General features: G+C 34.3%; 10 protein-coding genes across 18 annotated transcripts in view; 4 read left to right on the top strand and 6 right to left on the bottom strand.

Annotated features, from left to right (window-relative positions):
- Nucleotides 1–6218: 6218 nt before the first annotated feature.
- LOC144469440 (uncharacterized) lies at nucleotides 6219–11428 on the bottom strand. Of its 2 annotated transcripts, none has more exons than XM_078179711.1 (12): nucleotides 11226–11428; nucleotides 10206–10438; nucleotides 9952–10125; nucleotides 9678–9872; nucleotides 9278–9606; nucleotides 8959–9200; nucleotides 8698–8878; nucleotides 8394–8631; nucleotides 8138–8278; nucleotides 7935–8054; nucleotides 7684–7839; nucleotides 6219–7586 (listed from the first exon to the last, which is right to left on the bottom strand). In XM_078179711.1, the coding sequence occupies exons 2-12, from the start codon at nucleotides 10425–10427 to the stop codon at nucleotides 7350–7352; spliced, it is 2235 nt and encodes a 744-aa protein (XP_078035837.1). In that variant the 5' UTR covers nucleotides 10428–10438; nucleotides 11226–11428; the 3' UTR covers nucleotides 6219–7349. The 2 variants fall into 2 exon arrangements, with proteins under 2 accessions (XP_078035837.1, XP_078035838.1); XM_078179712.1 differs by lacking the exon at nucleotides 11226–11428 and adding an exon at nucleotides 10777–11024.
- Nucleotides 11226–15539, top strand: LOC144469441 (glycerol kinase). Of its 5 annotated transcripts, none has more exons than XM_078179716.1 (11): nucleotides 11226–11316; nucleotides 12637–12773; nucleotides 12977–13235; nucleotides 13316–13533; nucleotides 13608–13820; nucleotides 13893–14003; nucleotides 14072–14328; nucleotides 14436–14641; nucleotides 14874–15011; nucleotides 15083–15160; nucleotides 15239–15539. In XM_078179716.1, the coding sequence occupies exons 2-11, from the start codon at nucleotides 12693–12695 to the stop codon at nucleotides 15334–15336; spliced, it is 1659 nt and encodes a 552-aa protein (XP_078035842.1). In that variant the 5' UTR covers nucleotides 11226–11316; nucleotides 12637–12692; the 3' UTR covers nucleotides 15337–15539. The 5 variants fall into 5 exon arrangements, 4 of the variants coding, with proteins under 4 accessions (XP_078035842.1, XP_078035841.1, XP_078035840.1 ...); XM_078179715.1 differs by lacking the exon at nucleotides 11226–11316 and adding an exon at nucleotides 12374–12492; XM_078179714.1 differs by lacking the exon at nucleotides 11226–11316 and adding an exon at nucleotides 12393–12518.
- Nucleotides 15540–15586: 47 nt separating this feature from the next.
- Nucleotides 15587–17498, bottom strand: LOC144469444 (testis-specific serine/threonine-protein kinase 3). Its single transcript, XM_078179719.1, has 6 exons — nucleotides 17349–17498; nucleotides 17064–17233; nucleotides 16846–16995; nucleotides 16413–16686; nucleotides 15827–16006; nucleotides 15587–15758 (listed from the first exon to the last, which is right to left on the bottom strand). The coding sequence occupies exons 1-6, from the start codon at nucleotides 17496–17498 to the stop codon at nucleotides 15600–15602; spliced, it is 1083 nt and encodes a 360-aa protein (XP_078035845.1). The 3' UTR covers nucleotides 15587–15599.
- Nucleotides 17499–18459: 961 nt separating this feature from the next.
- Nucleotides 18460–19882, top strand: Tsu (40S ribosomal protein S12 homolog tsunagi). The gene is made up of 4 exons (XM_078179720.1): nucleotides 18460–18775; nucleotides 18944–19090; nucleotides 19216–19477; nucleotides 19557–19882. The coding sequence occupies exons 1-4, from the start codon at nucleotides 18715–18717 to the stop codon at nucleotides 19585–19587; spliced, it is 501 nt and encodes a 166-aa protein (XP_078035846.1). The 5' UTR covers nucleotides 18460–18714; the 3' UTR covers nucleotides 19588–19882.
- Nucleotides 19883–20013: 131 nt separating this feature from the next.
- Rpt5 (26S proteasome regulatory subunit Rpt5) lies at nucleotides 20014–22000 on the bottom strand. The gene is made up of 3 exons (XM_078179718.1): nucleotides 21803–22000; nucleotides 20350–21483; nucleotides 20014–20267 (listed from the first exon to the last, which is right to left on the bottom strand). The coding sequence occupies exons 1-3, from the start codon at nucleotides 21842–21844 to the stop codon at nucleotides 20157–20159; spliced, it is 1287 nt and encodes a 428-aa protein (XP_078035844.1). The 5' UTR covers nucleotides 21845–22000; the 3' UTR covers nucleotides 20014–20156.
- Nucleotides 22001–25231: 3231 nt separating this feature from the next.
- Nucleotides 25232–28401, top strand: Cnep1r2 (CTD nuclear envelope phosphatase 1 regulatory subunit 2). 3 transcript variants are annotated; one of them, XM_078179722.1, is made up of 5 exons: nucleotides 25232–26442; nucleotides 26736–26889; nucleotides 27041–27112; nucleotides 27298–27432; nucleotides 27520–28401. In XM_078179722.1, exons 2-5 carry the CDS (start codon nucleotides 26862–26864, stop codon nucleotides 27675–27677), a joined length of 393 nt encoding a protein of 130 aa, XP_078035848.1. In that variant the 5' UTR covers nucleotides 25232–26442; nucleotides 26736–26861; the 3' UTR covers nucleotides 27678–28401. The 3 variants fall into 3 exon arrangements, with proteins under 3 accessions (XP_078035848.1, XP_078035847.1, XP_078035849.1); XM_078179721.1 differs by having other exon boundaries at nucleotides 25232–26889; XM_078179723.1 differs by lacking the exons at nucleotides 25232–26442; nucleotides 26736–26889 and having other exon boundaries at nucleotides 27046–27132.
- Nucleotides 28402–28573: 172 nt separating this feature from the next.
- LOC144469137 (regulation of nuclear pre-mRNA domain-containing protein 1B) lies at nucleotides 28574–32009 on the bottom strand. 2 transcript variants are annotated; one of them, XM_078179082.1, is made up of 6 exons: nucleotides 31765–31900; nucleotides 31189–31245; nucleotides 30802–31106; nucleotides 30578–30712; nucleotides 29834–30109; nucleotides 28574–29751 (listed from the first exon to the last, which is right to left on the bottom strand). In XM_078179082.1, exons 3-6 carry the CDS (start codon nucleotides 31084–31086, stop codon nucleotides 29602–29604), a joined length of 846 nt encoding a protein of 281 aa, XP_078035208.1. In that variant the 5' UTR covers nucleotides 31087–31106; nucleotides 31189–31245; nucleotides 31765–31900; the 3' UTR covers nucleotides 28574–29601. The 2 variants fall into 2 exon arrangements, with proteins under 2 accessions (XP_078035208.1, XP_078035206.1); XM_078179080.1 differs by lacking the exon at nucleotides 31189–31245 and having other exon boundaries at nucleotides 31765–32009.
- Nucleotides 32010–33090: 1081 nt separating this feature from the next.
- LOC144468459 (HUWE1-associated protein modifying stress responses) lies at nucleotides 33091–41012 on the top strand. The gene is made up of 5 exons (XM_078177924.1): nucleotides 33091–33587; nucleotides 33849–33920; nucleotides 34920–35091; nucleotides 35352–35497; nucleotides 35697–41012. The coding sequence occupies exons 1-5, from the start codon at nucleotides 33212–33214 to the stop codon at nucleotides 35837–35839; spliced, it is 909 nt and encodes a 302-aa protein (XP_078034050.1). The 5' UTR covers nucleotides 33091–33211; the 3' UTR covers nucleotides 35840–41012.
- A 75-nt stretch (nucleotides 41013–41087) lies between these two features.
- Nucleotides 41088–52693, bottom strand: Sans (SAM_USH1G_HARP domain-containing protein Sans). Its single transcript, XM_078177923.1, has 7 exons — nucleotides 52482–52693; nucleotides 49058–49201; nucleotides 45494–45766; nucleotides 44585–44858; nucleotides 43619–43927; nucleotides 42158–42359; nucleotides 41088–42017 (listed from the first exon to the last, which is right to left on the bottom strand). Exons 1-7 carry the CDS (start codon nucleotides 52502–52504, stop codon nucleotides 41749–41751), a joined length of 1494 nt encoding a protein of 497 aa, XP_078034049.1. The 5' UTR covers nucleotides 52505–52693; the 3' UTR covers nucleotides 41088–41748.
- Nucleotides 52694–60868: 8175 nt separating this feature from the next.
- Nucleotides 60869–63565, bottom strand: part of LOC144469075 (uncharacterized) — a 19297-nt gene continuing 16600 nt past the window's right edge. The window contains exons 6-8 of the mRNA XM_078178977.1: nucleotides 62835–63051; nucleotides 62096–62318; nucleotides 60869–61460 (exon numbers count right to left, since the gene is read on the bottom strand). Of these exons, the coding sequence (XP_078035103.1) occupies nucleotides 60869–61460; nucleotides 62096–62318; nucleotides 62835–63051 (1032 nt within the window). The remainder of the gene's footprint in view (nucleotides 61461–62095; nucleotides 62319–62834; nucleotides 63052–63565) is intronic.

Raw genomic sequence — 63565 nt, 5'->3', positions numbered from 1 at the left:
TCTCGGCACAATCGATTATAAAATCGTGGGACCGCCGACTGAAACAGAGCGGACCAGTTGCGATGAAAAAAATGTATCGATTAGCAACCTATAATTATTTTGAAGGGCTGGCTTTGATCGTGTTTCGGAGCACCTCTGGCAAACGGCCGGTCGCCGTCTGCGGAAGACACTAGTTCAACTTTCTTTCAATTGGAATCCGTGATTCTGCCCGGAGATAAAAAGGATAAATTACTTTCCTAGCGAGTGAAAAAATTCAATTAAAAATGAGGAAACTGCGGACGACAGATGGATTCAAAGGACTAAGCACACATCTGCAGAGCCCCCCTCCCCCCTCGGATCCACCGCCCCCCCCGCGAGCCACACCGACCCTCGGACTAACCCCCCCCCCCTCCCCCCTCCCCACCTAACTCAGGTTGGACGGCATCGAAAGTTAAACGTCGTCGTCGATGCCCGAGTGCGCGGGCTTTTGCAGAGATTTGCAAGAAATTCCTATAAATTTGCTGTCCGGCACGTCCTTGGTAGGTCGGTCCTCCAGCGTGGATGGAAATTTTGTATGATCCAGCTGACTGGAGTAGTCTTGACTGTCGCTCGGTGCCCGTCCAAAGCTTCCCCCACTCCCCCCTCCTTATAACGATATTGATTTTTCATGAAGCCGGTATAATTACCGGATTGTCCGTAGGACACCGGCTAACTACGCTGGGAAAACGATCCGCAATGATCACATCGAATTTTCTTCGCGTGCGCCGACAACGGAGCGTGGTTTAACGCTCGGATACCAGCCTTATCGTTGCGATTCATTATTGGAGAACCTATGAAGCACCATTAATAATATCCCGCCGACGCGGTAACAAGCTTCTGCACTAGTCGGGCTGTAAAAAAATCTATGTATCGGAACGATATACCCAAATAATGTCTGCGGGGCCGGTATTAAAGCGCAAAACCCGGCCCGGGCTTTGTTCCACTGTAAATAGAAGCTGAAACGCGCGACCCCCGGAACCTTTGTCTTCGAGCAAGAACTTCCCACCGAGGGTTGTTGCCGCTGTAATTCGATTTCCAAGATCCTGCCGTATCGGGCATACATCGATTTTGTTCGCGTGGAAAATTATTGCACCCTACTAGCAGATTATTGTTACAAAATTATTACAACTCCGGTATTATTGACGCACACGGAACATTGAAATGTAATTTCACTGCTGACCTAATAGTGTATTACGTTTGGTAACGACAGTAGCGGTAGCCGCTGTAATTAGAACTGGAAGAATGTCGGATTTGCATCGAATGAAATTGAAATTGTATCTAGATTAAGTGAAAAGTGTTTGCATGTTTCGAGATGTTCGAAATATTTCAACGTGAATTGGAAACAGTTCATTATTTGTGGTTTTCCTTGACCAAGTGCATGTAATTCATAATGCGTTCCATCGATTTTACTGTGTGTAAACTCGTATACGTATATTAACCATCAAAATTTCAGTTTCTTGAATAAAACGAAGAGTTATATTGTACAATTTTAATTTATTGTAATTGTTAATTTAGCTTGTTTTAATCTATTTCAATTTATTTTAAGTTCTTTGAATTTGCTTCAGTTTGTACCAGTTTGTTTCAATTTATTTCAATTTATTTCAATCTATTTCAATTTAATTTTATAAAATAGTTTATGACATCTATTTCATTTGTCTCGATGGAGATCAGTAGTCATCGCTCACAGTTATCCAAAGACGCATGAAAATGGCTATCGCATCGTTTTCTTATTATTAAATAACTGCAAATTGTGTGCTTTCTACACTCGAAATCGTACGCGCATATGTACACATGATCAAACACGAATAAAAGTTGAAGAACGTAACTTCAATAATTTCGTATGGTCGGATAACGTTAAATGACGGACTAGCGTAAAATTACCGGGGAAAGATACCGTTAAATTTAATAGAGCTCAGATTCGCATGTTAAAGGTTGAACGCGAAATGTAATTAACATTAATTTGCGAAATACCACGCGTATTCCGTACCTATAGAACACACCGAAATATCGCGATAATTTGAATGTCGAATTAGTAAATCGGTTTCCATATTTTACGCGGCACCCGAGTCGGTAAATTCGGTTCTCGTGTATCATTTAATGTGCACGATAGACGTCACTCTCGGACGAGTGACAGGCATACAAAAAGATCGAATTCCCAAGATTATTTATTATTAATCGTGATACTTTATAAATCAGAATCGAAATAGATCGAAATCTTTTTTCGTTTTGCAATTTAAACAGTTCTTAACGTTTTATCTGTTTAATTAAGTAGCCAAGTTATTCTGACACTGTCACTGCTAACAGAAATCACGTGCTAATAAAATAATAGTATCAAACAGTAACACGATATGATTTATAACTAATTATAAAAACATAGAGTATAAAAGGTAACGAAAGATTACCATTTTAGTACTGTGAAACAAATGTAACTTCTTGACGTAATTATATCAACAAATAATTCCTATTTCTTGTTAGACTCTCAATTTATTTACAAAGAAGGTATGAACCATACATCGTAACTCAATTGTTTAAAAAAAAACATACAAAGAGTCAGTACTATGTAATATCTGGTTGGTTCTAAAAATTTCTTAAATGTACGTATACGATCCTTATTGAAGATATACGACCTTATTGAAGAAACAACGACTGGTTGAAATATTTATTACGCGCTTATTGAATAGAAACGTGACAGCGCGTCGACTTCCGGTCGATTTGCTCGGAGAAATGGCCCGCGAATCTCGCGAGAATCCCAAAAAATTTCAAGAGGCATCGAGAGTTCCAGCCGTCGCGCGATAGCTAGAGACGATGAAAATTCCGACAACATCCGGCGGAACTGCATTACTTTTCGCAAGTTTTCGATCCTACAAGCACGCATCACCTGTGAGTAAATCAGAATGGGATCAAAGGATCATCGGATCCCGGATGTATGGATAGGACCCGTCTCTCTACCCTTCTCCCACCCGCCATCCGTGATGCCTTTGTATATACCTTTCGGTACCCAACACCGACGACAAACAAATCTCGCAGGGTTTCGCTCATTCACGATGCGATACTTGAAAATCACGGTTCCCTGAAATAATGTATACATGCATATGCACGATTGCATGCCGCGCGGAATAAACCGAAAAAAAAGATCGAAAGGTATACGAGACTTCTGGTGAAACAGTTAGGAAAATACGAGACTAAATACAGTCTCAAGTCTCGCCCTTCTATTCTTTATAAAGCATATCGATTGTTTATAATTTATTAAAAATAGAGTGTGGTGAAACGAACTTGAAACCATGAGTAGATAAACTATTGAAAGAGTGATTATTAATTTGAAAGTCTATTAAGTAGAAAATCGGAATGATTATAATATTGACTTATTATTAGCTTACAACTTTGTTGTTCTTAAAAGGGGGATGCTTTTAAAAAGGATGAGCAGCCTGCACTGTTACCCCAACTGTATAGAAGAAACACAGGAATTGATATTTATTTATCCTCTATGTTTTATATTGATAACTAGACTGCGGATTTTTATGCGAAATAAAAACTGTCCTCATTAATTGCAAGATACAGACACACGTATTTCTCTATTAACAATTTTAATGAGTCAATAATCTACAAAAAAATTCTTTAAATCTGACCACTGTTTTACACCTAAACCATTTATTTTTTCTATTGATAACAGAGGCATAAAGATTCATTTCGATTTAAAGAAATGACCAACGCTCGCGTTTAACAGCTTCTGTTTGAAATGTTCATCCGCGCGTCCGACTGACGTTATATGCTGAAGGGCTAAACGTATTCCGTGAAACTAGGCTGAGATTAGTTGCAATTAAAAAAAAATGTAACGTGTCACACGTTTACGTTTCTGAGTTAACGATATACGTTTCGTGTTAAAAAATAAAGAAACGGAGAGTAGGGGAACGAATAAAATCTCCGTGGTAGGATGTATACGCGAAATACAAATCGCGGAGAACAATTATAAATAATGTATGATACTGTTACTTTTACGGTATAATGGAGTCTGAAGTCCCGGGCGAGAATCATTAAAGATTCATTTTGGACACAGCTCTTAATCAGCGTGGAATGCTACAATAATGCATACATTTGCATGCGGTGCGTGTACATGGGGAAAAGGAGGAAACTTCGAGAGAAAGATTGAAGCCGGGAAAACAGAGGAAGGGAACCACATTAGGTACCTCAAAGGACGACTTTGAAATACCGGTGAAATATAAATTTTACAGCGGAATAATTCTAAAAAAGAGTAAAATAAATAACAACGCGAATAATAGTTTAACCATTCACGTTTTAAACGAGCTTCGCGACGAGTGAGGAAGTTTTACCAGAGAATCATTCGTATGAATCATTGAGTGACAAGAACTATTATCATTCTAATGGTAACATTTTATTCCTCATATACACCTCAGAAAAGATCACAATATTTATATATCTATACTAACATATCTATATAATACTAACATATCTAATCGGATTTTATGCATTGCAGTAATTGCAAGTTAAAATGGCAGGAAGGTTGAACAAAATTTTAAAACATCAATATATTGTATCTTTCATTTATTAAAATTATTACAAAAAGAAAGAACTTGCTGTTTAGTTCATGTCTTTTTCGGTGAAAGCAAACAATTTTATTTAGAGATCGTTCTTTCACATATATTAACGCCTACCAGTGTAGGTGGCTAATAATTTTAATTTGCTGTCAGAATGTTAGAATTCTGCTGAAACGTTTGTAAAACTGAAACGTTTGTAAAATTTAAATATTTGACAATGATAATAAAACCTTTAAATTTGCTAACAAGTTTAAAACAGAAATGTGCTCCTCGGAATATAATTGTGTCAAGTGAACGTTCACTTTATGCGTTTACGCATATTTGATGAAACGTTGAAGATACGCCGAAATCGCGGCTCACTAACAACGCAATTCAATTAGACTACCGATTAATTAATGTGAGAAGCGTCATGCATTCCTGCATTTGAGTCCAAGACGGATGAGGGGAGAATCTGTAAGCGTCTTACGCATATAAATGATCTTTGTAAGAAATGAATATTTCTTACAATCACTTAAAGTTTATTTTCTTTATTTACCGTATGATATAATGTCTCCTTTATATTATTTATTCGCTATATACGTTGGAAAATAATTTATATGTAGCGCAATATGTAAATTGCTCCCGTGAAGAATCATACATTTTTATTAAATGAAATGTGAAGAACTGTCACGCGAGATTACATGACGGCTTAAATATTATTGTTATTAAACAGCATTTCTTTGTACATTGTATGAATATTTAGGCATTATTGCTCGCATCAAACGGCAAGTTATTGAATAATATTTCGCTTCAGCGTTGACAAAAGTCCGAAAAAAACATGTGATATAATAAAAACAAAAAAGTAGAACCATTTTGATAAGGGTACAGTGAAAGTATTTACATGCGTCATTGAAATGCTGGAACGCCTTTGAGAAATGCGATTATCTAATGACAAACTATTAATACTCCATTGTAGGTGAATCTTGAAGGACGAAACTGGATAAAGAGATATTAGGGCACGAATCTTGGACAAGGAGACTGGTGGATTCGAATATTATTCACACTCAATTTAACTTATTGAGAGTGACTAGAAGCTGTTTGATGGTCCGGGCTACAATAGCGTAACAATTAATCGCTGAATGGTTTATCTCAGTCATTTATCAAAACCAGGCAACTGACGATTTTACAAAACACATGGGCCATTATTTATTTCGAATCACTGCAAATATTACGCTTATCGTTTTATTGTATTGTTTTCTCAATAATGTAGTACTTGATATGATAAATTCGAATTTATTTAATAATTCATACTTCACGTTAGATTTATTTTAAAAAATGAAAAATAAAATATCGTACTTTTTAAAGGACTTAAGGACTTTTTAAAGGATTAAAAAGAAATCACTTCTGTATAATAACCTGGATACCAAATCCAGACCTCTATAACTTGTGAATGTCAATATGTTAAGTGTCAAGATTATGTTATTATAAAGTAGAAGAAAGTATCTATATAGAATAATTCTTTATTTTTTAATCATAAAATATCTTTTAATTTACTTATCTTGGGTTGGCTATTAGATATTAAATTGAAATAATAAATCGTGACAATTAGTGTAGCGTTGTATCTTCTTCGTTGATAAAAGGAAAATGAAGAGATGAATAACACTTAAGAACATTATTAGTTTATTTATTTATTTATTTGTACGTATTTGTATTATAACTGTTACAAAGAGCTTTACTTAACTGAGACTATGCAGAAATTGAAGTGCAACGCAGGGACATTGTACTCTCTTTTCCATAATAAGTATATTAACTTCGAATTTTACTTACGTGATATTATTCATAAATAAAGTTAGTAATCAGTAAATACTAAATAATAAAAATAATACTAAACGAATTCTTAACCAGAATGTTATGTGATGTTAAGTGGTTTAAATTAATTTTAAGGTATTTTTAATATGAGAATTACAATGTCAAATATTAAAAATGTTCTTCATAAATTGTATACATGTAAAGTTGCTAATCGAGATAGTGTGGAATTTAGAAACAATTTTTCACCGGTGCATATTCCTGTTTTAACAAAATACGTCATGTGATTCATGTTAAATGCATAAATAATTCATTAATTTATCATGTTTGGTGATTTATCCAAAGCGGTGATACATGCTTAAATAGCTTTGAAATGAACTATTATCTCACACATTGACTCATCTCACATTTATTTGGTGAATTCTAGAGAATGAAACAATGAAAAAGCAAACGCGTGAAGTGCCTAAATTACAGTTAAAATTATACTACTGACTTACTGCGCACCATAAACAGTTACATAAAATGTCTTATTGAAGTTCAAAACTCAGGATACTTCCTTTGCTTATTAATATTTGTATATCACCATGATACCATTAAAAACAATGCTTTCATTATTATTCTGATAAAAACAACGTACGAACAATTTTATCCCAGATAAAACATATAAAAATAGTCAGAGCAGTAAGAGAATCGAGTGAGAATTCTGCAAACACATTTTAAGTTTCTTGCCTCTAACTTAATCGTGTAGTTTGTTCTATAGAAGTACATAGTTATCTCATAAAAATTACAAGAACATATTTAAATATAAAAACTACGCGTAAGATCGTAATTAAGTTCAGCTCATGCCAAATTTAATGACACTTGCACACTATATAAGGCAAAATTCATCCATTCTTCTCACTTACATTGTTATACACTCGTTTATATCGATTTTACATTATCGTTAGGAGTCTATTAACAGATGATTCCTCGTTTAGTGAGCTACAAAAAGTTTCATGTATTTTGTACTAAACTTAACCAGCTTCGACCTTCCGCAGTAACTGATGTTGGAAATCGAATCTGTACTAATCGCACTGCGTTCTTGTCGTCTTCTCCCATTTCTTTGTACTCTGAGGTAGTTGGTACAACTATTGTTTCTCCGTCTTCACTTTCGTTATAATTGTATACTTCTTCTACTTGCTCTGTATCCTCCTCTTTACACTCCATTCCTTCATTCTCGACGAAAGTCATCTGTAAAGTGTAGATAAATCGTAAACTACTGCAACTTCGATTCATACAAGCCATAAACACTTCCGGGATACAAGCATATTAAATCAATAATATTTACCTCTTCGTCAACAAGGTGACCTACTTCTTCGTCGGCAACATTTTCTTCCGTAGAAATGTTTAATACATCTTCTTCATGGTACATTTGATCTTCATTCTGCTGCTGTATAATAACATGGTCTTTTAATTCAGTCACATACAATTCAGCTTCCTCCAACTAGAATGCGAGGAAAATTTAATTAATTAAGGAAAATTATTTAACTCGGCACATTACGATCGATATATTCAACAAATTAAAATACGCTTAATTACCTGATCATTTTCGGGTTCGTCCATTAACAGTTCCACACCACATTCAGGAATTGTTATCACTTGATCGTCTTCAGTAGTGAGCCGTGGTTGATTAACTACAATAGTATCGTTTAGGTGGCCCTAAAAAAGCATAATGAACATCAACGTTAGCGTCATTACACAAATACACGGAATTATTGTCTGAAGGTAGCGAATTAGCTCACTTGAGTTTGCATGTGAGCATACAATAAGGGTTTTCTCATGAATCCCATACCACATACTAAACACTCATACGGCTTCTTATCACTGTGTATGAATCGATGCGCGTTTCTATTATCTCTGCTATTAAATGCTTTACCACAAACCTAGAATTTCACAGTATCACATTAAAAAACGTTATTATATTAATGTCTTACCTATCGAAAGTTTATTCATAAATTTTTGGTTTTATTTAATTTAAAAATAACTTAAAAAACACACCTCGCAAAGATATGGTTTCTCTCCTGTATGTATGCGCATGTGTTTTTTAAAGTGTTCAGGATAAACGAATGTCGCTGTACATACTTCACATTTGTACGGTCTTTCGCCAGTATGTGCTGCTTTTATATGATAATCTAACAGCCGTCGCCGTTTGAATCCTTTTCCGCAGTCATCGCATTTATATCGCTTGTCATTATAATGCGTTGCACGTTTATGGGATTGTAAATTTGACCTCTGACTAAAAAATTATGGTGATATATTAAAATATTCTCCATATTCGTAAACAATAATTATGAGAGCATACCTAAATGTAGCTCCACAAAATTCACATTGGTACGGCTTTTCTCCGGTATGTGTCCTTTCGTGATCTCTTATTTCAGCTTTGCGAGCAAACGCTTTACCACATATTCTACATATGTATGGCTTATAGCCAGTGTGTACTATATTGTGCACTTCCAAATTATGTGGTGAACCAAAAGCCTTTCCTGGAAATTTAAGAATTTGCATAATCAAACAGAACAATCTAAATATAAAAACAAATGTGGAACAGATAAGTATTCCATACCACACTGATGGCAAATATATTCCTTGACGCCATTATGAGTTCTTTCATGCTGATTAAGATTTTGCTGGCTTAAAAATGACTTATTACATTGTGAGCATTCATAAGGCCGAGGTCTAACTTCATGTGTTTTTACATGTGCTTTATATGTATATTTGGAAGCAAAATCTTTGCCACAACTTTCACACACATATGGTCGCACACCAGTATGTGTATTGATATGCTCTTCTAACAAGTTTTTAGAGCTAAAAATAATAAGAAATAGGATGTAATAGTGAGAGAACAAGTTAAGTAAAATCTAGAAAATATTCTTGATATGAACCTATATCGTTTACCACAAGTCTCGCATGGCCAAGACTTTACTTGTGGATAATGTATCCGTTTATGAATCCTGAACAAGCGCAGGTTACTAAATATTCTATTACATATTTCACACTGAAAATCACCATCTTCCTTAGCAACATGGTCATCAAGATGGAGCGACAGTTCAGTTCTCTTCCTAAAATCATCTCCACATATGTCACAAATATATAAACGAGTTTCATGCACACTTTTCATATGTGCAATAATAGATTTTGCATCTCCAACTACTTTATCTTCTTCATTGTTACACAACAAACACGTATACATAGAACCATCTCTAGTTACAATCTGGAAAAGAATAAGTAATATTTAATAAATGTTTTTGAAGATGTTAATGTACATAATTAGTAATTTCTTACACGTTCCTGGGTAACATCAACTTTTGATGGAATCTTTGATCGTTTCATCCTCTTCTTTTCTTCAGTATTACTTGTTTCAGGCATTGGTTCAATGTCAAGTATAATCTCTTCTGGTTCACAAGAAGGTTCCTCCTCTTCTTCCTCCTCTTCTAATCTTTCTTCCTCTCCATCCATCTCTTGCATCTCTTGTTCATCCTACAAATAAATTTTATAATATCAAATGACTAAAGTAGAAGATACTCAACCATGACTTTGTCAACTAAATATTATTTACTTTCTCTTCATATTTTAATTCCACATCCGTGCCTTGGCTTTCTGTGTTTTCTATATAATCGTGATCATTATATTCTTCTTCGTTTTGCAGATCGGATATTTTCTGTACAGTTCTTTTATAGTTATTAAATAATTCCACTTTCACTTCTGTTAGCCTGGTTTCCAGTTCATCAACCTAAAGGTATTATTGATTTTATAATTTTATTTATATCTTAATATAACTATTAAGAATATTATGTTCATGAATTTGTTTACCTCGTTGAATAATTTATAGCATTTTTTACATATAACAACAGAATGTACATTTTCTTCATTGAGATCTGTTTCTAAAACAGCGCAAATGATATCTACAAGTGGTTTCTCTGATGACGTATGAGAACTGTCATTAAAAATACGTATGCTATTCCTAGTAGATACACCGACTTTACTGTTGCATATTAAACAGTGCGTGCTGTCTTTCTCTGAATCAGCCGTCATCGTTTAGGTAACTGTAAGAATAATATATTATAGTAGAGTAATTCTACCGACTTATCATTAATGAAATTATAGAATAGTAAGTTTAACTTGAATTTATTTATTGTCTTTTTATTAAAAAAATAGATTATTTTAATATATGATCTTTTTTTCAAGATCTAGGATACTATCTCCTATACTCTAATCATGGTATAATCTGAAATTTCTTGAAAATATGACTTATACTACTTAGGCCTATAACCACAGAGTGATATAAAATATTAAACACGGATTAACACAAAGTACAATACTACAAAATTAAGAAAGTAGCATTAAGAAATTAAATTTGCATTAAACGAGCATTCTATTATACCATTAGCCTGCAAAGGAACAGCGACTGTGATATTTCACATCTTGCGGTATGTTCCGTGACTTTCATCGTAGAATCATACGAACAGAATCGGAGTCTACGAAATTTAGATTTTTGGAATGATCTCTTCTTATGTAACATCATATAATACGAGCAGGGAACAGGACAACGTCCATCGTCATGCAAGCATCGTGTATCGTCGAACAATAACATATTCGTCGATACACTCTGCGAAACAAAGAAATAGTAAATAATGTGGCCGGGCGTCCACCGGACAATGTTTGACGCAGTATACAACGAAGCATTCCGTTTTTCGTCGGTGTCAACAAGTAACCGCTAAAATCCAATAACCCTAACAATAACGTGTCTGATACACGGTAAACAAAATATTTGCTTGTGTTCGTCGTCAAAATGAAGCATTATAATAAACGTAAAAAGTTGCCAGCACTGACTTGAAATTTTCGTTTCTCTGTTCGAACGATTGGTAGCGAGCGAAACGGCAGACGGATCTTGATGCCAACGCCATTTAGGCCTTCATGACAGGTAGGGATGTTGGTCGTGAAGAAACCACGAAAATCGCACAACGAAATCGTTGTCACTTTTTGGAACCCGAATGAGAATTTGATGCCTTCGCTTCAGGTGGAGGCACACGATTGCGTATGCACGCGTTGAATGCCCTCTATCGGATCTTTTCTACGCAGCCATATTTCACGGAAATTTTCAGCTTTCTTGAATTATGTGTTTTTTCAGAATTTTGTCAATATAATTATAGGTATATGTATTTTACAATCATATTACAATTTTTATTAATCGCATAAATGCATATATGTACACATGCGTAGAACACATTCTTCTTAATATGATCATATTATTTATATGCCTAAAGAAAAAAATTATTAGTATAACAATGATACATGTTCTCATTTCAACTATCTGCATGCATTGCTATTTAATTTAAAAATGAAAATAGGGAATCTCTTAGATCCACTGTATACATAGGTTATTTTATTTTTATGCATTACGTCAGTTTATACACCGTTGAAGTATCATTGGCGGGATAATGAATATCTAATCTTACAGAAGCAGACATCAAAGCAATAGTTTCTCTAACTTTATCAAAACGTTTTCATGATCCAATCAAAACATTTAATTTGTATTTACATATATATTTTTTATAATTGATTTTCAATGTGTCGCGTCATTTATGGAGTAAATATAGTTTATGTTTATTCAATTAGTTACCGCCAAATTTTAAAACAGTGATACGGCAATCACTATTAGATACATATGCTTTTTAGGTACGAGCTTAAAGTTTACTAGTTATTACTATTATTTTCAGGCTCTTTACAATATCATAGCCTGCTAAATATACTGTTAACATTATGAGTAACACGAGCTCCGTTACGCTAAAATTTAAATTCATGTAAAAAATTAATTCTGCACTTATATACAATCATGTCAAATTTCTACAAACTTTATAGACGATCAAAAGATAAAAAATATAATTATGCTAATTAATCTATATAAAAGTAATACAAGAATATGCACAATATTTCAGTACTTAATTTATTCATATTTCACATTATGTGTAATGTACATACATATGTATACATGAAAACCAGTATGACTGTGAGAGTCTGTGATGGAGGACGATGCATGAGAATTCTTGGTACATACTGTATTCATCAAGAGGACGATCAATGAAAAACAGCCAGCAATGTGCGCGCGATCTAACACTTATTTTTGTATGATGATTTCCATAGTTACCTAACCTTTTAACAACTACATATTATTTTGTACCTCTCACTACTAATTTCACATTCATGGTTGCGTTGATTTACAATTTGAATTGCCCATTGACAGTGGATGGAAACAAAAACGCGTGACTACTGGCACACGTTTGATTAATCCTTTATGAGATGAACAAAAATGAATCGACAAGCAGATACGGACCCCTCGTCGGTGCAATTGATGAAGGGACAAGTAGTGCTAGGTTTTTGGTAATTCAATTTTATTTGTTACTTATATTAAGATTTTTTTTCGTTATGTCTAATTTAAATACAGTTTTTTGTATTAATATGCAAGTGTATATTTAAAATATAATTTTTCGTTAAAATATAATCGACTGTTTAATAGAGATAACAAAAAGTATAACTTAGGTATAATTCTTTAGTTTGTTAATCATACAATCTAAATGTTTTAGGTATTTGCTGCAAATACAGCAGAGGTATTAACGTATCATCAAGTTGCAATATCTCAATCTTTTCCAAGAGAAGGATGGGTTGAACAAGATCCTATAGAAATACTCAATGCAGTCAAGGAATGTCTCTATCAAACAATATTTAACTTAAGACAACTTACTATAGATCCTAGTGACATAGTTGCAATCGGTATAACAAACCAAAGAGAAACTACAGTTGTATGGAATTCTGTTACAGGAGAACCATTATATAATGCCATAGGTTGTATATAAAAATTAATCTCTAATGTACTTATAATCGTAGCTCTGGCTAAACAAAGTCTAAAATTACTTATTTTGCAGCATGGATGGACATGAGAACCACTTCATTAGTAGATGATATATTAAAAAATGTTCGCAACGAAAATAAAGATTATCTAAAACCACTTTGTGGTCTACCAATTAGTCCATATTTCAGTGCTTTAAAGTTAAAGTGGTTGTTACAGAATGTACCTAGCGTTCAAGAAGCATTAGATAAGAATGAATGTATGTTTGGCACAATTGATTCTTGGCTAATATGGGTAAGTTTAATAGATTTATTTATTGGCATCTAACTTTTTATGAAATATTGCTAACAAACTTCTGATGATTATAGAACTTAACTGGAGGCCCAAAGTTTGGTGTTCATGCTACTGATGTCACTAATGCATCAAGAACAATGCTTATGAATATCACAACTTTAAAATGGGATCCAACTTTGTTAGAATTTTTTGACATACCTTTAGAAATTTTACCAGAGATTCGAAGCTCATCGGAAATTTATGGTTACATTCAGGATGAGATCTTGGCTGCAGTTCCAATATCAGGGGTATACTCATTTAATTAAAAATAGGAATTAAGATTTTTATAATATCAGAAATGAGAATTAAATACTTTTCAGTGCTTAGGTGACCAACAAGCAGCACTTCTAGGTCAGATGTGTTTACATAAGGGTCAGGCAAAAAGCACTTATGGCACTGGTTCTTTCCTTTTATATAATACTGGAACTGCTGTAAGATCAATTTCAGTATTCACTGGAAATTTCTCTCAAAAGTGAAATACAAGTAAATACATTTTAAGATTGTAGATTCATCTCATGGTTTGTTAACAACAGTTGCTTACCAATTAGGACCACAAGCTACTCCCATTTATGCTCTTGAAGGATCGGTAGCAATAGCTGGTTCAGTTATTCAATGGTTAAAAGATAATCTTGGAATATTATCACATGTAAAAGAGTCTGAAATTCTGGTTGAACAAATTCCTACTGATAATCGTGTAACGTTTGTGCCTGCATTTGCTGGATTATATGCTCCATATTGGAGAAAAGATGCTAGGAGGTAAATTGAAAACAATGATACAACATTTCATTTTATTAATTGCGTGCTATAAGAAATCTTAACTTATGTTACTATCATATGTCTGTTGCAAAGTATTGTCATTTCAGTGTTATATGTGGAGTTACAGAAGATACTAATATTACTCATATTGTAAAGGCAGCGTTACAGGCAGTTTCGTTCCAAACGAAAGATATTTTAGAGGCCTTGAGAGAAGATACTGGATTAACTTTGTCTAAATTGTTAGTAGATGGTGCAATGACTAACAATAATTTATTAATGCAAATGCAAGCTGATATTTGTGGAATACCAGTTGGTAAGGGAAATTTTATATATCTATGTTAATAAAGATTTATTATTCTATGTATAGAATAGGTCACTTAAGATTATCACCTAAAATATCTCCGTTATTTTTAATGATTCAATAAATTTCTCATCTCATTAAAAATAACGGAGATATTTTAGGTAAAAATTTCTGTCGACGTATCCTATATGTGAATGATTTGAATGAATAAATACGTCATTAAGTAAACATATTTACAAGAAAGTCAGGCCATTAATGTGTGAGACTACCGCACTTGGAGTTGCAATAGCTGCTGGAAGTGCGGAAGGCATACGTAAATGGGATGTGAAAATTGATGCAGCTGTACCAAGCGACATCTTTTTGCCGTCAATAACTGAAAACGGTAAGTTTGGTAAACCTTCTTAAGTTCAGTACTTAAAAAAAAAATAAATTAAAATGTAATATTGGATACAGAACGGGACATATTATACACCCAATGGAAAAAGGCTATTAATCGAAGTTTAGATTGGGAACCAATAACATATACCAATGGTAAATATAAATAGAACAAATATTTCTATAGATTTCATTTAATCAATGGCTTTAAACAGCGGTGTCATTCATTTTCAGATGATACAAAGAGTATTCATAAGGCAACCGCTCCTGGTATTTTTATGATGAGTACAATAATTATACTTATGATTGCTAGATATCATACTATGTTGTGATTTAACAAGTATAGTACTATGTCATGTGTCTTTCTCAGATAATGCATTTAGGCAGGCCCTCTTTGCTATGAAATATTAAAAGCAGATTATTGTATAATATAAATATACGTGACAGTATACTTTGTATAGTAGTAATGTAAGTACAGAAAGCGAACTGAAAAAGAAAATACAAATAAAGGTGCCATGATATTGTGATAATTATTATGTCAAGTTAAATACAGAAAACCAGAAAGTAATATTTAGCGACAGCAGAAATTCATAATCTATTTCGGATGCGCACACTTATTTTGAATCATAGTGTCTAAATCGGGTGGCTGAGTTTCGATTTCTGGAGCTCTTGAATTACCTGCATGTTTATTTATTCTGTCATTCTTTACGATCTCTACTACCTCATTTACTGCCGCTGCTGCATTGGAAGCACCCTAAGGCATAACATTTATTAGCAAGTACTCGATGCTAGTAAGACAATAAACAAAAATGATATCATTACCATAAAAGTATCTGTAGTGGAAGTTTGAGCTGTGACTTGAGCTGCGGCAAGCCACGCGTCATTTCTTATGTTATCTATTCGTAATCGCGATCGTTGTGGTACAAGAATACGAGAAATAAGTGAACGACAGGCTTGAGATACAACTGGCGTTTTTGGAAATGAAACTTTACTTTGTACTTGCTATATTAAAGAAAGGATTATGTAACTAAAAACATCAGGTTTTTTTATTCTATATTTCAAATGTACATATTATATACAAATCAAAATAATTATTAAAAAAAAAATAATTATACTAAATATTACTAATATAAATTATAATAAGAAAAAACATCGTAAAAAGTTAATTGCTTGCTTTATTATGATAAATTTCGAAACATGGCTCCAAACATAAACCGACTCCACAATTTTCACACCAATATCGACTTTCTCTCCGGACGCGTCTGGCCAGTGTGGATCGTTCATATCTTATACAAACTACGAAGAATTCAAACGGGCGAGCAGCGCTCGGGTTGATGCGTTTGGGCACGTGTTACGTGCGCGAGCACTGCTCGTTCAAAAGCATTAAGTGGTTAATGTACCTGGGTACCTTTAGAAGTTGACTATAGTTTGTGTCGTCGAACGGTAGTCTACCGTAAACCATTGCATATAGTACTACACCCATAGACCATACATCGGATAATTGAGGTAAATATGCAATTCCTTTTAATATTTCAGGCGACGCGTAAGCATAACTTCCGCAGAATGTTTCACTCAGTGGAGCAACTCCATTTTTAGTTACCATTTGCCCTCGTGCAAATCCAAAATCAGATAACTTGATATTAAAATTAGAATCCATTAAAAGGTTTTCACATTTTACATCCCTAAATGAAATTAAATAATTATAATTTGTATAACATAAATATATTTATTGTTATTATTAATGTTAATAAAAAGTTCTATATGAAAGATTAAACCATCAGGAATAGTTTCTAAATCTTAAATTATAGGTTTTCTTCAATTATTTATTATTTATTTTTTACCTGTGCACTATACCACGCCCGTGACAATAATCAATCGCTTCCAACAATTGCCGAAACCATCTACGGCTACGCAGTTCATCAATGTATGTATCTCGTTTTATTATATCCAGCAAGCTACCATTTTTAGCATACTCCATAATAATGTAGACACTAAATTTGAATAGTTCATATTTAATATTTTCATATATAGATATATCTATGTATAAACGCATACTGACCGATGGGTTGTTTCAATAGCTTGTAAAAAACGAATTAAATTCGGATGCTTCAAACCTTTAACTACTTCGATCTCTCGCGGCAGAAACTTTTTTAAATATTCGCGGGGTGCTTGAAATTTGGAAATGATTTTTACTGCTACTTGGCAATCATGACGTTCAGATTTCGCAACCTACAGATAACATATTAGAATCATAATTTTCGTATTCTTTCAATTCGTTAAATTTATTATGAATCTCGTAATCGTTAGTTTCTTTTTCAAATTATTTAATACATGGATAACGTACTTTCACGGTAGCGTAAGAACCGGCGCCTATCGTCTTTCCAAGGCAATAGCCATGCGATTCAAGTATAGTTAATTTCTTCCCCGTTTTTTCGTCATCCTTCTCGTCATTTTGCACTGGCGATTTATTATCTATTACTGGAGCAGTTGCCATTTAAATGTTCTTAATAAATCAAATTACTATAGCTGCATTTTTGTGAGTGTGTTTTTGATATGGTTAAGACTTATTTTATTTCAAATACGATATTTCCAACATTTTAGTTTTCCATTTAGGTATTACCAGAAATTTTATTAGGAAGTAGTTATTAGTTGCATAATTAAAATTTGGTTGGATGATTATGTGTTGAAATTTGACATGATGCTCATCAAGAAGCATCGAAAGATCGATTGTGAACACGTGAAATACGATCAACATTATTGGTCTCTTATAATTTTACATAAATATGAAATAGTAAATTGAAATACTTCATGAGTAGATATAAAATGTTACAGCTATATTAACATAAAATTAGAATAAATAAAAATGAATTAAATATTATACAAAAGTTCTACTATGTATTTGAATTAGAATACAATATATAAAATAGTTCGATCATTTTTTTCGTTACAAACATTGATACTATCAATATAAAAAATAATAAAATTAATATTAAGTTTATCTAGAAATAAATTTTTAATTTCTAGATTGATATTGTATATATTTCACACAATTAATTTAGAAAAAGAACGGGACATGATCGAGAGACACAGAACAAAAACAGCGGACTCTATATGTGAATACACTATGTATCCTGTTCAACTTGTCTTAATATTGTCTACAGTCACATCCATTCAAAACATATCTCAATGCGCATTGAGCATAGTTTGCAAATTCGCGGTAAATATGGTCGATCATTCTACGTTGCGAAAACTACAAGTTGAATATCGCGCCACGTGTTTCAGATAGAGCACCAGGTGTGCGGATACACGAAAAGAGTGAGGCCGCAAACATGGCAAAGGGAGACAAGCTGCATGGGTTATCAGTGTGACTGATTTCGTTCGTTGAGCTGTGTCGTGCTTTCTTGTTCACTCACCATTTCTTCTCTTTGTCTAAAACTACGAGGGCAGCACTACTTAGCTGTGAAGCATCAACTAATCACAGAAAGGCAGTTTCTGTACCATACCTCAAATTTCTGAACCCTTTACCTCTAGCATGACGCAATATAATGAGGCAATACTGTATCTAGTATGTATATAATTAATGGTTGTACAATGTGCAATGTGTAATTTGTAATGAATACATTCCATACTTCATGGTAAACACAGTTTTCTGTCGCGTTATCTAGTTGTATCCATTTTAACTGAATCTACAGTACGTAAGAAAAGCAATTATGGCAGATGTTTTAGATATTGATAATGCAGAGGAGTTTGAAGTCGACGATGAAGGCGATCGTAAGTTTATATCTTTCATTTCAATTTTACATTCATGCGAAAGGTTTATTTTGTACAGCTAACCTCTCCCGGCGTATTGTCACTTTGGTTTTGGAGTATTTAAAGCATATTTTTATATGCTATAGTAATAGTTTTTATTCATTTAATATGTTTATGTATTATTCCCAGAGGGAATTGCCCGCTTAAAAGAAAAAGCGAAGAGAAGAAAAGGCAGAGGACACGGTGCGGAATTAGTTTCCACTCGTGACGATGTTGGTCATTATGAATCAATGAACATTGTCGAGGAGGATGACGATGAGCCAGGCCCACAGAGATGTAAGACATGATTTTTAAAGATCACATTCTACAGCGATATTCGTAAAAATATGATTTTAAAGTAAAGTTTAATTTTATTTAACTCATTTCTATACTTTAAAACACAATCTATTTCTGTGTTTTAGCTGTTGAAGGCTGGATTTTGTTCATAAATTCAGTACACGAAGAAGCACAAGAAGATGATATACAGGACAAATTTTCTGAATTTGGTCAAATAAAAAATTTACATTTAAACTTGGACAGAAGAACAGGCTTCTTAAAAGGATATGCCTTGGTCGAATATGAGACATTTAAAGAAGCCCAAGCAGCAAAGGATGCATTAAATGGAACAGAAATTTTAGGGCAGCCAATCTCTGTTGATTGGTGTTTTGTAAAAGGACCAAAGAAGTAAGTAAAATATTTTTTCCATTGAATTTAGATAAAATATTTTTTTATAAATTACTAATATATGTTCTTATTTTTTCAGAATAAAGAAAAGAAGCCATAGAAGACGATGAAAGTAAAAATAATTATTACAAAATATAAACTTTATTTTCACATGACTTTCAAATAAGGATAATTCTTTTGTTGTATTTCACACACTATATCAAATTAAAGGTTGTAAGTAATATAATTTACAACAGAACCTGATTATACAAACAGATCTTGTTCATTAAGAAAATTCTTTATATAAAAGTAATATAGATTTCAATATATCTGTAGAAGAAAAACAAAAAATAAACTCTTTACTTTGTACAAATTTGTGTATCCATTAAAGTATTAATACTCTGTATAAAATAAAAGCAGGGCAACAAAGAAACTAATAAGATACCCTATAATGTAACAAAAAAAATGTTCATTTTTTTTATCCAGTATATATTTAGATTTACATGATGAAGGTTGAATGTACAAAAATTTACTTTTGATACAATTTAATACATTTATGTTATTCTCATTACTTTACAAACATCATACAGTCATTTTATATGTATATGAAATTTTTTTCAATTTTATAATCTCTGAACTAATTTATTACAGAAAGTATCTTATTAAATAAGTTACATATAATTATTGTATAATAATTATATTAAGCATAATAATTGAGATTAGCTTTTTTCTTTGCTTGAACTTCATTGATAGCTTCCATTAAGTCTTCATGTGTAACTGCAACTGCGTTACGCCTCAATGCTATCATACCCTATAAGAAGCAGTATGAAATTAATTGTCAAAATTGTCAATATATTGAATTCGTGACGGTTCAACATATTGGTATTACGTACCGCTTCTACGCAAACAGCTTTACATTGAGCACCATTAAAATCATCGGTAGACCGTGACAATTCTTCGAAATTCACGTCTGGAGACATGTTCATTTTTCTGGAATGAATCTGCATTATACGTGCCCTGGCTTCTTCATTGGGATGCGGGAATTCTATCTTCCTGTCCAAACGACCAGATCTCAACAAAGCTGGATCCAAGATATCTACTCTATTAGTAGCTGCTATAACTTTAATATCTGTATTTGAACTGAATCCATCTAGTTGATTCAACAACTCCAACATAGTACGTTGTACTTCTCTGTCACCAGCTTTTTCAGAGTCAAATCTCTTTGTACCAATTGCATCCAACTCGTCAATAAAAATAATTGCTGGTGCTTTTTCCTTTGCAAGTGAGAATGCATCTCTTACTAGTTTTGCACCGTCTCCAATAAACATTTGGACCAATTGCGGACCAGCCAGCTTGAGAAAAGTCGATTTTGTCTGAGCAGCGCAAGCTCTGGCTAATAAAGTCTTTCCAGTTCCTGGTGGTCCATACAAAAGTACACCTTTAGGAGGTTGGACACCAAGAGTCTCGAATTTTGCTTTGTGTGTCATAGGTAAGACCACGGCTTCTATCAGTTCTTGAATTTGTTTATCTAAGCCACCAATATCAGAGTATTGTTCTGTTGGCCTTTCATCCACCTCCATAGCTTTGACTCTCGCATCGTATTCAGCTGGTAATGTTTCCAGCACTAAATAACTGTCCTTGTTAACACCTACCAAATCACCTGGTCTCAAAGCTTCAGCATCAACTAAACCAATTACAGGAAGAAAATATGTCTGTCTTGTGGAGGTTTTAATAACTGCACATTTCCCTTTCCGTTGTGCATCCAAGTCCACAACTGCGCCATCCTCTTCTCCCATATCCTGGGGATCTACGTCCAATAACTCTATGACATTGGACACTAGATACGGTAATGTCTTATTTACTTTTATCTTTTCAGTATTCTCTTTGATCTTGTCATTTTGTGCTTGCAGTTCGTGAGAAATGCGCATGACCTCGCTCTTCATAATTTTTATTTCATTGTCTAACAAACGTGTACGAGACACAATTTCATCAACAGACATTCTTGACAAATCTGCCAGAAAACACTCCTAATAAGAAGACATTATGTTATTATAATATATGTTATGATATCTTTATAGTATAAAATCTACGGATTAATATCTCCTACAAACGGTTTTCAAAATTTGGAATTGATTATAATGTTCAAACATATTATGTTTACTATTCTGTGGAAGCTAATTGAAATATATGGAAATTTTAAGTTGTCATTAAAATATTCTTAAGTATAATATTTTATGTAAAGGGTAACAAGATCTAAAATATGTTAAATCATATTTGTTTCGCGTCCATCTATAGGTGCTTGTCATTCCGACATAACCTCTATAAAATAAATTGTAAGCTCTTCACCTCTCCATCTTCCCAAATAGATTTATCCTCGAGAGTAGTCATCTAGCTTAATAAATGTAATAATTTGAAAATACTAAACTTCTTATACTTTCTGTATCGTTATTTTATTCTCAAATTCCGCTGAGGAAATGCTCATGGAACTGTGTGCACTGGGAAAGTAGAATGGATGCCACAGAGTCGTAGTTGTGCATACACAGATGGTTCATTTCTATGACGCGATGAAAGCTTACTGTATTTTCCGCACGCCGAAAGAACAGTATCGTTGTTGATAATGAAGTAAAACTACCTTCTTGCACTTTATAATCGCAGTAAAAAATTTAAGTTTTTTATTTTAACTTGACAGTTAGACAGTAGTAAGATTGTATATTATTGTGCCCTATCACGTAACTTTTACAGGATTCAGATTTTTATTACAGAAGATTTGTGATAATTAACCGAGCAGAACAGAATATCCAATTATTATTTCTCCAGTTTACGTGTGTGACCAATTTTATTGAAAGAAAAAAAAATATTTATAATTCATGGTCAGAAGTTCTGAATCGTTCGCAGTTATTCATAATCATTAAAGAAACTCCAGATTCTGGAGTGTGTACATTAAATCTATTTGCATGTATTAAAGGAAATCCTTATTTTTAAATACCTATGTACATTAAACATTGCTGAGGAGGTAGTCAAATAAATCTCGGAATCTGCAGACAATGAAATAATAGCAGAGGATGAATCAATGAAGAGATAGACACAATGTTTTCTACTTTTTTTTTATAAAAAATGAGGAAATTGATTAAATGTTGTATAATTTAGAAAAATTATATGCAATTGATTTTGACATGGGCATTCACGTAAAAGCCTTAAATGATTATTATAAACTTTTATAGATGTGTGACATTCAATATCGAAATTATTTTTATTATTAATATATATATATAATAATTTGTTAATAGTATTCTGGAGTATAAAATATACATTACTTTTGTAATGATAGTTATATGTAAGAATAGAGAACAAGAATACTATTATTGTATTAAAAAAATGATTATTACTTATGTTAATAAGAAGTGTTTAAACCTATAAAACACAAAAATTATGGAACTTCTCATACATTTAGTGTAAGTTTTGCCTAACACAATTAAATTATTTTATTTCCTGGTTTTTAAAAAGTGGACCCCACGAAAAGAATATTTTTTGCAAAATATTTTAAGAACATGAAATGATTCATACAAAACTTCATTGCTCATCACTTAATCTTCTCTGATCAATTAGCACAAACTCATCATCTGTATCACTTGAAATATTTCGTTCTACTTCATCTTTGTTATTAATGCATATTTCTTTGGATAACTTTTTTTCTAAGAATTCATAAATTTTCTGATATTCGCTACAACATTGTAGTAAATTTTGTCGAAATTTCGAGGCTCTTTGAATATTTGGATCAATGTCTGTAATGGCATTTTCCAATCTTTTGACTAATTCAAGAGCTTTACAGAGATTTTCTGCAGTGAATGAATCTGTTTCTTTATAGTCACTATTACATTCATCACTAAGTTGGGATTCAGATTCAGGATCAATTAATTCAAAATTACCATCATCAGACTTGCTTAAAGTGTCAGAGTCTTCTTTTTCAAATTCTTTTGCTACAGCGATAACATTGGATATTCCTTCTTTTGTCGTTGCAACAGTAATGTCTGGTGCAACCACTTCTTGGCATACTGCTTTGTGACAAATATTTAGATTTGAATGTTTCACATCATTTAAAGCCGAAGCAATATTCTCAACATAATTCAAAATATTATTTTGTTTTGAATCTTCTGTACTTGTGAAAGATTCGTCATTTTTTAGTTTATGAAAAATATTACAGAGAATCCGTGTCACGTAACTAATTTTGAAGGTAGCTATTACACTTTGATCTAAAATTTGAGTCAAACTGTTTGTATTTGATTGTAATGACAAGACTAGTACTTTCACATTTGGATGCCGTAAGTTTAATGGGTGGCATAATATTTTATCTAATATTAATAGTATTTTGAAAGGAAGACCTTTACTTTTCATGTACTTTTCTGCTTCTACAACAAAACATTTGTGAAACCAATTGCAAAAGATCTCACGATTTATCCGTGCTTTTTTATTTTCCACCCAATGTATAGAAATACCATTTAAGTCTGTTTCTTTCATTCCTTGTGGTAAGACAGCTCGATTTACAAGCAAAGGTTTCATCAGGTAATCTCCCACTGCATTACAGCAAAGAAACAATGTTACACGATCTATGTTTGTATTAAAGCTACTAACACTTTGTACATTTTTTGTTACAGAAGTTCTGTCACAGTTCTTAATCCAAGAAAGTACTGCCTCATTTATATTAAACACCTGCTCCGGAGCATATCCATTTTCTTCAATCAGTTTTGTAACTACTGATGAAAACTCTTCAGAAGAAGTTTCCTTGAAGTTTTGATACCATCTGTTATTTCCAGAAAAAGTGTCCATTTTAGCAGCTGATGCAGCTTGTCTTTTTAGTTTGTTAAAAATACGTATAGCTTTTTCTCTACTCATTAAATTATTCATAGGTATCTTATTCCGCATGTTGTCAACCATCCAAATCATCAGTGATGTCTTCATATTTTCTACTTCAGGACTTGCTGTATATGATGAACACTGCGAACTTGATAATGTTCTAGAGGCCATGTCACTTAAAATACTTTTCTTCCTTTTAATGAGTTCGTTGGACATTTCTAGATTCAAAATACAATACAAATTATAAACAAATTAATACTAAACAATATTGTAAAAACGTTGCTTACTTACCGTATACTGAATAATATACTGTTGTTAAGTTTGATTAACAGTAACGTCTGAACGTTTAACACGTTAAAAGGTGGAGCCAATTTTGCTATGCTTTCTGTTCAGGCGATGTGCGGCGTACCGGCGCGGCGGCGATCAGATGAGTATTCAACGAGTAAACATTAGATACATGTTATACCCTAGCATAAACAGAAGACAACACATATGTACATGCGTATGTGTATTGTGGTAACGATTTTATTTCACTTTCTGTTTGGGCTATGGCTATAGCAGAGCTGTTCACAGCAGTTGCTTATACGAACAGCAATTTCGTTGCCTGGACAAACTCGGAATAACGACCTATGAACCACGCCCTTACGCGTAATATAGAAATCACGCACATTGTCGTATTGTCTGAAATCGATGACAATAAAAGAGATCGACTGTAAATTATGTGAAATAAAAAAATATTCACGCAATCCTAATCCTAAATTTACCCTAAATTTAGCCAACAAGCTACATTTTAGATAATGCTCTCTAGTTTATAAATCTACACAATTTTGTTAATTTTGCCATTCCAGTACTTGTTAGCTGTACCGAGAAGTATTTTTGAATGGAATTTTCTGCAATGAGAATTTTCTTCATTTGATATGACTTTTATTTTTAAAAATTTGAAAAACAAAGTTGAAATTTGCATCTATATTCCAAAATATCTAGAAGAAATGTTGATCTATAATTTGCTACAAAACTAGGAATACATATAAGGCTGCCCTTCTTGATCGTTGTCAACACAGCGGGAATTTAAAATACCATACCTGGATGATACTTTGATTCTATGGGAAACAATAGCGGAAGGATTCGTGCGTTTCGACCGGATATTAGCGGCTCTTAACGGGACAGATTTTCTATACATATACCTTTTCTTGTATTAGTTTGGAAACTATGAAACGAGCCTTTTCGTTTAATCTGTATTCAGCTGCGACGCCCGTTTCATAGTTTTCAACCTAATGTATACCTTTTCTTTAAAACCAACTTGGAATGTCTGGGTCCGTAAATTCTGGCTAAAGGCGTTCAATTAGGGGCAGTTAAAGTCAGCGCAGTTCGATGACGGTATCGGGTCATTACTGACAATAAAACCTTTTACATTTTATGATATATGAATTTAGCTAGGGTCAAATCTGACTGCCCGCTTTTCGACTGTAAAACACGCCTTCCGAGTTATTCTCGTAAATTTGTATCTTTTGAGTTATTCTTGTAAATATCTCTATCATGGACAATGTCTATTTTATAAACGACAATTTCTTGATGAGGAACTTATTACAAAGGAACGTATTACTTATTACTATCTTGAAGAAACCATAAATTTGACTTCGCGAGGATAATATTGCTTAGGGTGCTAGTTTTATTTATTATTATTTTATCTTTGTTTATGAAAACAAAAGGTTTGCTATAGTAGCTGCATATCTTTCTACCAACAATAATATAATGAATTTCGCACTCGTAATTTTCAATAAATAAATTTGAGTGGCTTGTCATGAAATTCATCGCTCTGTCCGAAATTACAACGCCTGAGTGCTTTTTCGGAGCAAGGCATGTGATACAACGATATATATATTTCTTTCGAATGTCGATACAATTTTGTATGTTAAAGTTTTGAAGAAACCGTTTTTGCCGCTGACATAGTTCATTATGGTGAAGCACCACTGTACATATTTCGAGGTCTCTTCTAAAAAAATTTTACTTACCTGGTGGCACCACCCGTGGTAAATTTCCTAAGTTACAAGTCAGTTTTACCGTTTATGGTTTCAGCAATTCAGTCCAGACATCCTAAATCTGTAATTTATAGTTTCAGTGATTTTGTCGCATTGGTAATTCCGAAATTTACTTCAGACAAATTAATTCAATAGATAATGATGTTTGTAACAGTACAACTAATCAAATATATTTTGCAATAGATGCTACAATTTGTCTTGCTCATTATATTAGAATATTGTACAGTCATTGCGTGAATGTAAAATAATATGAGTAAGGCAATAATGTGATCAAAATATTGTGAAAAATATTCTGCAATAATATATTTCATAACAATATTTTTCTGATAACTTCAGACATCAAAACAAAAAAAAATTGATGACGAAGTGTATTTGGCAATTCATTTCAGAGTGTTCATTTCTATGATAAAATGACAACAGTGGCGTGAATGATGCTGTCTTGACATAACCGGAATTGTTTGTTTTGTAACGAATTTTGATCATATTGCATCCTTAGATGTGCGAAATTCATAAAAATGTCTTTAGATCAGACTGTTTGTGAAGGTAAAAACAAAATTATTCATCGATATTAATGTTAAGATAATTTTATCACGTTCAATGAAACCACGTGAAATCGTGAAATAATGGCATAAGCGGCAAATAAGTTAAGATCTTTTGTAGGTTATTTTTATCTTTTTTTTATAATTATTTCCAGATCTAAAAGCATTTGAAAGGCGCCTTACTGAAGTGATTTCATGTTTGCAACCAGCTACTTTAAGGTGGAGAAGTACGTTTTTATCTTTTTCTGTACGTGCTATGCTTAAAAATTGATCATTGTAAACAAATCTTTGAAACAATAACAATAAACGCCTTTATTATACTAATTGTCTATCTATTGTTTCTATACTCAAATTTATGAAAAATTTATATAATTTACATAATCATATAATTAATATTACACTTCTTTTCCAGTACTTCTAGGATTTACTTCTGTTTGCACTGCTATTGGTGCATGGCATTGGTTGACAGACCCTAATACACCAGCTGTATCATTTACACAGAGTCTATGTAATCATCCATTTTTTGCAATTGCCAGTGTCATCTTAGGTAAATTGATTAAATGGAAATTGTGTTTTTCACAATATCTCTCATTAAAGAGTAGTGAAGTAATGTAAATAAATTAATTTATTACAGTGATATTATTTATGATGGGAGTCCACAGACGTGTAATAGCACCAAGCATTATAACTCAAAGGGCCAGAAGTGTGCTTGGCGATTTTAATATGAGCTGTGATGATACAGGAAAACTTATTCTTAAACCAACAAGACCGCCGCATCCACACGAAACTTAAAGATAAATGTATAAGATTTAGTTAATTCCTAAAGTGTTCATTTATACCTGAATTACTATGCAGGGTGTCCAGTACATAAAGAATGTATATATGAAGTGATTTTGATACCGAAGTAGCACTAAAAATATCTTATTTCTTATGCTTAGCATTTAAAAATATAATGTTATATTATCTTTCTAATTGTTACATGTTTATAGTTGTACATTTTATGTATATTCACTTTTAACACTCTATAAAATTAAATGATGTGAAAATATCTACTAAATAATTTAACAGTCATTTGTAAAGCAATGTCAGTAAATAGAATCATTATGGAACATTTTGAAGCAATAGTAATGCAGTAGATATTTATTGTGTATATGTATATTATATGTGCAGTAATATAATGCCCAAAATTGTACAAATTTTAATTGTGAGAGTGTTTTGTGAATATTACTTATTGTATATATTGTAATACAAAAGCCTAGAAATGTATACATGGAATATTGGGACAAATAATAGTTAACCTTCAATTAAATAAACGTACAATACAACTCTTGCCAAAAGTTCTTGCCAAGTGTTAGCACAAATCAAAATTTTTGTAAGATTCCATCATTCATTAAAATGTGTTGTACATATAATGTAATTGAGACTGTATCAATATAACGCTCGTATAAGCCATAATTACGCATTAAATAAGTGTAAAATGAAATCAATTAAAATGAATAAATTTAATTATATGAAATCTCAACATTAATATTTTAATGCGGCTTTTATTTCATTTATGATTTAATATGCACATATATACAATTTTTTAATTTTAGATGATACGCGAAAATAATAATTATACAAAGTAAATGTAAAATTCATGTCATAAATTTACGAAATATGTGATGGTTTTAAATGAGAGATACAAATTATAACGATCAAAACATTTATTCATATTAATATTTTGCATATTATTACAATTTCCGCAACGCACAATCACGCGATTTATTTCGTACAATATTACATATACAATGTTATTTACTTATGCAGACCAGTATTCTTCAAAAATTAAACTGCAGCGTTATGTTTTAAGATGTATTCCTCAGTCCCAAAGTTATATTACCTACAATATCTGTACATATGCAGAAGGAATAATTACCAAATATAAGTGCAATATTCTAAATACTGCTGGTCAGCAATAATTGGGCAATTTCCAGTATATGGGTATCTCTAACTGTGCACACACTTTTTATTTGCACAGTATATGTACTTTGTTACCTTGTGTGTATACATATTCTCTCTTTTCTGCGAGTTTCATATCATAAGGTTTCAGTACTTCCATTAGTAACTTTTTTGACAAATATGTCGATTTACATCATTTTACATTTGTAAGAACGATTTGTTTATTAAAACTCATTACATGTCTGTAGTTTATAATAGTTTCAATATGTGAGCACTATAATTAGAAATTATTTAATCCATTAAATAGATTTGTTTATTAGTACAAAATGAGCTTGCACTGAAATTTATTTTCTCTTTTAAGAGATTTACTTATAAAAATGAATATACAGTTATTTATTAATTTTATATTAGGAAATTAAAAACATTGAGTTGGCTAATCTATTATTAAAATAAAATGTCTGTGACTGTTACTGGCATTGTAATTCCTCAAATTTTGAAGTTGTTCATAATTAAATTCGTTGAATTTATTCATATCAATGAAGTGTTTCGTAAAATGATTTTATAATATGTTTATTTATCAATACTTCTCTTTTTCATGCTTTTTAATTAGATACGAGAAGTGTGATCAATATTTAATATATTAAATATTGAAAAGTAGAAAGTCATTATATAAGATATATTTCATCACAAAAACCAAGCTAACATAGCATGGTCGTATTTCTCTATGCATGGAACTCAATGATAATTCAATTATCGTGCTCTTCAAACTCACGTGCTAGTGCATAGAAAATAAATCACCCGCTGAAGGAAGAGGTGCCAAACCACCCGTAACATCAGGCAACTGAGTTAGATCAGGAAGATTAGAGATATGTGATTTCACTTCTGATCTAACTGCACACACCTTTTTTAGTTTCTCTTTATAGTCCTGCAAAATAAGATTTATAATATTAGTAGTACATTTGTGAATGATTTACAAATCGTTATTATAAAAACATTTAAAATCATACATCTAAAGTTGTTTGTGCTTGTTGAAGTAGTTGCCTTTGTGCTAAAGTGTAGTCTCTAAGCATGGTCAGTAATCTCCTTCTATCTTCCATTTCTGCTTGTAAACGTCCATTATAATCAGCTAACAATGCAGCAGCTTCATTTACAGCAACACTTAATTGATCTGCAGCTGCCCTGTCAGCTAAATTTGCAAGAAGCGATACTTCAGAAACTTCTGGTGGTAAAGATGCAATACGCTCTCTAACACCAGCGTCTGAGGATGCTGTGTTCTCCAAGTCCTGAAATGGAGAAGGCAATTTTAGTAATCACCTTCAACTGTTCCATGTTTGAGGCACTTATTTATAATTTTTTACATGACCCATTTAGGTAAAACTTGGATGAGAACAATGCAAATTTAATTTTATAAAAACATTGATTTTCTTAAATAATAGTAATAATTACTTATGAAATAATAAATCAACTACATATTTGTTACTTTAAACTAAAATTAATGGAACAACTTTTACTACTACAGAAAAATGATAAAATTATGAAATAAAATAAACAGAAACACATTTGTAACGAAGTGAAAATAAAATTAATGACTACAAATAGAATAAAATCACAATTGGGGGTGGATATATCAAACTGTGAATGTGCTTGCCAATATGCCTTATGGATTCAACATATATTTTTCTATGTATAAGATAGTTTATTGCTAACGATACATATTCCGTATGTTTGTTCTGTTTATAAGAGGTATTAACCATTAATGCCTTGATGAGTTCCTCTGTTTCTGGTGGATCTCCAGCTGGAGTACGTGGACTTAACGTAACATGTAGCTCTTTGGTTCCATCTACTTCAATTTCAGTCTCTGATTTCTTTCTCTCCTTCTTCTCTTTCTGTAAAAAGTAGCAAACATTTACCATTAAATAACAATGCTGAGTTCTATTTAACGTTTAATTTATCAGCATATCAAATCTTTAGTTACCTTTATTTTTTCTACATCATTTTTAAATTTCTTTTTTGGAGGTGGAGTTCCTGGATCTTTTGCTGTGTCTACAAAAGCTGTCTTAAATTCTGCAATTTGTGCTTTATCGTAAACACCTCTTTCTTCCCAAATTTGAAGTAATCTGTTTAACCTTTCCCTTGTTTTTTCATCAAAGCTTTTCATGTGTTCGAAAGCTTTAGGTAACACTGTTTCAAACTCCTTCCCAAATTCTGGTCCCTTCTTTTTACTGTTCTGAATGACATCATTTGCCAGATACATGAACATTAACTTGCGATTATCCTTTACTGAAAAATAGATTAATAGAAGTAACATTTAATAAAATGATATACAAAATATGAATTTGAATCATAGTAAAAGAAAATGTACCTTAATATATCATATTTTAAGAAGTTTTAAAACATACTGATTTTCAGTTTATTTATGCTGAAATTCAATTTATAATGATTTATAATAAAAATACGCAATAACGAGCATGTTCAAATTATGTTGTTAATTTATGTGAAATCAGAAAGGATTTTAATTCTGCCTTATGAGGGAATTAATGACGAAAACAGATAACTGAGGCATCTCCTATCATTAAATATTACCATGACTATTTATATAAACAAAAACACGTTACAGTCATACATAAAGACAAACTATAGAATTGAATAAATTCTAAAATTAAAATTTGATATAAATACAATAAATTTTTATTTTAGCACATGTCTATTGGTAATGCAAACATAACATTATAGTAGATATATTTCGAGAAGTATGTCTACAATCGTGTAGAGAGAATTAACTTACGAGTTAACCTAGAAATTTGAACAAATGATGTCTGAAAATCACTTTATCGCAAATCCCGTTCAAAATCAGACTATGGCTAAATAGTGTTCACGACAGACAATTTTAAATGTAAGACTCGTAAGTAGAGGTGTACTTACGATAATCCTCACGTACCTTTACACATCTCTTTAAACCAGATTTTCACGATGGTCGGATGATGTTTTCTGTGATGAATTAACCAAAGAGAAAGTGTTTGAATACTTTGTTGAGAAGGATTTAAGTCCATTAACCTTTTCACAAGTGCACTTTCTGTAAACCCTGTCATTTCTAAATTCTAGCGTTATTTCGTCAGTAACGAATATATAAAACCCACCGTACCCCAACTCACGAGCCGCACAACTGTACAGCATACGCTCAACAGCTGAAATACAAACATGAACCGCATATACAATAAAACGCTGCGGTCTACTGCATATTATTTCCGGCATCCCTTTGCATACGCCATCTACTGCGAACATTTACGACTACGTTGCATTGTGTTGTCGATGTACAAATTTACGATCTAAGTTTATGATCAGTGTTTGTGATCATTGTAATCAGAAAATTGTATTACCGTGTATAAAGTTGAGCAATATTTATCGCAATTAAGGATTGACAACTGCAACTGAAACATTTGATTATCAATTCAATAATTAAATATTTGATTTAACCTGTGCATAATCAAATGTGATTAAATAAAGTATAGCCACTTAATCAATTTGAATTAATGATTGAAATACTTATTCAATCGTCAATTGGATAATGATTAATTAATAAAATTCCCTAAATCGTGCAATACATATCTAAATACACGCCTATTGATACCTATTTCATATAAATATATTTTTATCATTTTATCATTTTATAATTGTAATTTATAAGTTTATCAAAGCAATAAGTGGTGTGTCAACATAATTGTGACGTCAGTTACTGACGACTGATTTTATTAATTGATTCAATATGTCGCAATATTTATGATCCATTTTTTTATCGTAAGCATTAATTAGACTTGATAAGATACATATTTTAGTAAATTATGTAATGGATAATTCTGGTTGCATTTTTGATGAGTTCATTTTACAATATTTATCCATAATATTTGTACATTTACATAATCATACATATGTATACAAGCACGATGTTACAAGGCTATACAGTAGTTTTATTATTGAATATATCTGACGAAGTTGAAACTATGCTTGAATGACAATAACATTCTAAATTCAACTTAAGGAAATTATTAAACGAATTGTTGAAATAGTACGCAACACCAATGTTTGCAGACTAAATAGAACCATGCGTCACCGAGTAAAATGATCGAAGTTCTACTCTATCGGCTGCACAGTTCATGGTATGCATTCAGGTTGCTGCATTTTGGTGAACAGAGTGCAGTAGTGATTCCCAGGGATCAGTGCATGGATCGTATTTGATTTGGGGGGGGGAGGGTGAGAAGGGATTATGTATCGCTGAGTTCGTTCTTCGTACCTGGTAATTCGTATTTCGTGTTTCGTTGCGCGTAAGACTCGTGCGATCCTCGAACGAGGCACATCGTAATGGCCGCGACCTGACTTGGGTAGCGTGCATGCGAACTACCGTGTTCGCGTTACGTGAAGCAGACGATCGAGAAAGGGGGCGAAGTAAGACGAAAACGAGAAACAGAAAGATACGTCGGGGTTTAGGGTTACGCGATTTCGGTGTCGCCGCGAGTGCGTGTGGTGGTGGGCGAGGCGTGATCACAGAACGGGAGTCTCGAGGACGAAGAGCCATGAGTGAGGATCGTAGTGAAGAAGATCCTATAATGGATCTTTGGTACAGCAACTGGGAACAACAATGTGTCGAGGCGTTAGAGGCAGAGCCGGATTACGAAACTCAGCTGCACAACGAAAAAGAACTCTATTCTCAGCAGATGTGGACAAGTTTTCAGACGACGGCGTCGGCCATCGCCCAGCTGTACAAAGGCGAGCTAACATCACGATAACACTGACGGTCATTCGTATCCTCCCCTTGTCTCGTCTACGAGGCAAGCCTCGAGGACTATGAGCAGCGAGACGTCTCGTACTCCTTGTGGTTACCATTTTGCGTGACATCCATTTTGTGCGACGTATGAGACGATATGCCACTGTTCTCGCTTCTCGTTTGCTTCGATTTCCTTTTTTCGCCGCATATGCATATCGATCTGATCGTGTAACCAGTTCCTGAAAGGCTTTGCTCTTTTACAGATCGTACGCAGGGTGTCTCTCTATGGTTACCCTTCCAGACTGCCGCAGGTACCGTCACGTCGTTGTACAAAGGTGCGTGCACTTCTTTGGTCTATCTTGTCAACAATGCGAGCAAGATAAACCTTTATTTTCTTTCTTTCTCTTGTGCTCGGCACGGTTTCCCTCGTCCTCTCTCTCTCTCTTTCTGTGTGTGTGTGTGTTTCTTCCTTCTTCTTTTCAATATAGTCCTTTCTCCGTCGTTTTTCCCCTTCCTCTCGTTCCTCACCCCCGCTATTCGGTCATCTTTTTGTGCAGCCGTCACTCACTCGCACACATGGATGATGTGTCTGCATATAGGTGTGCGTCAGAATGCTTTGCACAGCTGACCAATGCTGAAGGTCAGCTGTTAATTGATGCGAACTTTTAAGGCTATTACGAATATTTATAGAAAAGAGAAATAAACCCTTGTCATTTTTCGGTGATTATGTTATCGTTTCATATGTAGAGGCAAATTTTCCGTAGATAAACTAGATAAAATTATTTATCAATCACTGCTACTTCTGAATTCACTGATTCACGCTGTGTTTGTTTTAGCATGTGTGCTAACATTACAATTTATATATCACTGCTTAGTTTATGGGTAAAAGTGAATATTGGTACCAGAATTTCTTATTTTAAATATCGTTTCAATTGTTAAAGCCTTTAATAACAAGTAATTATAACAACAATGACATTTTTGTGTAGTAATTTTTGCAAGTGATTTTCGATTTTATGTTGCTAGACACATTTTATCCATTTTGATTACAGAAGTTCATTTGATACATTTTGTTTGCTTCTATTGATGTTGCATCCCATATATTTAGTTATTTATTACATTTAGGTATTTAATTATTTAGTGCATGTAGATATTTAGTTATTAATACCAATATATTAACATTTATAAATTATAACAGCTACATATGACAGGATAGTTATATTCTTTTTACAAGCTAATAATTGTTTCCACAACGAATACAAGTATTATTTCAATGTTTATGTTATTCATATAGTTGCTTATAATTTTGATCCTACATGTAATAAATATTTCAACAGATTCAGTGGACAGCATGCGCCGGTGCAGTGAACTAGGTGTAGAAATGGGTCGACAAAAACGTAGTAAAGAAATAATGAATTGGGCTAGAAAAAAAAGGCGTATGATTCGTAGGGAAGACCTTTTAGCATATCTTGCTGGGAAACCACCTCCTCCCCGACCGCATTCTCATAGGTAAATATTTTATTGAGTTACTTACAACTTAATTAAAAATATTTATAGCTTCTATGTAAAGCCACTTCAGTTGGGAAGTCAAAGTTCTTTTTGTGTAATTCATTCTATGTAAAATTTAAATGTCCTTTGTTTTTTTCGACATTAATGCAACAATTTCTTTTATCAGGTTTGGTTTGATGACATAGAATGCACGTATAATATGACTACAGACTTATAGGTAGACAAACACAATATAAATTAAACATTATCATTACTTCCAGGAGTTCGCCAAAACCAAGAATGATGGTGTGTGGTTCTCCCCCTTCACAAAGTTCAACACCAAGTATGGTTGTTGCGCCCACATCAACAGTTGGAAATGATCCTGATCCTGAATTACACACGTTTAGGGAAGCAATTGCATTATCTGGTAAGAATAATTTTTCATTAATGCTAAATCGAATTGCCGACATTAACTACAGACTTATTTTTATACTTTATATATTATTAATCTGTAGTATCACAGAGTTATTTTGGATAACACTTGAATTTTAAACTTTTGTTTACAACAATTTATGCTGTATAAGGTTTTGTCTTGAACTAATTGAGATGTTTTGATAATTGGATAGGTTCACCAATGTCTAGGCGTACCGGAAGGCAAGCCGAATTATCGGCATTTATTAGTAGCGAATTTGCTCGACATCACAAACGGCCTGCTTCGCATGATGTGGATATGGGATCTCCCACGCACAAACGTTCGCGTTTCATGTAACAGCACGCGATATGTAAAGTAACCTCACTCCCTTGTTCCCCATTAATTAATCAATTGATCAATTAGTTATTAACGGTTCATCTCCCCCAACATAGTTCCCGATTAAACATAATCATTTCAAGAAGATGGCAATGATTTGCGTTGCCATGTAAAACGTATTCATATATTTTGAATATTTCGTATTAATTGTCGAGTTTTTCCTTAACTGTCGACGAAGTGTCACAAAGGCGCAACAAGGCGAATTGTTCGGTTACAAAGTAGTCATTCTGAGGCAAAATTTACTGTATCATTGTTTAGGGATATCGTAGCACGAGTATGTTTAAAGTTGGGACACTTGAAAATTAATACTGTGCGTGGTAAAATCTTGTTTTGAAATTATTTATTTATTTATATAAGAACGAGATAATGGTAACGTATTTGAAAATATCATTCGAAGTGCCCATACGGAGTGAATGTCATCGTTATCTGTACAAGAAATCTGTATACATGATCTCTTAATTCATTGATTTGTAAACTGACAAGAGGATTTGTGCGAATTGTAGTTCTGATATTCTAATCAAAATCTTTTGTACTATTGGGGGAGGAGAGGATACCTAAAACAATCCTACAAAGTAGTACGGCGTACCATTTTTTGGTTTTTGCGGTAGAGACGATTAAAGATGTGAAAATCTTTGCCGTTGAACAATAACTGTGTAAGATAAATTGTCACTTAAAATGTAGAAACGCAGCTAGCGAAAATCTTGTTTTGTTTCTGCTTGGGAACAAGTAAACTGTTTCCCTCTATGTTATTATTTTTATAGAATATTATACAGTATTATAATATATTTTATTAAAAAAAATAAAATAATGAAGGAAATTAGTTGTTAAAGTTTTTGTAATTTTTTTATATTTGTGAAAAGAAGGTTAAACATTCGTCAATAATATAGTGAATAGAAGCGTGAAATGTTTTCTAAAAGCCATCGTTGTTTTCTACAATCCCCTATTTTATTGTATAAGTATTTTCTTAGTAATTAAATGTAGAGAAAATATTAACGATGGAATTGAAAAAAAGCTCATTGAACTAGAGATTTCAGCTGAACCAAAAATGAAAGAGAAGTTTTCCAAAGATTTTCAGTTTTCCATGAAGATAGGACAAAGGGACGCCTTACTTTTTTGTAATGAAAAATGTGATTAAATTATCAAGATTACAGTTCCTACTGTATTCCTCCTTGTAAATTTATTAAAATTTGTCAGTTGTATTATAAAATCTTGATAGCCGCAATCGACATGTTATACACATTGGAAATGTGTATGTTAAATTTAGCAGCTATCAATCTCATGAATTTTGCTGATAACTTCGCGGTGTACTATAACCACGTTCCAAAGGAATGTTCAACAAATGATATGTTGATCTAATATTTTCTGATTACGTGTCCATAATTGTAACCGTATGATGAAATTGGGGACAAGGAGATGTTTGTAGAATATTCTTTAATAATCCAAAGGATTGCTTAGCCCTCTGATTATAATATTGTTACGATTATTATGTGAACATAAGTAATTGATATTTGGAGGCTAATATCAATAGAAGAAAAGATCATTTTATACGGATTTTGTTGGCAATGAAAAGGAATGATGAAAGATCAGAGATAGGATTAACAAATTAATAAAAACACGATCAAAAAAAAAAAAAATAAACTAAAGAAATGCGAATGATGAATTATCCGGTTTATCTAGTTTTGTAAATTCTACTCTTCAACCGCGGAAGAGAAATTTTCCGTTGTACGACCTCTATGTGTAGAGTAACTATAAAAAAAAGGAAACTGTCTTTTGGATAATATATTTAATTTGTTCTGTACTCCTTCGTTTGTAATTTTGTATCTGCTTTATATGTATTCGTGTGCGATCTATCGGAAGGAATCGAGAAAGATTTTATTTGCTGCACCGTTTTCTTTTTTCCACGTCATGACATTCACGCCAAAGTTTTAATTAATATGTGAAGTCGAGCTTGGAAGCGCGAGATTTGACGAGGACGTTAAACAAAGAAAGAAACATGAAGAGTGATGTCTAACCTTTTCCATGTGTCGCGGGTGCTCATAATTGTATAACTACCGGTAAAATTCTTAAATAGATTTCGTGTAGTTATAAATCTTAAGCGAGCTAGGATAAGCGATGCTTATATCAAACAAGGAGCGATAAATGGAATTAACGGATTGGTGGGAAGGAACCCGTGTGAGTAGTTTCTTCCAATCTCGGTATCCGATGTCAATTGGGTAGCCATGGAGAACTTCATGGTATTTTAGAGTTGATTTATTTCTTATGACATATACAGGGTGTCATGTAAACCAGTGGTACGATCGTGGAGAGATTGCTGCCATATGAAAAATTACTTAGAAAACGTAGAACAACATTTTTCATGGAAACTCTCAATTGTATGAGAGTTGTATAAATGATTACAAGGCCATTGTATACGCGGAAATGAGTCGGAAATGTGAAATAAAACTTTTATTCTGCTTTCGACTTGTCTCTTTCATATGGGATCATTCTGTTTCCGGTAGTACCAGCTGCGGATCACTCTCTATGCTTATGGGCAAAGGGCTGTACAGTCGTGTTGAAATGTGCCTCGATGCAAGGTCGACGCGCAGAGAGAGACAGTGCAATGCAAAGGGATCTACTTTTCCACGACTGCTAATATGGACCTAATCGATACGCGCGAACTTTCCGTCTTCGGCGTGGCCATTGTCGGCGAGACACGGCAGCTCTTTGCTTCGTATGCATTGCATGTGCCTGTGTATGCATCCGCGCATACCAGATCATATGTGTATAAATAAACATGCATATTTCATAAGAAGAAGCATTATGTTCAAAGACTTGTATCGGAGCGATCTAGTAACTACTTTTTTAAGATCACTGTAAATGTATGCTGTTTTTAGGCATCGTATCCCCATTACAGCTTCCATCTGAATCTCGAATGGTGTCGCTTGCAAGGAATTTCGGGGCTGTTTTGTCGCACGAATACCCGCTGGTAAATTTATTTAAGGACGAAAACAAATTGATTTTCTTATTCCACACGTGTCTCGAATTTCCTTCCTCGCGTCTGCGTTTCGGAGAGTCACTTGGAAGCGAACTTGTTTTTTTTTTGTTTTGGTTTTTATTTTCTCAACATTGTTTGAGCACTGTTCCGGATATGAGAAAATGAAGTTGTTGTTCACTTGTAAATATAGCGTATGTTCATAACGATAACGATAAATAATAGCTTTAGGGGTATTGATAATATTATTATCATTATTGATATTGACAACTATGCGATAGCTTTAATAATATTTATCGTATAATCGGCAGTTAATAAAACTCCAAGGACTCCACTTGACTCTACTTTCCTGACCAGTTAGGTAACGCAGGGTCATGTTTCTGAAAGTTCCATTCCAACGAATTGTAAATTAACAGTACCGAGGGGTATCTTTGTACGTGTGAAATTTAATCGTGCAGCTTGTTTCCAGGTTTCATTTTTCACAATACGTTCTCGAATTTCCGTGATGTTTCTTTTAAAAGTCTAATTTGAAAGAACGACAAAAGATGTTAGTACTCTAATCGTCGTTGTCTCGTGGATCGTTGCTTTTTTTCGATGACAACTGTTTCGTACAAAGGTAGCTCTTAACAGAAATGAATACATAGGAGGAAGTGACACACTGAAGATGCCATACTTAGCAATATCTTATCGATAAGGAAAAGCATACTTGATGATGGAACATCGAGTTATTTTGTACAGACACTGTCGATTTTGTTTTTTGTTTCTGTCAGTGGAAGGAGACGCGCGTTTCTCTGGTTTATCGAAACTGTTTAGGCTCGCGGTCCGTAAGGTAGACGACCGATAGTTCGCAGAATCGAATCGGCGATTTTTAATTATTGGATCGAATGTTCGCGCGAGATTCTCGCCGCTGTAATCGGCATTTTCCCATGTTGCATAATGCAATACTAAAAGACCGTGCACATTAGACGACACTTGGAGGACAACAAATAAAATTCTCCCACGTGTATAGTGAGCTTTCCCTTTCTCGTGGGAAATGTTAATCTTATTAATTATAATCTGTGCTGTGCCTCGTGCCGAAACGAAGTATTCTCTCCGTCGACTTGTAAACAGCGATCGCGATCGTTGTGCTCGGTCGAATAAAATCACGAACGCTTTAGTTTAAAATAACAAACAGACAAACACAACAAAACAAAAAAAAAAGAAGAAGAAGAAAACTTATATCTATTTAATAATAAAAGATTCCGCGTACAATAACTGTTCGTTTTAAGCGAGTCTTTCTTTTTCTCTCGAGATTATATAAGTTGATGTAGGAAAGTGTACACCGAATAGAACGTCTTTCATAAGGGACTTTTAGATGTTAAATTAAAAGAAAAAAAGAAGAATAATTGTTATTTTTTAAAATATCAATGACTTCCGTCTTTTTTTTCTAAAGGGATGCGTGATTCGTACTCGCTGCCAAAAGAAGTTTCCAATAATAATGAAGTTGCCATTACGCAAGAAACACCGACTGTTCTATATAATTTGTATAGAGGTAGACCAATACGAGAAAAACAAAAAACGATAGCTTATAGGGCTCTGTAATTAATCGATTAATTGTAAATGGCGACGATAAATTTAAAACGTTTTTATATTAAGGAATCGATAGCTCGCTAGATTTAAAAGTTGGATCGGACGAAATTGGTCGGCGATCGCTGTATTTATGACGCATTAATCGATTAATCGTGCAGCCTTAGTATATGGGATCGCAAGGAATCACTTCTGTATCATATCTTTTTCACAGTAAATGTAGTTCGTACGCTGGTCATAACAGGTGCGTAAGAACGTGTGTGTACGTGGTTCACAAAAAAGAAAAAAAAAATATTAAAAAATAATACGTGGCGCCGTGAAACATTTTTCTACGAGCCGTTCTGTTTTTATTCTGATGCACATTTAATCGCAAAACACGTCGTACCCTTGTCTCCCAACAAACGTACTACCATACTATAATAATTGCACGTACGTAAAAAAAAAAAAAGAGTCGTGATATGACACAAAAATGTTTATGTTCGCGGTGAGAGCGAGAAATGGTGCTGTTATTTTTTGCGAACATAAGGAGCTTCTATATTTTTGCGTCTCTTGTTTGTAAGATAATCATTTACAAATAAAATTACGATGAAAACATTATTCGAATGTTAATGTCTTAATTCGCATGCGTAACGTACTTCACGATGATTAAGAATAAGAATAGCAACACAGATCTTTTATACAAGATCACCGTATATTTACACGATTTTTATTTCCTTCGCATTCGATTTGTACAATTCGTATAAAAATCCTTTCGCTTACACAATGAACGAACGATCTCCGAAGATGAATTAACAATTTCTTTCCTTTGCTCTCTGTTCAAAGGATACGCATTTCTCCTCCGTTGACATTTACACTTTCATTTACATTTATAAGTTTAACGGCAAGTATGTTCTACTTGATAAAGGCACCATAAGTAGTACCAGAGATAAGGCTAATCGCGGTTTTACACAAAATAGCCTGGTTATTATTTAATACTTCAACGTCCTCTTCACTTGCCGCATTTTTATGGCGACGACTATTCGAGCCTTTCGGGACAATTTTATAATTCGGAAAATCTATGCCGAATAGTGCTCTACGTTATACATACTCGCTGTTTGCATAGTAATCGAAAGCCAATCGATTCGTTTGTGCACAGGAATTTTCGCCACGCGGAACCAACCCTCTTTAGCACTGTTACTACAACGTATATAGGAATACACCTGTAACTCTTTCTTTAATACTTATGTACAATACGTGTTTTTATATCAAAACATGTTTTCATGTTGTTTCATTAGGCACTTGAGAGCTTATTGGGCAAGATAAAAATACTTCTTCGAAAGAGCGTAGAAAAACTTTACAATCTGCTGTCTTTGATGACGTTCTCGGGGGCGTTCAATGCCTTCTTCCGGTTCGCGATCGCGTTCATCAGTTTCCTTTTAGGGCCGAGGGGTAGTTTGAGGGCCGCGATGTCAGCCTCGGTGAGCAACATCAACGCCTCCAGGTCGATCTGTTCCGACTCTAAAACCGGATGCGTAGACGACAGATTATTGGCAACTAAGAATCTCTGCAACGGTGTCCATTCTTCGTCAGTTTCCTCCTCGTCCTCCTCCTCCTCCTCTTCTTCTGTAAGAACGATCGTGACGTTATTGTTTCGTAGCCGATGTAAAGAACACGACGCCGAGTCGTTCATTGTACATACAGTTGTACGAACCGATTAATTATTGTACAATAAAAATGTCGATCTACAAAGATCGGGGCTCTACCTGAGAGTAAATCGTCGTCCCACATGCTTTGCCTGCGAGCCAGGCTACCTGCGCTTCCTATGCTGATCTCCTCGTTGTGCCCATTAGAGCTGCCTCTGTGGCCATTTATGGACCCGTTTACAGAACCATTCAGGCACGAGTTACCGTTTTGCTGATGCGAGTCCATTTGCGTGACAGGTATGTTTTCGAATGTAGTTGTTATCTAAGGATTTAAAAAGATCGTATAAAAGGCTGTATATTATGCTTCCTGTTAAATGTCGGAAAAAGATTTTAGGAGAATAAAGAAGAGACTCAGAGAGAGCGAGAGAGAGAGAGAGAGGCATTAGCGTAAGAAACGAGTCGTAACACGAGATTCCACCAATTAAACTAACATTTTATTTTCTTTGATTGAAACGATCGTTGCGTCTTAACGACTTTGTCATCCTTTACGCGAGAAGTAACAGCTTAGGCATCGGTTTCATCAGATTATCACAATTTCTACGAAGTAATTAGTGTTACGGGCGATGACAGCGCGGAACAATTAGTGTGCATATAGCTGTATGCACGTTCTGACGAGTGCAACGCGAAGATTAGATAGGTAATCAATATTGCACCTTCAAGACTGTATCGCGTTAATCGTAACCTCCTTATGCTTTTAACGTTGATAATGACAATAATTTTTGCTGATGTATTATGGATGTATTAATACGGGTAGTGGTGTCTAAGTACTGCGTGCTTAGCAGCCTTGAGCAATCAGTTGATTCAACAACTATATTAAGTGCTCCGGTGCTCGAATAATTACAAATGAATGGATTCTACGCGTAACTGTTTTATGAACGGTTTCGCAAAACCGTTTACGTGCACCAAGTTCTGCTGAACCAGGCACCTTCGAAAACTTCCGAACACGTCGTTCACGTTAGCAGAATATAATACACACAGTTGTTATAATGCGATCGTAATAATGAAGGTTATCGCAACGCGAATTCCGTAGTTCTGCTGTTCTTTTTTGATATGTTACATATTTTATTTTGATTTAATATATCGTTTTTCTTTTTGTTAGCACAGCAAGAAACGATGTTAATTACATGAGGAAAAATAGTGAGAAATAAATGAAACAATGGAGAAATAATAATTAAGCGAATACTTCAGTTTGTTATAAAAAAATCAAAGGATATGCTCTGTTATTTATATTAAAGATTAGTTTTCAGAGAAAAATTAGAAACGAAAGTGTCTGAATTATTTTTTAAGAAGAAAAATTGTCTTGTTCGTTATAATTTCAATTTAACGAAAAAATCATACGTCGAATTTTAAGACAGTGTTATTTTGAAAGTTGGTATACAGAAAACTTGAAAGGGTTGATCTTTCTTTTCTCATCAGTGTAAAACAAAACATTTTTGCCAACTTTAAAATTTCTTAAATTTTTAGGAACAAAATTATTTTTTAATACTCGCCCGTGTTTAAGGTTCATGTGCATAAACTTACTGCTCTTCTAAACGCGACTGATCCAAAACCGGGCCGATTGAAGATGCTTGCAGGCTCTTGCAAGAAGGCCGTATCTCTGATGTCATTTATTTCCTCTTCGTCTTCCTGATCTATGTCTTCGTCATAAGCACGATCGCCTAAAAGGTCGGGCGTGCTTTGCGCTTTACTCAACGTGCCCCAGACATCCGAGATTTTCCCTCTTCTCCCCATCTGCTGGGCTTGCGTTTCATAGGTTCCTACGTACATCACTTCGGAGTCCCTTCTGAGGCCGGTGAGACTACGAATTGACTTCTTTCCGTTTACCTCGATCTAAAAAACGTAACACATCCAAACATTTATTGTAACAAAATTGATCATAAAGTTTCTACAGTTGTTACAAAAGCTGGTGTCATTTTTCAAAATTTATACAATGGATAGGAGAAATATTAAGTTCATAAAATTGTTCTTCTGAAAATGGGAGAACTGCAAGGTTACCATGATACAATTTGCATCGCTTATAAATATTAAATTAACGTTTTACTTTTTTCAAAAATGGAGAAAAATAAATCGTTTTTGCTTGATAACCAAGAAAAAGAAGATACAAACTTATGTTAATAATTTTGTTTCTTATGCTTTCATTGTTTCATGTCTTGCATATTTTCGCAGAATATAAATTAGTATAAGAGGGTTAAATAGAAGAAAATAAAACAAAAAATTATTATAATAATTTCAGAAGATGATGGAGTTTGTATTATCGCGAATAACACAAATGATTATTATCAGACAGTAATATTTATCATATTCACAATTGTAGTTTTGTTATATTCGGTTAAAATTCTGTTACACTTTATATTCAATATTTATAAATTTCGATGAAATAAGAAAGTATCCCAAGTAAATTGGCTCGATCGACGCGGAACATATACGTTCGGAATTATGCCAAGGAAATAATGGTCATAGAAGAAAGTATAATTTTACGCGTCTTACCTCTACAACTTTAAAATCGTCGACAGCCTTTCTTGCTAAAGCTTTTCTGCATACTGCGCTGCCATGTTTCTTGGCGGTGGTGCCGACGATGTCGCTGAACGTCGGTGAAGGCTTCACGCGACCTTTGAAGGTCAATATACTGGGTTTGTAAGGTAGAATACCAGTTTCATTCACTGTAGCTAACTCCAATTTCGTCCGGTCTTTCGATAACTTCTTCTGCTCCTTTTCTGCTCTGATTTCCGCCATTTTCTGCCTCTTTATGTATTCTTTCAACCTGTTCACGGAACCAGTACAATTGAATATTATAAATTCGAAAATCCTCGATTCCAAACGAAAATCATTTCTGTCCGGAATTTCTAATAAACATGATGCGACGATCAAAAGTGCAAATGTGTAATCGTAAAATATTTATTTGGAGATCTCGTGACTGATTTAATAAAACTTTGATTAGTCCTTTATTATAATAGTATTTTAAAAATGTATTTTACTCAAACGATATCATGTTTGATGGTTACGTGAGTTATGGTATAGTAAGCAGCATTCACGTTATGAATGAGACAAATGGGATTTCACCAATTTTGCAATTATTGTAAAATAAGGAAGCAAAACAAAGCCACGTCTATTAGGTAAAAGAAAGTTATGTTCCCTCGATAAAGATGTCTACATAAACTAAGCAGAAAATATAAATGCGTATTTTAAATCAATATAAAAGTTATGTTATTAAACTATTCCTCCTGCAAAGTCTTAAAATATTTTATACAGATTCTTTAGAATTTTAATATTAAAAACTCTACTATATTGCTTCTGAACTATACTATATACTATCCTACATTCTACGTATATAATCGGCTGATTTTCATTCACACTTTTGTCCCTCGCATCACACCTATTTCCCATTCACAGAAATACCTTTTCTCAGCATCTTTCTCAGCCTTCTCACGAAGTATTCGACTTTTCTTGCGATTGTTCAGCTCTTGATCAGCCTGTGCCAAATCTAGAAATTGTAGGATCATCTCCCTCCCGTTTATGGCAGCTAAGTCTCTGGCGGAGTGTCTGTCGATGTCTAGGGACCAAATATTACAACCGAACTTCGCGAGGAACTTCACGCAATATTCGTGGCCCCTCGCCGCTGCTAGATGAAGGGCCGTGTTACCGAAATAGTCGCTTTTGTCGGGGTCGCCCCTACGAATAGAATCGTTAAACAATAAATGAATCGCGCCCTTGGTAGTTTCCTGTATCGCGTGGCCGTTTACATTTTATCGTTACTTTATCCATCCACTGGCTTAACTAACAGGCGTTGGCCCACAAATTACTTGGCCTTATTTAATTAATTAATAGCTTATGTTCTTAGTCGCGGTCTGACGAATGTTTAATAGCTGAATATTTAATACCTATTTAATAAGAGGCATTTATGATAAAAATGTCTAGCTCAAATGGCAAACGATAAAGATAATAGAATTTTTATATCTCTCAATAATTTTAATAGTTTTTATAATATTATACGTGTATTCTGCTGAGTATAAAGTTTGGTAAATTTAGACATTATTGTTGATAATTATGGAGTATGTTGGTAACGGAGGGGATGGCCGTATCCTGTCATACGAGCGGAACAAAGTTCCGGAAGGATAGGAGGTCTTGTATCGAGTTTCCATTGCATGTTGACCACACTGAAGCCAACCGAACGACATCTGATCTTGTGCACAATAGGGCACGTGCGGTCTTTCAGCTTTTATATCGTTCTTTACAGACCATCAGCGATCGTGTATGCTGTTACTCCAGGCATGTACTACTTAATTTATTTTTATTGAACTGATAAACAACTCGGCAAACACGTTATGAATTTAATATATTTACGGCATACTTTTCGAAGAATCGCGCAGCGAGCAACAATGATACTAAACCAGTAAACTCGAACATTTAATTCACCTTTATTTATCATTATTATCAAAAAGTATATTTCACACACTGTTTATTTAACGATAGTTTCGAAAGAATGTTATTTTACTAGAAAGAGTTTTAATTTATTCGATAATAGGTTTACTCTTGATAATATTGAATTTTGATTACTACACATGCTTAGCATATCTGCTACTAAATTGTCCATGCATGGCCATTGATCTTTTTTTTCAGTTTAAATTAGAAAGTCATCGAAAATAACGAGCTTCTTTGTACTTGTAACAAAATGTAATGCTAATCATTATACTGTCGACTTTCATGCGATCTACGCTTTCGAGAATAGAAGAATTTCGATTTTATTTGTAACACATCTTATAATTAGTAAACTCATTACATAGTTCTCATGAAATGAAATATAAAAATGAGAATTTGTACATAGATTCACAGTATAATAATTATAGCATTTCGGTTTTCACTTTGATTGATATATGCCTGCTCAGAAAATATCAAAAAAGTCTTGCCCCCTTTACAGATATTCGAAATTCGTGGAATGCACGCGAATAATGTCAATGTCGTCTACTCTTTTTTATTTTCTCGTTCGACCGACGCGTCGTTAACCATTTTCTATGCGTGTAACTCTATCGGAGAGTGTCGATATTCTCGAATGAATTAAACGCGACTCGCTCGCACAGAAATTCCTTGTTCCCCTAGGCCCTTCCGCTCTGTCCCCCTGCCCGATGTTTTGTTGCGTTCGTGTTCGATTGTTTCTCATCGGTGCTCACTTGGCCGCAATTTCCGCCGGTGGGGTCGATAGATGCCAGATTATAACCTTCGTTTCCGGTTTCGCGCATCTGTTATATCGTCAAACACGAGGCTCGCGCTTACGTATCGAGGTAAACGCGTTTATCGGACGGACGAAATATAATGGCCGGAGCGCGACGGATTATGAACAAACCTTCGCGTTTAAAAATAATCGCCGTTCCACCGTCGGATGCAACTCTTTCGGCGTCCCGTGGATGTCATCCGCGCGCGGCATTGTTCGAACCGTCGTGTTCAGTAGTCATGACGACCTCGCACTTAATTTGTATGGTGGTTTTCAAGGTTAACCGTGGCCACGGAGGAAACGATTCAAGCTTTCCGTAAAAAATTGCGCGCCGCTTAAACGAACCCATGAAAATTGGCTATAGCGTAGTTTGCGTAGTCCCATAAATTACTGGCAAGATTTATTATGTATTATTAAACCGGTGTATCATTACTAATTCAATAAAATTATTAATTATTTGTTTTGCACGAAGATCTATTTATTTTATACGGGCGATATAAATGGAGCAAGAAAAATGGAAAATATGGTATAATAAATTTTTGCTTGAGTTTGAAACGAAATTTATAAATATATATATACGATTTAGACTAATATGTTGAGTATATAAAGTTGCCTAGGGTGTTATTTATAAAAGTAACATTCCAACTATTGTAACATGATCATCCTGATCGAGAATAGTATGTCTCCATTAAAGTAAAAGTAATTTTCTAGAAGAATAGCACGGTTTAAAAACAGAAAGCAATTTGAAACGGCACACTTTGTTCATATGGCGCTCGTCGTAGAAAATTTTGTTTTAATTCTCTTTTGAAGATGTGTTAATAAACAATATACGTGGATGTATTTAAGACTTTCAAATTCCTGGATAATTAGTGACGCACTAATTTCTTTCGAAAATTTCGCAGTTACATAATGAAATATTCATAGTTGCACAGAAAAGAATTATTTGCGTTAAAATCAAATGTAGTATTATTCAACGAATTTCCCGTTCTGTTTGGAAATCATTTATCGTAATTGGCTATTCATAATTGAACGTTCATATAAACAACGAAAATTAGGTGTGAATGTATAAATAATGAAAATTAGGTGTGGATATATAAATAATGAAAATTAGGTGTGAAGATACAAATAAAGAAATTTAGATGCGAATGTATAAGTAAAGAAAATTAGGTGCGAATGTATAAATAAAGAAAATTAGGTGCGAATATATAAATGTGCTGGGCCATTGTCAGCACGCATATTGGAATAACACGTACTGTTCTTGTAGTACAATGCTTTTCGTTGCACGCAATCTTCGTTCGGATTGTAGGGCTTTACTCTCATTAAAATTTTATGGCATGAGTCACGGCGAGGCAGAAATCACGTCGCATGATGGGAAGGGCCCAGACATACACACAGCAAACTATCAGAAATGTTTAGCGTCAAATGTCAAAATTCGCGGAGTTAAAGATTTTCGCGGCGATTATTCATTATCATTATTATAGATTATACATTATCATTATTATAGATTATTCATTAGCTTTTTTAAACACTATAAATGATGTCGACCATTGATTTTTGAAAATGGATGCTTAATAACTTAATGAAAATAATTTTTGCCTGTCACGTTGGAACGATGCGACGTGACGTGGCTGCCGACGTGTTAATAAGTGTGAAAAATGTCGAGATGCTCGACTGATATGATACACATTGTAGAGAATTGCAATGCGGAGATCTTTCTCGAACGTATTTATAATTAAATAGCTTCGCGAGCATACCCTTTGGCGACGAGCAGTCTCAGCACATCTATATGACCTTCGAAGGCTGCCCATAATGTGGGGGTCATTCCTCCGTCATCTCGCGCGTTACAATCCTTTTTCGTAGCTTCTTTTAAGATGTCCAAGGCGCCGTCGCGTGCAGCTCTGCGGGGAAAACGATTATTTCGACATTATCGATGATTATACAGTAGGATTTACCAAACAAAGCGTCAGATTTTATCAACCGCGCTGCACATTTATTGCTCAACAAGCGAGTAAATGTATAACCAGCTGCTAGACTTGTAATTTCGTTTTTCTTTTCATGTAGTTATAGTTAAATTTAGTATTAAAGTGCATAGTAAAACGTAATGTGCATAGTAAAATGTAAAGTGGAATAAGCGGTTAAATATCTATAAAAATACCAAACATTTTAATATAAAACTCCAAATTTAAATAAAATTATTATAATCACACAGTCTTTTAGCCATTTTGCTAAATAAAGTTTAAATAATATAATTTCAATATTTTATTTAACACGTGTTATCTATATCTTCATTTCTCTTCTTCATCGAGATGAAAAGTAATATTAACTAGCAAATGAGGATATTTACTAAGAATAAGTTTTAGAAGTGTAAGGTCAAGACATTTTTTTTCTACATAGTAACGGTTTAGAAGCAACGCAATAAAACAATAGACTGGCAAAGTGGAAGGTTTTATGTAATTGCATAAAACGGTCGTGCGAAAATTGTTTAACGTATTCGTAACAGGTGCATCACTTATCGTTAGATAATAATCGTTTTACGCGTGTGCATTTCTATCAGCGAGTCGAACAAAGGTGACCGGAGTGAGTGAAAATGAGAAAAGAGAGCAGAAGCTGGCCAGGGAAAGTACGTGTAAAGTTTTAACGAGCTCTTCGCATGATAATTTTCTCCTAGTTACAAATCATTTAACGAGAACGGCTCTTGACATTTTTGCGCTCTGCAGGTGCTAAATGGTGTCCAATGAAAGTGCAAGTGGAATGTAACCGACTTTTAACGACACTCTCGTCGTTCGTAAAGCTAGGCACTCAGGATTTTCATTCAATTTTTACGATCACATTCCTTTTTTTATTGACACAGGTATTTATTATTTGTTGTATTAAATATGTGCAATATTTCGGAAGATCTCATATATTCGCGCTTCATCACGTTCGAAATTTTTGTGATTTGAGAAATTATGGTAATAAATATTTGCTCGAACACTCTTTTTTATTTCACTGTTATAATATTATTTAATTCGCTTAAAAATTTTTAGAAATATAGTGTGCTGTAATAAATACAGTATTATTTTGTTACACGGAGTAAACACGATCATAAGTTTGGTTATGCAAAGGAAGATACCTGTGTACACGCTTAAGAATATTTATCAGTTACGGAGTGTTCACGCAATGTTACATAAACACAGGTAATACAGGTCGTTTTCTCTGTAGTGACTGCTCCCTGACAGTCGGGATTTATTCAAAGTGAAAATTAATAAACCCATGAGAAAGCGAGCTTTTTTGCGATCGGAAAGAATTTCTTTCGGTTGACGGCGAACGCAAAAGGCGAACCGGACGAATGAGTTATAATTCTCTGTCACGGCGCGAATACACCGTCGAACTTTCGACGAATCTTTCCTTTCATCTTTCCATGCATCATTCTGCTCGAAAACTGCGCATTATCGCGCGTTCTTCTTCCAGCGGTGTATCATTCCACCTACTAATTAAACGAATTAACTTTTTCTTCGGCAAAGGTGGTTGTTCAACGGTGTGGTGCCCCGTATAAACTCGGTGCCTCGTGGAAGTGGGCTGGATGATAAATCTCCCGTAGTGAATCAAATAAAAGCAAAGGTGTTCTCATGCATAAATTCCGCACGCGCGCCGCTGATGTATAATACATACAACAACACAAGATAGAGCGCGATTATGACGATTTCTGAATTCTAGGTAACTAGATGCTGCAAATTTTTCTCATTACCACAACGTTTAGCAATATCGCATGCCATTAACACGGTGCTCTCACGGACCGAATGCAAATCTTTACCAAATCCAGATATTATATACTACAGTATATTAATACTATATTACTCAGAAATTATATACTACTAAATTATTTTATTCGAAGAATGTTGCCCCGGGCTAACGCTAAATGCTCATACATTAAGAACGAGGTGACATTCCAAGTCGGTTAAAATTTTAAACAAATGGTTGTTTCTTCCGGTAGCTTACCCACCAAAATTCGCCAAATCAGAGCAAATCCCGGTACTCGACTATCGCGACTGTTGCGAAACATGTTTGTCCCGTTGGACACCCTATCGAATTCAATCCGCGGATCAAGATTTCAGATCGCGGCACTCCGTTCTCATGGTTAACCAGGCATGTCAATCCTTTTCTCGTTCCGGCCGAGGCACGGTGCGTATATGGGCATTCGCGACAAAAATCATTCAACGATACATCGATTGCCGCGTAGAAAATATGCGAGTTTGTTTATAGAAGATAGAAGCGATTTAAATTATTTGCAAAATGAGAATGTCGTTGACAATACCCGCCATTGCTATCCGTTGCCATTGTTTTATCAAATCAGTGAAAATTCCTGAGAAATTGTGACGAGTATTGTATAGCGTGTATGCTGAAGGCAACGTTGTTATGTGTAACATTATGTTATGCATTTTAAATACAAATTAGCTATATTAATTTGTTAGAAATTTAACATAACAGAAATTTAACACAAACGTTATAGTCAAGCGTGGTTACCGGGCCGCCAGTTATGCAGCTTTGCTATAGACGCTACGCTGAACGCCTGAGCACACCTTAATTACGAATTTGCTAATTTTCCTTATCTCGGGCAGCTAAAATTGACGCCAAGTTTAACGTTCCGCGAATGAACGTACCAAAAATCAAGAAGATCATTTTTGATAAATTTTCGCAAAGTCTAGTCCAAGCTGACTTAACTTTACTCGAACAAATTGGTGCAAATTGTCGAAATATTTTCGAAAAACAAATTAGCAGTTTCGAAGACATACAGTACTAAATAAAATCTGTAAAATTCAAATTAAAAGCGTATACATTTCGCCAATGGCAATGACTCGAAGAATAATGTACTCGAAGGGAATCTTTAATAACAGCTTCGACAACAGATCAGTGAATTTATCAAAAATCGCAGGTGGCGTTAAAGTCGACGTTTGATAACGCGTCGGCGATAAAAGTATTTCTGAATCAAATAATTCAGGTATTTGTGTTTTATACATTACGCGAGACGGTGCGGGCAGGAGGGAGGGGGACAAAAACCTAGCTCCACGACATTTCTCCGCTTCCTGGGTCCCGGGGACATAATAGACATCCTGGCGCGAGCGCGTACCGCGATGCCAGGAGAAACAAGAACACGAAAACTCTCGATGGTATGCGCTTCGCTCGCGAAGGGAAACTCACTTGTGAAACCGCTCGGACGTCATATCTGCCGACTTTGTCCCTTCAAGGAGATCCTCGACTATACCGATCGTCGAACATCCCTGCGTACCCGGGGTCTTTGGTGTCCTGGGCACTGCTCGGCGCGAGGGGCCTGCTCCGGGACCAAACGCGATGATTTAGAGGCCGAGCATGCTCGCACCGGACTAAAGGAACTACGCGTGCTGAGTATGGCGTCCAGCGGTGCACTGTTTAAACGGGCGAAGGCACTCGGACGGATCTTCTGCGGTGCCCCTCGCCGGGTCTGTCCTGTTCTAGAACGATAGTCGTTCGAGTCCTTTCTCCCTCGTTCACCCGTTCCCGCCGTCTCTCACCTGTACCGGTCGCCCCGCATGTATACTCGCCGCCACCTGGCGTTCGGTATTCCGGTGCACAGGTATGCTCTACCTGCCTCTACACTTACCGACCAGGTTCCCCAGGTGTGCACGCTGATACGCAACAGCGCAAGAAATCAGTTTTCTGGCTGTTAACCCCTTCCAACGTAACAGCGAGTCGGATCACTGGTGAAAATTTCGCGTATAAATTTATTAAGTACGAATGTCATTTATTTCTTCCGAATTTCTGTTGATTCAATTATGTACCTATTCAATTATGATGTAATTTAATTGGTATGATTCTAATCTTACTGTTAATTTAATTGTTGATTGATTTAATCGCGAGGGTGATCCAAATACAATGCAATTAAAACTCATTTCTGATTTCTTCTACGTTTCTGCTATTATAGCATTCTATTATAGCATTGTATTATATTATTGTATAGAGATTTATTAAATTTTGATTATATTCAATTTGTAATTAATGAAAGAAGGGGTTTAATTATAATTTCTTGAGTAATTTAACTGAGATTCTGCACGGCAATTTATTCTAAATTGATACTTCTTTTCTTTTTGCAACGTTAATTAACGAAGGAAATTTTACTCTATATATAATTTTTCTAAAGTAATGTATGAAGATTATTATTAGTTTATTTCAAGTAATATTATGAAGCATTAGCATGAACTATCAGTTTAATATTTAATATCGATCTATCCATCAATAATTATATAGATAATTGGAGACATTTAATAAAGGAGACTCAGAAAAAAAGTAATGAATTATTGGTATAGTCAAATATTGCATTCTTACTCTATTATAAATCGTACTTATCTCTTTGTACATCGAGCTTGCTATTTTGAAGATCGGGTTACAATTTATTGGAATATCGGTGCTCGTCTTCTTGTCGATCAGTTTCACCATTTTGCAGATCGAATTCACCTTTTTGTAAAGAGACATTGAAACTGCATAGTTGGCATTCCAGATTCACCATTCTGCTGACCAAATTCGTCTCTTTGCGAACGCTTATCGTCCTGCGAGTCAAGAAATCTAAACTCTTATCAACGATAAATACAAACTAATCGTTTAACCCTTTACACTCGAGCGGTTACTCCGACGCAACAATAAAAATTATCATATTGCGTTTCAAAATAATTTTCACGTCATAAAAAATCGTATTTAAAAAACTATTGAAACTATAGCTGTTGTGTTAGACATACGATTAAATTCCATATGCACGAAATGCGCTGAGTAACATAAGATTCAAGTATCGCAAGTTGGAAAAACTATTTAGTTAGCTTAATTTAATAATAGTTCCCCTGCAGCTGCCGATGTTAATTTCGTATCCATATTTATGAAGCAGGGTTTGTGTTTCGCCCTTTAACGAAATTTCCATTCTTCTTCTGTCTGGTCTTCTTCTTCAAAACGAATGTACATATGAGAAGGTAAATAATTAGATAAGATAAGTAATTAAATAATGAAAAGGCAATTTCTCATCAAGCTGGATATAAATTAATTTCTAAGGAGTGCCCTTTGATTTAGCGATGCGATATCAGTGTTCCTTTAACGAATACTATGAACTTATTTATTTAAAAGACCCGTTTGTTATATTCGTTAAGTGGTTTCTTAATGTCTTCCTTCCGGTGATAAATCACTGAACTTACGTACAATAGAATTCCGCACGCCTTATAGGCTTATAATCCGCTTGGGATTTACCACTATGTACTTATTTCTTAGTGCTTTAAATGCAGTCTTCGAGATTAAAATTTGAAACAGCATGGTTCAATGACTCTGCAGTGCAATCTTTTGCAACTAAACTATAAATAATTGTAAATATAGTACTATTCAACCAAACAACTGTTTCTTTTCAATTAGACGAACAACGGTACAAGTTAAAAATTCGAATAATAGTATAGTTATTTAATTCGATGACTACCTGACGTTTTTAGTGTATTATATATAATTTATTTAGTTGTTATTCATCATTTCAGATTGAATTGTTTATCGTGCGTAATTGATCGAAATACATGATGATCAAATTCATAATACTGTATATATAATAATTTAGAATAGAATTCGGAAAAAATTTAAGAAGTTGTCATAGCTACGCTTGCATTTCAAGAACAATGGTATTATTGTTCACACCGTTCGCCACCTGGCGTTTAGTTTTCCTCTGCACAGGTACGATACCTGTCCCTATGTTACCGACCAGGTAATCTAGAAAAAATGCTACCCGTTTGCGGAACATCGACGGAGTTTGACCACTTTCTAAAGTTATATATCTCGACTAGAAATTGCGAGCAACGAATTTTTCTGTGTCGCATAATGATCTTTTTCTGTCTTGACGATGACTTCGTTGCGATTGGGGTTTGTTCCGAGTTCAGCATATAACTCTCTCGGTACGATTTCCTCATTCTGGTACGGTTTATTTAGAAATCTGTTACGCGCGCTATGTTCGATTTTTAAACTTAATTAAATGAAAAATAGTCGAGCGCGTTCGGGTAATTTGTTTTTAATCGTATTATCGTACGATTAACAGAAACGCGGATCGGACTGGCGAAAGTTAGCGACGTAGAGAGAGAGAGGACGCAACGATCGGCTGTTATGCGTTATCATCTTGCAGGTGTACGCGATTAGGGTATTCGGTGCTGAGGTGTACGGAATTTGTCAAGTGTTCTTTCGCGCGCAATCCATCTAAGAAGAATGCTTTCGAAATAGTTTTTATTGAGATGTTACAACAATCAGCATGCAAAGATTACATTGAGACCGGAACCATAATAACGATGTTGATTTATTTCAACACACCTGTTAAGTACAATTGGCTTGCGAGAAAATCGCTTGCGTCAGTTCACAGCGGCCTCGGGTACTGGAAGAGATACTCTTGAAATATACGTTTCACACGAGCATATTCGAATTTTGTTTAAACTATGAACCATACAATGTTATTGATATGTTCAGCTTTTCGATCAGCTTTTGTAAATTATAGATATCCTTTCTCGAACATGTTGTTAATTAATACTGCTGATAATCTGATGCTTCGTGACCTTATTATATCGACATATTAATCCTATGAAATTTCAGATAAACGAGATATTCAATTTGCAACACATATGATTGTCTTAAAGTTCAATATATTAATTTGATTTTGTTGAATACTTTTTCCATTGATATTTAATCTATAAAATCACATTTTTATTAACATCCACAATCTATTATATTTCGAATAAAATCGATAATTTCAGACGCGTTTTGCAATATCATTTTGTAAGAAATATGTGGGAAATTGACATCGATCGCGTATTTCACGAGTATCTTCTTTTTTTTAAAACATGTTTAGATTGACAATGTCGGATGCATATTATAAATATTGCAACGTTTTAACAGCACTGACAATGACAGTAAATAATCTTCGCTACTGTTAGCAATTCTTATTCAATTACGATTTCATCACAGTTTGATTATGTTTTCTTTGGTAAATTTTAGCTATGTAATTCGAACATTTACATAATACTGTTGAAAATAATGAACAGAGCATCACCAATATGTAGTAGTCGTCTTTTTAGACTTACTAGTGGTTGTTTATTATTTCTGTACGGTTGCAAAGTTTCATTCTGGAGACTAATAATTTTTATAATATTCAAACAATTCATACGGGCCTAAAGAAAGCGAAATGTCTCTCTCTTAATTAATAAAAATCTAAGTACATTGAAACACAAAATAATCGCAGTGAGTAAAATCATTTTTACTTTTTAATTATTTGAGGTATCAGTAAATTAAAGGAAATAATTTTCATTAAAAAATGACAATAAAATCTTAGTCTCCAAAATAGAGCACCGCGATTCATATTCATTTCCGGCGCAGAATATATCTAACGATTTTATAGGCGAAACACCAGACGAAGTGTAGAAGTACCTATTCACCCCATTGATTTTAACAATATATCACTTTTATGTACACATTCTCTATGTATTGGTCCACTGAAAATCGACTAAGCAATCTTTTAATTTCAGAAAGAATAAAGAGAAAGGAACATGCTGATTACAAAACATAATTTCATTGTCAATCTTTTACGACAACACATTTTTCACAATATTTCTATTGCTGTTTCGAATCAAATTTAATCGACCGTTCGAGGTTTTTTGCCAGTTCACACAGAATACGTGTGCGATGAATTATTTCTATACAATAAATAAATATAGTAATCGATACGGTTACAGTCATGAGTGGCTCCAATTGGCCATCCGCTTAAAAATAAATATTTTGTTTCAGAGTATAATAAAATCTCCGAAAATCGCATCAAATTATACATAAATTGTACATAAATTGATTAATATTTAAGAATCGTTGCTCCATTTCCAATATTTCCAGTTGACGTCTTCAAATCGATTCAAATTTATACCGATCACGATTCGAGGTACTATTAGCGAAATAGTATGTAAATGGTACTACAGTAACGACTTCGAACGGTCGAGAGATCACGTTTCCGCAGGCGTCCGTGCCCCTAGAAACGTATTGAACGTGCGAAAAAGAACGCGCGACTCCATTAGCGTCGAATTTAACGTGTTCAATCACCGATATCGCCGTATTATCGTACGAGAGATATAAAAATAGATTTCTACGCACGCTCCGTCAAGCTATCCGTTTTTTTTTCTTTTTTTTTTAAAACAACGCACGCATCGCTTGAGGTTAGTGGATTGTCGCTTTCGTTCGATCTCCCTTCATCCCCGACTCTGCCTACCCCCCTCCGATCGCTGTACAACGTTCGCGAATTTCATTCGTGCTCCCCAATCGACGGAGAAACTCCCGATCAAATTGAAATATCGATTGCGCAGTGTCGCATCTTAGCAATGTAACAAGTTTTACAATCAGATAGGCCGCGTTCGCGTGGAGTTACGAAACGGTTACAAAATAGAACACGACAATGTTCAGACGCTTTAATTATTGCGATCCTCTTAAACATAACGCTCTGGGTGTAATTTACGGTATTGTATAAACGCGGTCGGATGTAACGAAACCGCGTCGCACGCGTACATGCATCCCGTGGATCACGGTTTTTCTTCGGTTGACTCGCAAATAACTTCCGCCATGAATATCGGAAAAACGATTAACATCGGATCCGTCGCGCTGCCGAACCGAGTTGTTCGTAGTTTCTTGTAGAAACCACGGGAGTACGTCTTCGGCGGTTTCGCGTGACTTTTATTGTAACATTCGCAATTTTCAACGAAAGCGCCATCGCTTGTTAAACGCTTACAAAATAAATTTTAATAGCTACAAATAAACTGCGGATTTACTGTATTTATTGCAAGAAAATAAGTCATCTTCTCTTTCTCATAATTTTCACTAGTTGAGAACAATACATTGACAATCTGAAATAATTTAAATTTTTCAACTAGCTATTTACGACAGAAACTAATAGAAAATTAATTGCAATTTATTAAGGTAATAGAAGAAGGTGTATTTCACGCATTTTTCATTTCGCACAATGATCCGTGGTTTACTTGTAACGCGCTTGTAATTAACATTTCGTAAAAGTAATAACGATATTGTTTAAAATTAAAGAACCGTTCGTCAAAGAATGCGCAAATTTGAAATACGTGAAATGGAAGTTATATCTGACTCAACCTGCTATTGGGTTATCGGAAAGATAGCGAACCTTTTGAATTCTTCAACCGGAAACTGTAGAATCTATACATATATGTATACCATCAGATGATGCATGATGGTTCCCGATTGTTCAAACAAAGATATCGAAAATAAAGCTGCCTAAAATTGCGTTTGATAGTCCAACGTTTTGCTGATATTCTGATTATATTTAATACGAACAAATATAGTAATTGAAATGTTCTTAGAACTGCAAAACTTCTTTTGATGCGTCTTGAACAAGAAATTTTGTTCAATTAACCCCTTGTTGTATCATTTTTTAAGGGTTAATTAGATAAATAGTCCCAATAAATGAAATCATGAATGAAATAAATATTTGTTCCTAAAGCGATACATACTTTGAAAACAAGTTTACTATTCTGAAAACTGGTGCCGTCATTGCTCAGAAAAATGATACCGCGTTGTTAATTAGTTCTGCAACATTTTTGGTTACTTGTATCAAACACAGAACCCAATGGGGTTTATCGATCCGACTCCTACGTTATCATTTTACAATGACAATAGCAAATATGTCATTCCTCCCGTGCGCGACACGTAGAACATTTTATGGAATAAATTCCACGAAGAAATTACAAATAGATATATTTCCTATGTTTTCATCCTCAAAGGTATATTATTCTCGTATTATACACGTGTAAAGTTGTTTAGCAACAATTAGACTGCAGGTTCCATGCAGTTATAGTACAGAATCTCCTCGAGCCAAGTATAGCGAAGTGTTTTTTTTAGTAACATTTGGCGAGGTTAATATCGTGTTCGTATCATTATTAGGATCGTATCTGAGCAAACGACTCTTCTTTATTTCTCACCCGCTATAAACTAGCTCATAAAAATTTGTCTTCGCACACGCGTTTGCATTAGTAACCAATGTACAAGAACAGAAGTGTTAGTTATTACAATAAATGCTATCATTATCTACGTATAGAATACGAAATCAGCGAACCACTTTGTTCTTTGCTATTTGTATACAAAATTCTACTCGTTCTCTGTCGAACAGCTTGCAACACTCATTTTCATAGATTTCTATAGTTTATAGTAGAGCTTCGACTATTGTTTATGGCAGAAATATGTTTCACAATTCGAACCCGCAACTTTCTATATTCTATAGCATCCGCCTTCGTCTGTTTAATTCTTATTTTACACATCGTATTTAATTATTATTTGTCACCGGTTTGGCAAACTATAGAGTTCGGTCAGTTCAACAAAAGAAACGTTACACGTTCGTAAAGATGATTGTCTTCGAACTAAAGATTAATTCGCTCCCGCGCTGTTTTCGTTCGAGATCGTTCGAGATTGTTATCGTCGACGCTATTTATAACGCAACGATAATTCCACGATTTAACCAGTTAATCGGGGAAACGAGTTCTCTCGTCACTGCTAGTTGACTATACTAATTGGTAATGTCCATTTGCCTTTTTTGTTCGTTCGATTGTGAAGTTCTTCCACTAAGTTGCATTAGTATAAACAGCATAGAAACAAGGGGACAGGTCGTATCGTGAAATTTTCAACGATTTTTAAAAACAATTAGTTTCCTAGTTATCGGATCAATAACATGTACAGTCAATTAGCATCTTTAGGGCATTTTTAAAGTCATCGACGAGTAAACAATGCCTTCTACGCGAAACGACCGTGATAAAACGCCACGCGGACTCAGTTTCATTTAGGAAACCTAAACGAATGATTTTCAAATGAAAATTTGAAATTATTCAAGTTTCAATTAATACCTATTTCTCGAGAAGTTTTATGCGATATCTAATTTATCAAACTCGCGCCAGCTGTTAAACGGTAGGAACGGTTCATGTTCTAACAAACGCGTCTTCAAACGACAATGACATAACAGCAGTTCGAAATCTTTTAAATCGTAGATCTGGAAATGAAAGATTATCGGGCCGTGATTCATGAAATGACTGTTCTCTTCGATTGAAATAGATGCGCTTTTAGTTTCTGTTTTATCGAGTCTATCGACTGAAGTACGCTACGTTGAAGTGGACGAAATTATATTTTGTATATCATTTTTAAAATCATTTCCTGGATTGCATAAATTCAGGCGATATGTTTTTCATTTAGAAATGGTCTATTATTGTAAAAGATGTTCAGTTACGCGAACTAATGGATAAAGTATTTTTCGTACATTGTATTAAACAATTTATCAACTCTTCGTATTTTCTAATTTGACAAAATCCAAAATATCTGTTTCTTAAAAGCAAAGCGTTTTAGTCAAAGAAGACGGTCACTTCATAGATCGCAATCGACTATTCGTGAAAACTGGACAAACATTTAATATCGTAAAGACACATCTTAGAGCTATTTCTTTGAGCTATTTAAGAAAGTTAGGCAACCGTTTCTCGATACTAGATAATCGATAGTGACTCACGGAGTCTTCAAACCTCGTCGTCCGCTATGTACAGGGTCTCCTCGTGCGGCGAGTAATCTTGGAAACTCTCACTAACAAACCGATCGGTTTTTTGATCGTTCGACCTATGTAGTTCCACCACCAAATGTCCGGTCCTCGACGAGTCGCGTCGCTCATTCTCGTCACGACAGTCCGCCGAGTTTTCCGCACAATTATCCGGTAGGTTCTCCAATTCCGGTTCCTCGAGCAACGCGTCGGCCTCGGTCAGTCCTTCGGAGGAAACGGCGGCGGCGATTTGATCGTCGATATCGATCCCGTGGCTTTCGTCCGAAATGTCCGCACGGCTGCCTTCGGTGTCGACAGAGGTTCTCGTGAAATACTTGAATTCGGCGTCCATTCCGCCGGTCTCGATCACCGCCTGCGTGTTCAGCGAGTGTCTGCTCGACTCTTTGTGGTGTTTATCGAAGGATTGCCTTCTATTGTCGTCCGATCGGGACTGATAGAGCTTCGGTTGACGTTGTCTCTTCAGGTTCTCGCCGCTGCTCGTCCTTGATCTGATTCCCATCTCGTCCGACAGATATCTCGTGCAATCGACGCTGAATCTGTCCACCGACAATTTTCTGCAAGAAATTCGTTTCAGTCATTTTCATATTTTATCGGATCGTCGAAAACGTCTCTCAAGTTTCAACTTTTTTATTAGGCTTGAGGATATGGCAATCTTTGCTGTACGCCATTCTGTTATAACAGTCGATGCATCGGGATTTCGAATTTTATTTCTGAGTCTTTTAAAATAGCTCGAACGATTAACCTTCTGCGAAATGTGTAGGGTTAAATTAACCCCAGAAGTTTTAAAACTGTTTATTTTTAAAATATCAATGCTTGCTTCATTAAAATATCTATTTTTATATATTGTCTATTTTTCACCTGGCTCGCGGAAGATTAAATGAAAATTTAAAAACGCGAACGGTGGGGCATAGAATAATCTTGTAAAAATGTAGAACAATTGTAACTCAGAATTATTTCATAAAATAGTATATATTATAAAATATAATATAAGGTTCTTAATTTGTTAGATTTTTAATATAAAAGTAGACAACATATGTTTCAAGGTATTAGGCTTAAAAGATACACGTGTTATTCAATTAAAAACAGCTTATTTCTTTTAAACGATAACTTATTTTAACAAAAAAATAATTTATGCTCTTTCGCCTGTCCACCAAAGATATTATTAACGTTTGAAAATATATTCCGGTACCTGTAATCTCCCTTTCGGAAGTCGGGGCTCCTTCTGAATTCCAGACTCGCTTTCCGTTGACCCATTGATCTTTCGATCCTACGTTCACTTCCAACTTTATCGAAAGACATTTTATGGAAGCTCGGCGAGGAAATCTTGCGGAAATCTCTGGGAGAGACTTTCATGAGGTCTTTCGTTGCGCCTAACTCCTCGACCAGTCTTATATCTACCGAGTTTCTTTTTCCTGCCATAAAACACTCTAAATGTTTATTATATTCATCGCTGGAAGGATTTAGATAGAAGCACTAAATTTAGCTAATTAGAATTTAAAATTTAGAGAAAAGATTTCCCTTGTCTTATTTAACGTCAATTGTTTTTAGAGTTTTATAAATTTATTTTTAATTTAGTAAGATTTAGTAAATTTATTATCAAGTTATTAATCTAGAGTATAAATTTTTTTACTCGACTATCTTACTTAATTAATTTAAATTTTTATTTGTTTCATTAAGGGCTGCTAATATACTAGGTCGAGGCATAAATAACTTCCAATGCAAGTAAATAGATAAGGGTTCAAGATAAATAAAATAGCAGAAAAAAATAAAGAAAGCAAAATAAATGTCTGACAAAGGAACGGAACTTATTTATGCCTCGTCCTAATAAATAATAAATGTAAATTAAAAATGTCTCATCGTCGCATTGTTTGGTCGCAATTTATTTCTGGAAAACAAAACTTGCGAATTATGATGGTTCGGTAACTGACCTGACAGATTAGGCGAGTAACCGCGAGTATTCGATGACCAAACCGATTCATCCACTTCTTCCACCTTTGTCTGACGAAGTAATTGATGTCGTCTAGCGGTGTCCGACCTGTCCTTCACTTTCAGTGTAATAGGACCTTTATTGGGGATGTGCAAATCCATCGCCATCGAAATTTGGCTGCCGCCCATCTTCTGTTGTTCCAAGCTCTCCCTGCTCGTCTAATCAAATTGTATTAATTATAATATGCATCCTGCAACTAACAATTATACCGCATGCTCGTAACATTACGGTTCACGTTACATTAATTATGCCATGCAGTTGATTAGCTGCAAAAAATGTTTATTTCGTGTAATCGTTTGATCCTCATCGAATTTCAAATTGCATGCGTATAATTAATGAAAAATGATTCCTCGTAAATCATTTATTGCAGAGTACGAGGCATAAGAAAAGGTAGTGCATAAATTGTTTTGTAAAAAGAAACGCTAACATTATTTTCAATTTAATAAGACTAGTATATATTAAACGAGCTTTGAAGTATTATTATATTAATTTTAAACTAATAAAGATACTGAAAATAGAAATAAACCCTAAGTTTACTTTTCAGTTATTAAATAGAACATTTTCATTTTGTATATGAGCCCATAGTTTAGTCTTAATTACGAAATATTAGTTGCAAGAATTATTTTTCATTAAAGTATTATTTTAATTTATAATTCCAACTTATATATAATA

The sequence above is a fragment of the Augochlora pura genome, chromosome 4 (genome assembly GCF_028453695.1).
Source record: "Augochlora pura isolate Apur16 chromosome 4, APUR_v2.2.1, whole genome shotgun sequence".
NCBI lineage: Eukaryota > Metazoa > Arthropoda > Insecta > Hymenoptera > Halictidae > Augochlora > Augochlora pura.
Note: the sequence above shows the minus strand (reverse complement) of the source record. Positions and strands in the feature narration are given on the sequence as shown.

What these genes read in the sequence shown, in the direction of transcription:
- LOC144469444 (XM_078179719.1), bottom strand. Translation starts at nt 17,498, where the DNA reads ATGGCAACTGCTCCAGTAATAGATAATAAATCGCCAGTGCAAAATGAC. An exon ending in GGGCGTGGTATAGTGCACAG is followed by an intron (nt 16,687 to 16,845) that starts GTAAAAAATAAA and finishes AATTTCATTTAG; the next exon opens with GGATGTAAAATGTGAAAACC. An exon ending in ACTATAGTCAACTTCTAAAG is followed by an intron (nt 16,007 to 16,412) that starts GTACCCAGGTAC and finishes TCTTTAATATAG; the next exon opens with CAAGTACAAAGTAAAGTTTC.
- LOC144469440 (XM_078179711.1), bottom strand. Translation starts at nt 10,427, where the DNA reads ATGACGGCTGATTCAGAGAAAGACAGCACGCACTGTTTAATATGCAAC. An exon ending in ATATATTTGCCATCAGTGTG is followed by an intron (nt 8,879 to 8,958) that starts GTATGGAATACT and finishes TTAAATTTCCAG; the next exon opens with GAAAGGCTTTTGGTTCACCA. An exon ending in ATGCTCACATGCAAACTCAA is followed by an intron (nt 8,055 to 8,137) that starts GTGAGCTAATTC and finishes ATGCTTTTTTAG; the next exon opens with GGCCACCTAAACGATACTAT.
- LOC144469137 (XM_078179080.1), bottom strand. Translation starts at nt 31,915, where the DNA reads ATGACAGGGTTTACAGAAAGTGCACTTGTGAAAAGGTTAATGGACTTA. An exon ending in GTTTAAAGAGATGTGTAAAG is followed by an intron (nt 31,107 to 31,764) that starts GTACGTGAGGAT and finishes TCTATTTTTCAG; the next exon opens with TAAAGGATAATCGCAAGTTA. An exon ending in AACTCATCAAGGCATTAATG is followed by an intron (nt 30,110 to 30,577) that starts GTTAATACCTCT and finishes TCTCCATTTCAG; the next exon opens with GACTTGGAGAACACAGCATC.
- Tsu (XM_078179720.1), top strand. Translation starts at nt 18,715, where the DNA reads ATGGCAGATGTTTTAGATATTGATAATGCAGAGGAGTTTGAAGTCGAC. An exon ending in AGTCGACGATGAAGGCGATC is followed by an intron (nt 18,776 to 18,943) that starts GTAAGTTTATAT and finishes TATTATTCCCAG; the next exon opens with AGGGAATTGCCCGCTTAAAA. An exon ending in TTTGTAAAAGGACCAAAGAA is followed by an intron (nt 19,478 to 19,556) that starts GTAAGTAAAATA and finishes TTATTTTTTCAG; the next exon opens with AATAAAGAAAAGAAGCCATA.
- Rpt5 (XM_078179718.1), bottom strand. Translation starts at nt 21,844, where the DNA reads ATGACTACTCTCGAGGATAAATCTATTTGGGAAGATGGAGAG. An exon ending in CTATTTGGGAAGATGGAGAG is followed by an intron (nt 21,484 to 21,802) that starts GTGAAGAGCTTA and finishes TCTTCTTATTAG; the next exon opens with GAGTGTTTTCTGGCAGATTT. An exon ending in AAGCTGTTTGCGTAGAAGCG is followed by an intron (nt 20,268 to 20,349) that starts GTACGTAATACC and finishes TGCTTCTTATAG; the next exon opens with GGTATGATAGCATTGAGGCG.
- Cnep1r2 (XM_078179722.1), top strand. Translation starts at nt 26,862, where the DNA reads ATGTCTTTAGATCAGACTGTTTGTGAAG. An exon ending in AGCTACTTTAAGGTGGAGAA is followed by an intron (nt 27,113 to 27,297) that starts GTACGTTTTTAT and finishes CTTCTTTTCCAG; the next exon opens with TACTTCTAGGATTTACTTCT. An exon ending in AATTGCCAGTGTCATCTTAG is followed by an intron (nt 27,433 to 27,519) that starts GTAAATTGATTA and finishes AATTTATTACAG; the next exon opens with TGATATTATTTATGATGGGA.
- Sans (XM_078177923.1), bottom strand. Translation starts at nt 52,504, where the DNA reads ATGACGTCCGAGCGGTTTCACAA. An exon ending in ACGTCCGAGCGGTTTCACAA is followed by an intron (nt 49,202 to 52,481) that starts GTGAGTTTCCCT and finishes TTTTCCCCGCAG; the next exon opens with AGCTGCACGCGACGGCGCCT. An exon ending in GAGAAAGATGCTGAGAAAAG is followed by an intron (nt 44,859 to 45,493) that starts GTATTTCTGTGA and finishes TTCCGTGAACAG; the next exon opens with GTTGAAAGAATACATAAAGA.
- LOC144469441 (XM_078179716.1), top strand. Translation starts at nt 12,693, where the DNA reads ATGAACAAAAATGAATCGACAAGCAGATACGGACCCCTCGTCGGTGCA. An exon ending in ACCATTATATAATGCCATAG is followed by an intron (nt 13,236 to 13,315) that starts GTTGTATATAAA and finishes CTTATTTTGCAG; the next exon opens with CATGGATGGACATGAGAACC. An exon ending in GCCGTCAATAACTGAAAACG is followed by an intron (nt 15,012 to 15,082) that starts GTAAGTTTGGTA and finishes TATTGGATACAG; the next exon opens with AACGGGACATATTATACACC.
- LOC144468459 (XM_078177924.1), top strand. Translation starts at nt 33,212, where the DNA reads ATGCGAACTACCGTGTTCGCGTTACGTGAAGCAGACGATCGAGAAAGG. An exon ending in CGTCACGTCGTTGTACAAAG is followed by an intron (nt 33,921 to 34,919) that starts GTGCGTGCACTT and finishes ATATTTCAACAG; the next exon opens with ATTCAGTGGACAGCATGCGC. An exon ending in CCCCGACCGCATTCTCATAG is followed by an intron (nt 35,092 to 35,351) that starts GTAAATATTTTA and finishes CATTACTTCCAG; the next exon opens with GAGTTCGCCAAAACCAAGAA.